Here is a 71,725-nt window from a genome sequence, read left to right on the forward strand (position 1 = left end):
CCTCCCCAGCTGCAAACTGTGCCCCTCCCCCCGCCCCCCCCATTTCATTCGACATCTTCCATAACCCTGCCCTAACTCTCTGGAATGGGATACATTCATAGAGCCTGCTTTACCTGTGAAAGGGGTTTCAAGGAGGGAAGGAGGGGGCCCAGGGGGCCCATCTGACTGGAGGGATATATGCACAGAAGGCTCTGGTGCCATGTGGCTGGGGCAAAAATCTGAATCGTAGTCAATGAGAGCAGCCAAATTCCTATCTGGGAAATCAGGGCAGTCTGAAGGGTGAGGCCAAGCTGTAAACAGAATGAGTAATGAGGTCAGAAGCTGGTGGGGACCAGAATCATGTCTAGATGCAGTTCAAGGAAACGGAAATGGTACAGGACTGAGGCTGTGAATTGAATTACAAGAAGGTATTGGAGACCTGCTATGCTGCTCTACATGGGGATGAGGGTAGAAGGCACAGCCTGTGAAAGCTTCCTTTCTTTTGGCTTTGCTCTGGTTTTTCACGTCTGTGAAATGTCGTCTTCCCTCCCGCCTAGGATTTCACGCCGTCCACGTGGCCCCAGCACTGCTGAGTGACTTGTCCAAGGGTGCAAAGTAGTGGATGTGGAAACACCTCCCACCAACAGAGGACGTGCTAAGGAGGCAAGATAAGTTTATGTTCATAGATTGGCAAATGAGTTCACAGCTCCATGTCTCAGATTCCTCATCTGTAAAGTGAGGATAATAACCACACTATTGCATAATAGAGTTATATAATAACACTACTATGAGGATTCGCCAAGCAAATATTTGTGAAATGCTTAGAACAGTGCTTGGCACATAGTAAACGCTGTGTAAGTGTTAGTTAAATAAAAATACGGTGCCCAGCTGGTAAATAGGGCCAATACTCAAAGTCAGTGCTAATTTTAACACTCGAGCCTTCAGATACTTCACCACGAAGGTCAGCGGCAGGTTATGATGGACTAAGCTAACTATAGGACTTTTAAAAACTAATTTTCATTTCAACTAAGAATAGAAAAACACGCTGTTGGCTTATTTTACTTGGGCACACAGGAAATATCACTTGAGTTACTAGCCTTACCTGCTCTTAGGAAACCACTAAGAAATCCAGAAGGACCAGTTCAAATAATAGTCCCTCTCCTAAATTTATTAGACTTTGCAAAAAACATAAAAACAAAAAACGCTTCACATTTAGAAAATGACTTAGGGTGTTAGGAAAGAACAGCAGGGATTAGGGAAGTTCAGTTGAGTCTGGCTAGGTTCAGAGACTTTTGTTGAAAGTGTAGCTGAGAGCAAATAATTCAAAGAGGAGGAAATATTCTAATATTTATTTATTTATTCATTTATTTTTTTACAAACTGCTGGGGGGGGTATTTGGAAAGGAGAGAAATGAGAGGGGGAATGTGATTATATGGTTTGTAAAATGATTTAAAAATGGACATGGTGTACTTTAGTCAGTAGCAATTCAAAGAAGATAATGCAAAAGTCTGTTTGCTCCAGCCACCTACCAACCAGAAATCTCTATTACTGAACCTTTCACGAGACTACAGTCTGGCACTAATAGGTGTTTGAAAACGATGACCCTGGTAGACTGTAAAATCCTAAACAGCTTTTGAAACAGCAGAAAAAAGAATAAATGAAGCTTGGTATGGTTTGCGACAAGTGTATTTTATTGTATCCTAATTTTTCAAAAACCAGACACAGTTTTGTCACTTGTAGTTATGTGGTAATCTATAAGCCATATAATAAATTTCTACCCATCCTATTAGAACAATACATCGCCTGATTATGGTTGGTATCAGGGTTTAATAAATAATCTTTCTCTCTAAACATGTTTTCCCATCCTCTCTCCTATAGGCCCATCTCTGCAAGAGCAGGATTTCATTTTTGATCTGAATTTGACTCCCACATTTTTATTCTCCCCTAAAGAAAGGGTGTCCCTGGCCTAGGAACCACTTAGCTTTCCCCGCACAAGTTTCACACTTCTGTTTCAGGCTCGGGGTGGAGGTTCTGGGGTGGGTGTTCTCTTTTTTCCTAACAGTCAAGAAGGAACAACACTTGCCTGAGTAGAGTTTTCTCAATATCGGTAAATGCCTCCCTTGGGAGGAAAGGTCCTTGGAGAGCAAGGCCAGTGACAGTTGCATGGTGTGGAGCACGTGGCTTCACCAGAACAGAAGAAGAGCCAGGATGCCCCAGACACAGGCAAAACTCAGAGTGTGCCCCCAGGGTCCCAGGATCCCTTGCCCACGTAGGAGGTTCTCCCGCCTTTTCTAATTACCTTCCCATTCCTTTCATTCCCCTTCTCAGCCCGCACTTCAGGGCTCTGCATACCACAGAGGTCAGACACAAATAAAATCCATACATGGACTCCACTCTCGGGTCACAGAATCGGTTAACAACTCAGACTGAGGAGGGCCCACTCCCACCTCCCTTCCTCACCACGAAATCTCTGCTTGTAAACACCAGTCACTTAGTAACACCCTACATCAGTCGCCTTTGAGCTATTATTCATCACAGACTAACCTTAAACCAACTTCATCTTCACCGGCCTGCCCCCAGAGGAGAGGAAATTCCACAGCCCTGACGTGATGGGAAACGTGATCTGCACGCCCCAGCACTCTCTTTCTCACTCGCCCCAGCCAGTTCCCAAACTGGGTTTCCCTGGCCCCTGTCGGCCAGGCCTTGTCCCGGCCCCCTTCCCACTCCCCACTCTTTGCCCTCTCCATTTTACACACTGTAACCTGATAGGCTGGAAATGCAGCTTCTTTCATCTTCCATTTCCCACATTCTGAAAATCCGAGGAGAGGGAGCCCACCCAGATCAAGGAATTCCGAGTATGTGCATCCCCTCCTCCTATAACTCCATTCACAAAGCAGATTACTCACTGCCCGGGCTCCAGGGCAGCCCTGCTCCCCACTCCCTTGCCACCTCTGAACAATTTACTTATTTCATCCCCTCACTCCTCACGCACACAAAAGCCTAAGTCTGCATGCCCAGAACCAAACATGAACTTTTCCTTGGACTCTGATCCTAAGGAATGCTTTCAAATGCCACTCTGATTGGGACTGCATCGGACAGGAGGTCCTGCCGACCTCCTGTGCCCTCCTTAGGATTTCTAGCTGAGAGGGCTCAGGGAAGGTGTTTTGTTGGATCGGGGAAAGATAGAAATGTAACATGTGATGTTTCAAAGACACCGGCTCATGTCTTTGGGAAAGATCACGGGTTATTCTAACCCAGAGACATTTTTCTCCGAAAGAAATTGTTTTGAAGCCAGAGGAAAAGATGCTCACTTAAGGGTAAAGACGGAAAACGTGTGTGTAGAGAGAGGTTCTGGTAAAAAAAAAAAAGAAAAAAAAATTTACTGGTAACTCTGTTAATTTCTTGAGCAGAAATATCCTATTATAGTTTTTCACTAACTGCAAATCAGTGATTACAAAACATGCCCGGGTCAGTTCTTTAGTTGCCTTGTCCTGAGTTCTGTCAGTGACTGGAAAACTGAGGTCAGGGACAGCTTCTCTGACCCTAACCTCAAAGATTAGGGTACCCCCAAACACCCCCTCTCATTAAGGATGATAAACCATCTTATCCATCCTTCAGGGAGGGTGTGAAAGCTGTTTTGAATCTGTTCCAGCTCTAGGATAATCAGTCCCTGAGTTCACTCGTCACTGTGTGAAACAGGATTTCCCCGATTAAAGAATGCTCCCTAGTCCTGATATTAGGGTGTATATTTAATAGATCATTAATCTACATGGTTTTTGCAACTCAGGATAGTTAGCTAACTTGCTCAATTAGCATGGGACCAAAATATACTAAAGTCTGGGCACATGTTAGTACACCAGGTCAAGAAGTCTCATGGAGCCCTGTGTGGTGTGGCTCAGTGGATTGAGCATCAGCCTGAGAACTGAGGTGTCACCGGTTCAACTCCCAGACTGGGCACATGCCTGGGCTGTGAGCCAGGTCTCCAGCTGGCAACTGATCAGTGTTCCTTTCGCACATCGATGTTTCTCTCCCTCTCTTTCTCCCACCCTTCTCCTCTGTCTACAAATAAAGAAATAAAATCTTTAAAAGAATAAAAAAAAAGAAGAAGTCTCATGGAATTAATTCCAGGAAGAATTTAAGAGGCCTGAGCCGGAAGATGCAGATAAGAAATAACAGACTAAAGCAAAATAACTACATGACAGTGCCTCAGATCATCCCTGGGCCTCAGTTTCCTTATCTGTAAAATACAAATCCTCGCTAATCAAAGTGTGATCCCCAAATGGCAGCAAGGCTTCACCTGGGAGCTCTCTAGAAATGCAGAATTTCAAGCCCCACCACAACTACTGCGTAGAAACAGGATCCCCAGGTGATTCCTGTGCACGTTCCAATTTGAGATGCTCTGGCCTACACTGGGGATCTCTAAGGTCCTCTTTGGAGTTCTGAAATTGGCTGATCTCATTAAGTGGTTTCCAAGGAAGTTTTCCTTCTTTGATAAATTATTTTCTTTCTTTCTTCTGCACATCCTTCTTTCCTTCTTGGCACGTCCCATCTCCCCTGCCAAGAAACTCAAGTTTCAATAGGTATTGGATTTGCATGAGGAACTAGTTTAAAATACAGATTCTGGAACCCAATCAAGAAACACGCAGGGTAGGATGGGAGAGGATGGGGTAGGATGGGATTGGGGCCAGAACATCTGCATCTCAGCTGGTTTCCTCCCACTGTTCTACAGATTATGGTCTCCAGATTACATTTTCTTTCCTTTAACTTTTTACTACAAAAAATTTCAGACATGAAAAATAAACAAAAGAGTAATAATGAGCAATCATGTTTCAATACCCAGCTTCAACAAATCAACACAAGGCCAATTTTGTTTCACTTAGATTATATTTTTGAAAAAAACTTCATACCTATACCCTCCCAATCTCTTTGCTTCCCTTCATCTAACAGCTTCTAATCCTTTAGTAAGACTCAACTTGTTCTTGAGGGCAAGAGATGGGTCCTATTGTCTTGGAATCCCCAGTACCAACACTGCCTGGCACACTTAGGCACACGGTAAATGAATACACTAGTACATTTAAAAGAACGTTAGTAGTAAAACAAATTATTATTTCCTTGGATGGTTTAAACTGGAGGTAAACAAGATTATCTGATCTCTCATTTTTTCAATTCTTTGCCTGTGATTCCTTTTTCAGTTAAAGAAATTAAGGCATCAAAATGCATTTTACCAAGTGAGAGAATTGGGAAAACTTTTCCAAAGGGCTGAGTTTACATTCCTTTCCTTCTGGTCATAACATTTTACAAAAGGTTTTGTGTCTGCGGGTGTGTGGTAAGAGGGGAGGTAGGAAAATACCTCACGGGAAGGAGGATATTGTCTCATGGCCTTTGTTTTAGTCTTTAACCTAGTAATCTCTTAAAGCTCCTGTGGTATTCAGAATATCCTGTGTGGGGCAAGGTCTTCCCACAGTTGTGAGAGGAATTCAAGTCTACTAAGTGGGCAGAACTCTGATATTCCAAAGGCAGAATCCTGCCCTTTTCACCCATTTGCTAATTATAAAGGCGAAATCTGAGAATTTGGGTGAGTATGCTAAATAATAGGAGGGTAAGTGAGGGAACGCAGGACCAAACTGAGAAAAGAACTCAGCAGTTCCGAAACTCAGCACAACAATCAAGGGAGAAAGCAGTAATTAGGCCTGATTATCATGCAAGGCAGCCCCGGTGAAATTGGAATGTAGCCTGAGAGACGAAAGCCTGGATGGAGAGTTTGCTGTGCTGGAGACAGGCTTTGATGTCTGCAGGGAAGGTTGGGTTTCATTCAGCCACCCAACCAACCAACCAACCAACCCCCAAAAAAAAGAAAGAAAGAAAGAAAGAAAAAAAAGAAAAAAGAAAAGAAAGAAAGAAAGAAAGAAAGAAAAAGAAAGTTGCAGGAGCAATATGAAACCTTCTAAAATACAGCAGACGGCAAGCTGAAGTGGCTGGGTGCGAGGTCTCCTCGTGACTGTGTGTGTGTGGGTGTACACTTATGTGACACTTTTCTCAGATTGACCGCTCTCACCTCTTGGATCTGTCAGAAGACAGGAAGAGAGTGAGGAGCACACGCTCAACTATTGACTCACCAACGTTGGCTTAGCAGATTCTTGTGACAAGGGCGAAAGCATCTAAGCTCGGGGCAGCTTTTTTACCTGCTGTGGGAAGAAAGCAAAGGAAATGGAGGTAAATTTCTCTGTGTCCCAGAGAGGCCCAGAACTGGGATCCCAGATGCAGATGCAGTGATATGAGGCTGCCAGCTCCCACAGCTTTTATACCAACTGATGTAGGAAAAAGAAAATGAGCCAAAAAAGTAGGTTAATCTCTCAGAGAAACACAAAATAGATAGAAGGTAGCATTTTCACACCTTTCATTCTTTAATTGCTTCAATCCCAGAGCTGTGAAGCACAAGGAATTCCTTACCTCTCTCAACCTCTTAGGTGTATCACCAGTTCTAATATATTGTTTTTGTGTCTGAGCTAATTGCTCAGCAAGGTGCACTCCCAAAACCTATCCACAACTTTCACTTCCATGCATGGGAGTTTCTGTATGACTTGGTTTTGGGAGACAATCAACTTTTTTTTTTTTTTTTTGACAATCAATTTTTCACTAAATCACTGACAGGAAAACAATAGTCAAGTTGGTAGTAAGATGCTATCATGTTATTATTTTACTTATTCACAGGGTGCTTACCATAGGAGGTAAGATGTGTAATCTTGATTTCACAATAAGAAAGCCCATGAAAACACAAAAATCTCACATGGGAGACTGAACGCAATTTCTATTTCTTAGAGATTACAAAAATAACACCCACTCACCACTATGTTATATCACCCAGATGTATGATTCAACATTTCTTTTCAAAAGGGATGAAGTAAATTGTTGATCAAATTATCTTGAAGGAAATAAAATAGCATTTATTGTATATCCAACACATCACTTCTTGGGTTTATCTCAACCGTTTCTTCTGTGTTTGCTATGAACCAGTCATCCATAGAATCTACTAATGTCTGCTGTGATTTCACCTGTACCGCTGTTTACTCATAAGACCTGTATAAAATAATAATGACATGTATTTACTATAAAGCAAAGAGCCCATGGAATAACCAAAGATGCAAATCTCCTATTGCATGTATCATTACTGATATTGCTATTATACTTCAGAAATTGTGTGAGTAAAGAATGAAGTTTTGGTGTAATCTGTTCCTTTTTTTCCCCAGTGTCACTTGATTTAGGAGAAACTCTACTTAATCTCTTCTATAAAATTCCCTGAAATTACTCCTGTAGGGTGCAGAATGAATGTAGGATAAATAAAATTGCACAACATTGAAAGTACCCTTTCAGATGCCTTATTTTGTATAACATTTGAAAATGAATTGTGGAGTTTTGTTTTTACTCAGCAAAAAACAAAAAAGGGGGGGAGGAAGAGGAAAAAAAGAATCTTAACAGCTGTGTATTTTTAAAAAATAATGAGAAAATACCATTTCCCAGAATTTCCAGTAAAACCCGTAAGATTTAGGCAGTTCATCCCTCAAGTATGTGTGGGATGCTGGGAGCTCCCTGGCTTTTCCAGACAACCCTACCCTCACCCCCACCCCTAAAAACACTACCCGTGAAAAAACAAAAGCAGATGGGCTGCATCTGAACGAGTCAAACTCCCCAGGGGCCAGAGCTCTCTGCTCTAAATGCTAATAGAATGAGTAATCAGAAACCTACATTTGGTAAATTATTTATCTTATCTTTGGAACTCAGCAAAGCATTGAAGATAGCAACTTCTGTACAAAGATGTTGTTGGTCAAGAACTCCAGCTGGAATTTGTACTTTTACTAGAAAAGGGAAAAGTTCAGAGAGCAGTGTGGCTCATGAAGCAATAATTTTTTAAAAAATGACCAAAGGCAAAGCCAAGGAAAACTGACTTCCCAGTTCTGTGGAACAGGTCTGGTTCATGTTTTGTCTAATGGGCCTTATGTTCCAGCCATATTAGGGTAATGGCAAAGCAAACCAATAGATAATAAGGATCCCTGAAGAGTTGGGCAGAGGTTCCCGCACTCCCCATCTCCACCGTTCCCTTGCAAAGGGCAGCAAAGGGCAGCCAGCCAAAGTAACCGGCGAAGCGGTGGTTCTGAAACTTGAGCTTCCGTCATCAGAATCGCCCTGAGGCCTAGTTAAAAACTGGATTGGGGGGCGGAAGGTAGGGGGAGTCACCCTCAGAATTTCTAGCTGTAGCCTCGCAGGGGCAGGGCCTGATAACTTGGATCTCTGCATTTCAAACAGGTCCTCAGGAACTGCTTTTGCTACTTCGGGGACCACACTTTGAGAACCACTGGCCTGGACAGAGGGGTCTTCCTACAATTTGATTTGGTTTCTATAGAATCTAAGCACCCTGCCTCAGGTTGAAGTATGGAGATTTGGAAGTTTAAGGGCTGCCACTGGAATTTTGACAGTGGAATTAGGCCTAGAAATGAATCTTAACACTTTCATCAATTTTACGAAAAATATTAACCATCCGTGGTTAACATTATACTTATAGCACATTCACATACTTTGTGTCCCCCACAGTCCCTAACACTTTTGAGTTCAATAGAAAAAGCAAATAAAAAGGTAAAGGTTTCATTTAACTAAAAATTATTGTATAAGTCACATTCACATTCATAGACACATTAAAATGTTTGTTTTGCCTCTCTACAACTTCATTAGTTTGTCCAAATTGTGAACTCAACTTTGACAAATTGAACTGCGAAATAAGAGGAACCCAAACGATTCCTTTTCCTTTGCTTCTGTGGGGGCTAAACAAATAACAACACTTTTTTTCTCCTACCTACTAAGTTCTTCTAGCTGGGCTAATAATCAAATTAAAGGGATGGACTAATGGGAGAAAATCAAATTTTAATACATGGGGATGGGGAAGTCACATAAGAATAAAAATTCCAAAGACTGACAAAAGTGGGTATAAATGTCATTTTGGGCAAAGCAGAAAAGGCAGGGAATAGGGTCATCGAGTCCGAAAGTGAAAATGGGCTATTTGCAGGTAATTGAAGAAGAGCAAAAAACACATGGCAGGTAAATTTTTGCTGGGCAACCCAGAAAACAATGGGACACAAGGGAATTTAGTCGACAGGCTCCTGCTTGGAGTCTTCCTGTCTAAAGCTAAGGCGGTTACGTTAAGGTTCTCTTCCTGGTGCAGGTTTTCCCACCTGAATCTCATGGGCAGGAAAAGCGGGGAAGAGGTCAAAAGTTCTTTCTGATTCTTTTGTTTCTTAATAACCAGCTTAAAAATCAATATCCCAAAAGGCAGCTTCAGGGTAAGAAAACTTTGGCCCTCTTCTCTTTTTTCCTTCAAACCACAAATATATTTAGAGTACAAGGCAGGATATTGAATCTAAGGGAAGATGAGACCAAACAATACAACCACATGAGTTAGAGAAATTCCCCAGCAAGTGTGGTGACCAGGGAATGCTCTTACAGAAGGTGGCACTTGAACTGGCTCCGTCAAAATCCTTCCATGGCTTCCTGTCACCCTTCAGGTAAAAGTCATAGTTATCAGAATGGCACACACAGGTCTTAGTGATCACCTACAGTTACCTGTTCAGTTGAATTTCTCTCCACCCCTTTTTCACCACAGGGCCATACTCGTCCCAAAGTAAAAATCTGTGATTTATGTGAATTCACATGTAATGCAATTGACAATCCTCTGCCAAGCACGTGCTGCCTTTCTCAAATACAAGCAGAGTGAAGATCTCTTCGGACGGGGTGTGGTGGTGGGGTGACTGGGAAATGACTGTCCCGTAATTACCTGAGCTCCATTTCAGGAGCAGTCAGTTGTTTACATAGTGAGTTTTCCTATCCTTGTTTTCTGTGCTTTTTGTGACAGCACAGACCCAACTGAAAAATAACCATTTTTCTTTAATGTCCCAAGAATGTGACCTTTTCTCCTATTTTTTGCTTACAGGATTTTGGGGCCTTGCTACCATATGATGGGTTTTTCTGTCCATGCAAATTTGTGCCTCTTGGTGTTTGCACATGCCTGTCCTTCTTGCTGAGATTTGAATTTCCCTATCCTGTCTTTTGGCTGTCAATTCCTCTCTTCCTATTTATGTTTCAAGACCACATCAGGTGCTACCTCCTCTCTGAAGCCTTCCTTGACCCAGAGATCAGATTGAGAGGGTGTCATAGCTTGTTTTGCATACTCTGTCCTGACTCTAATGCTGTAGAATAAGTGTTAAACTGTGTGAGAGGTGCTCATTAAATGTTTGTGAAGAAAGGAGCCAAAATGGAGAGACAACTTATAAGCAAAGAGAGATGGGAAATTGCAAGAGATAACTTATAAGCAAAGAGGGATGGGAAATTGCAAGTCTCACTCTGGGGACAGCAAGTTCTGTCCTGCCTTTACCCTCTCCTCGCACTCATAGGGAAAGAAAGACAGGCAAGTGTGAGCAGAAGACCTCAGAAGAGCTGCTTATATCCTCATCGGTAAAACTGCGGTAATGACAGTACCTGCCTCACAGAGTAGCACAGAAGGATATATTATTACGAGGCACTTGGAACTCTTCTTGGCACGTAGAAAGGGCTCAGTAATGTTAGCCATTATTTGTTATATTAGATTAATTTCATGTGTTTATGGGGGAGTCATACAACTTGCTAAGGTACCTGAGTAAGTAATTGGGATCAAGCCTATTACCCAAATTTAGAGCCAAGATATCTGAAAGACATAGGTGGCCCTCTGGGGCTTTTCTGTTACTGGTGAGTCTAACAGTTGAACAGCTGAGCAGTACTGAGATCTCCTGGGACTGAGGCTACTGCAAAGATGGGGGAAGCCGGGGTGCATGAGCACTGTCTCTATATCAGAATGATTCATGGAGAGAAGTAGCTTTGTTCTCCAGAAGGCATCATTAATGGAAACCAATGGAAGAGAAGTTACTAACAAATTTTAATTTATCATTTAAAAGCTTCCAAGTAAGTGTAGTTGTATGGAACAGGCTGCCTCATGAGGTAGTAAACTCCTTTTTAGTAGTGGTAATCAGGGCCTGGATAATTAAAATGGATATTCTAGGACCTTCAGCTTTAAGGTTCTTGATTATGAAATACAGAAGACTGTTAAGCTTCTGTTACAGTCATGAACTTGGAAGTTCAAAGGCTTCAAATCCCAGAATTGCTTTTAACTGTGAGATAGTCACTTAACCTATCTTTGCCTCCGTTTCCTCATCAGAAATAGTGATAACAACCCCTATTTCCCTCAGTATCAGAGGGTTAGATCTCTTAAAATATGTAAATTTTAGTCCTGGCCGGGTGGCTCAGTTCGTCAGATCATCAACCCAATACACCAAGGTTGATAGTTCCATCCCCAGTCAGGGCACATACAAGAGCCAAACAATGAATGCATAAGTAAATGAAACAACGAATTGACGTTTCTTTCTCCCCCATCTCTATCCCTAAAATCAGTCAATAAAAAAAAATGTAAATACTTTAGCACAGTTACTGTCATTGACACCAGATAAAGGGCAGCTATTTTTATCAGGTTCAATGCTCTCTCATGTGTTTGCTCAAATAAATTCGTATAGATGTCTAGGATCTTTTCACCTGTAAAGCTTAACTCTCTAGTACCAGCCCTTTCTCAGTGTTTGCATGTTCCAGCTCACTCATTTTGGTTAGTCTAGGCACCAGTCACTCATCCATCCCCAGAGATTAGGTAGAGAACATTTTACCTCTAAGCCCAGGGAGTATGTGCTTTCTGGGTAGGTTCCAGAGTAAATGCCCTTTTCCTTTAAGTGACAGAAATAGTCCAGTCACTGCTTCCAAGCTCTGTTAAGAAGAGGAACAGACTTGCTTCCTCTAATGTCCCCTGAGTGCTGATAACTGGATGCCAAGGAGTTGGCCAGATCATGTGGGATAGGCAGCTGTCTCCTTGGTGTAATTTGAGGGGTTTGAGGAAATCCCCCTACTTAAATATCTTTCTCCAATGGCCAGGACACATGCCTTAGTCTTCACAATAAGATGCTGCTGAAATGCAGTTGTTATCCAGGAGTGGACTCCCATTCAGCCATTAGCAGTCATTAGCACCTCAGTTTAAATTAATTTATCAGATGAGTTGATTGAGTACAGTCCCAAACATAAGCAGCCACAAATAAGTTTTAATGAGGGGAGCTGATTCCAAAGGATTAGAAGTCTGGGACACCGGTCCACTCAGGTGAGGGGCTGTGAGGATGGTCAGAACAGTTTGGGTACAGCAGGGAGGGCTCGGTCCCAGTCGGGAGAGGGGACGTACGCAGTGGGTCGGAGAGGCTGTGAGCCCTGTTCCAGGATTTCTGTAGTTTGAATACCACTATAATTGAAGACATTTGTAAAAATAACACTTTTCCCTCCTTTGAGGTTATTTTCTTCGGTTATTTTCCCAAAGTGAAATTCCCAGATTGAAATTAAAGTTTTTATCGCACAATGCCAAAATGGTATAGAACCATGAGTTTAGTGTAAGTATACTTGGGTTGAAATCCAATCGAGTCTTTGCGTAATTTTTATAATTGTCCTTGCAGAAAGCCATTCATTCTTTCATTCAACCAAAAGTTGTTGAACTACTAGTAAGTGCGAGGTACTACATTAAGCTCATGGACACAAGACAAAATCGGCACTCCCTGCCTTCATACAGTCTAACTACTCATCAACTTGAGATAATTTAACCATTCTTAGGTGTTGCATCTTGCAGAGTGAAGAATCGGTCTACATTCCTGACATTCATATTCTTCTTTTCCCTTTGACTCTTCAATTCTTTTCTCCTACAAAATTCTTACTCTGTCATTTAATAAACTCTTTTAAAATGTCATTAGAGTAGTATGTTTGTTGAACTGTCACAAGCATTTAAGTAAAATTTTGCTCTAATTCCATCTTCTCTTGAAGGCTAATCTGAATAATTTGGTTAATTATCATTTTTAAGTCACCAGATACTGAGTGGCAATGTTATACTTGCCAATTATTGCTATGTCTAGGAGGGAGCTATGATTAGCCCCAAATTACAAAGAAGGAAGCTGAGCCTTTAGAGTTTAAGATTACGTAACTTCTAAGTGGCTAAGTCAGGATTCAAACCCACCTCTGTCTGACTCCAAAATCTGTGCTCATATTGAACATGGAAGAGTAATTCCTTAAATAAACACTTTAATGGTTAACATCCATTGGTGGTTGTAGAGTCATCTGAACATAGGATTACCTTGTCATGGGCTTAGATGGGAATTCACGGATTTCAGAGACGGTATTTTTATAAAAATTTTTGCAAAGTAAATTTATTTGCCAGGACTGTCATAACAAATTACCACAGTCTGGTAGTTTAAACAATGGAAATTTATTTTTCTCACAATTCTGGGGACTATCAGTTAGAGATCAAGGTGTCAGCAGGGCGGGTTTCTTCTGAAGCCTCTCTTCTTGGCTTGTAAATGACGACCTTTTCTTAGTCTTCACACAGTCTTCCCTTTGTGCCTATAACTTTATCTCCCTTTCTTATAAGGACACCAGTCATATTGGATTAGGACCCACCCATACGACCTTATTTTACCTTAAGTACCCCTTTCAAAAAAGTACCCCTATTTCCAAATACACATTCTGAGGTATGTTGGGAAGGGTTAGATCTAAACATAGGAACTTTGGGGTGGGGGAGACATTATTCAGCCCATAACATAAAGTGAACTTAACGGTGCTGATCATTACCTGAAGGGAGTTGGCTACTGCGATGCTTTGCCTTACCATGTTCACTTTTATACTTGTCAGGAATATTGGTGAACATCCACTGTTCAAGGCTTGGTACCAAGCCAGGGAAACAAAAACTGTGGCAGACATGGTCCCCATCTTCAAAAACTCACAGTCTCTCTGGAGGGCCATTTAGAGAGACCAGAGGTTCTCAAGCTCAAAAGCACATCAGTGTCACCCAGTGGGCTTGTTAAAACACAGATCACTAGGCCCCACCCCTAGAGTGTCTGATTCAGTGGGTCTAGAGCGGGCCCAAGAATTTGCATTTCTAGCAAGTTTCCAGGTGCTGCTAGTCTGGAGACCACACACTTTCAGAACTAGCAAGCTGTACATATCAAGATCACATGTGGCGTGTATGATTGAGGTAACACAGGTGCTTGGAGAGCACAGAGCGGGGGCCATTTTCTGTTTTCACGCTAAAGCAGCTGAACAGACAATTGGGAAAGTCCCTTTGCACCTGAAAATTCCCCAGAAAAAGTTTTAGCATTTAGACCTTGACTTTGTAAACATATTATGGTAAGAAGCAATGCATTGTCTATACCATTAACTTGCTATTTGGCAAATACTGCCTTTATTACTAATTCTATCTATATAAGAAAACAGAAGGCCTAGAGTAGCAATAAATTATGGGTTGTACCCTTGATCTGAAAATGCTGTGGAAACTCCGTCAAATCATTTTCTGTCCCTGATATTTGGTTTTGGTCATCTATAAAACTAAAGAGATTAGATGAGAAGATCTAGCTCAGTCTTTATGATTCTATATATCTTGTCTTATCAGGATAAAAAAAGATCCTTAAGCAGGAACTAGGACCATGTCTTTTGCCTCTATGTATCCCCGTGGTACTTAACATAGTACTTTAAACATAGTAGCTCTTTAGCAAATGTTTATTGATTAATCGACTGAATTAGTCAATACCAGTGCAAGACACAAGAGATTCTTGGCTCACTGCTTTAAAGATTATAACTTCACCTCACCCTAAGGATAACCCTTACCCCACATGTTTAGCTGCCAGAATCTCTCACTTTCAGCAGCCATTCCTCTTTGCCACCACTCACTCACACAGTTAACTTTTTTTATTATTATTATTAATTTGAGAGAGAGAGGAAAGCGAGGGAAGGGGGGGGGACATCGATTTGTTGTTCCACTTATTTCTTCATTCATTGGTTGTTTCTTGTATGTGCCCTGACCAGGGATATTACCTGCCACCATTGAGTATGGGGACGATACTGTAACCAACCGAGCTACCCGGCCAAGTCACACTGTTAACTTTCAGCATTGTTCCAATCCCCATTCATTTCTCTTGGGCACAATACTGAAGGAAATTATCCAGGAACTCTATTGTCTTTCCATTCATTACCTTGCTTCCTGATTTTATTTAATGTGGTTTGTGGCTCTCTGTGCTCCAAGTGTGACCTCTAACACACAAATAGCTACTCCACAAAGTGTTTATCTCTTAATCAGTGTATGTTTCATGAATTAGGGCTTGTGCCTCTCTCACCTGTGGACCTTTGGCAAGTTATTTACCTTCCTGGGTAGAATAATAATTAAGAGGATTAAAGAAAAAATATATGTGCCATATGAATATATATCTTATATAATATGTTGCCATATTATATGGCACATAATGTGATTAGAATAGTGCTTAGAGCATAGTAAATGCTCAATTAATGGATTTTTTTTTTTAATGAAACGCTTTACTAATTCATATGTCATCCTTTTGCAGGAGTCATGCTAATTTTCTCCGTATTGTTCTAATTTTAGTATATGTGCTGCCAAAGCAAGCACAGATATTATTTCTGTGTATTAGACAATACCTACTTCTCTAAGCATTTGGCCTAGAAATCTGGCAATCTTAATTTATAAAAGTGCTTTTCTGATAAAGGCAACATTTTGCTCTGAAGTCTGTATTGAATATTGAAAGAGCAAAACAGCCATCTATTTTTTCATTATAATGTAAGTGGCAGGGGCAAAGATTAATGCAGGGGACATTCACAGGATCTTAGACATCTTCTTATATTTAATTTAATTCAGTTTTTAAAAAAAATCATCTGTTTAGTACTTCGCAAAGGGAGCTATGTAGTCTTTAAAAATTTACAATACAGTCTGCACTTGAAGAGCTTATGGTCACATTCATGGGAAACACTCAGTTAATGCTTGCTGTTCTTAAAGATGCTGCCATGATGACAGTGAACACTTATGTAACCAAAGAATATGACTGTCTCACATTGCTAGCACAAACAATTGTTGTGAGTTCAAAAACTATTGTCTGCAGTGATCAGGGAAAGCTACCAGAAGTCCAAATGGCTTTGAGTTGGTGTGAAATGTCAAACTGAACTTGGGAATATGTAAGTTATTTGGGCTAAAGTTTGTCATCTGTGTTGTCTTCACAGCCCTTGACAAGAGGGCTGGCTATTTGCCAATATAACTTTCATTCATAAGAGTGACTTCGGAGCTAACTCTGGTGACTGCCAACAATACATTTGATTTTCATCTAGTGAGTGGGTGTCTCGTAGATGAAATAGCATCACTGAACACAGAAGCAAGCTTAACTTACTTCTTATAAAGAACACAGCCCTCTAGTTGTCCAGAGTGAGCAAGATTGTACTTAGAAATTCAAAAAATCTTTGACAAAGTAATACATTAAAGGCCATAAAAAGTGGTTCCGTATTTGTAGTATGGTTGTTCTAGTTCTGGCTGTGGTGAGTTGTCAATGTTTGTTTTAGCAGCAGCAACACCCAACCTAAAAGGAGAACTAAAACAGAGTTGGAAAGAGGAAGTATATGATGAAAATATAAAGTAAGCTTTCCAATTTGTTGAGTGGATTTCATCCAATCGTGTTAATGCATGTCTTTGTCATTTGAATCTTAAGCTACCATTACTAAACCATAAGCTTCAAGAGATGACTTGAATAGAGAACCTGCCTACTTTTTTCTTCAATGAAGACTGCAATGAAATCTGCCATCTTTTTCATCTCTTTCCTTCACCTTCTGCATCATGACATCAGGAGGTCCCATTGGTTTGTCTCTCCGGCTTTTGTGCTTTTGATTTATTTAAGGAAACACTTTTTCTTTTGTTTTATTGAGAGGTAATTGACATACAACACTGATTAAGGTGTATAACATATCGTTTGATTTACATTTATTGTGAAACGATTACCACAATATGGTTAGTTAACATCCATCATCTCATATAGACATTAAAAAAATGTTTTGTAATGAGACCTCTCAGGATCTACATTCTTAATAACTTTCAAGTATACCATACAGCAGTGTAAATATACTCACCATGTTGTATATCACATCCCCAGGACTTTTCTTATAATTGGAAGTTTGTACTTCTTGATCACTTTCATAAATTCCCCCACCGTCTCTCCAGTAAGAGATCACAATTCTGATCTCTTTTCCTGAGTTTGTTTTGTGTTTAGATTCCACATATAAGCGAGACCATACAATGTTTGTCTTTCTCTGACTTATTTCACTTAGAACAATGCTCTCAAGGTCCATTCATGTTGCTGTGAATGGTAGGAATTCCTTCTTTTTTTATGGCTGCATAATAATCCATTTTCTAAACATAACACAAATTTTTTGTCTAGACATCCATAGATGGACACTTATGTTGTTTCCATGTCTTGCTGTAGCTAAAGAAACTTTTATTCATTCATTTCCCATGGATTGAGGAATACAAAGACCATACTACAAAGCATCTTTTGCTTCTCTCCCCATTCTCTCTCTCCTTTTTACCTATTCATCTCTTACTCATCCTTTAAGATCCATGTTAAGTTCTGCATCTTCCATGGAACCTTCTCTAAGTTCTTCGGCCTCCTCTGAACACTGTTCTTGTGGATAATAATCTCAGTTAGAACCTAAGTCAGTTGACAAGGTAATCATAGAATACCGTGTTAAATTCCTTAAACTTATCTTGTGTCCCTTGGAAAAGCAGAATGCCAGGGTGGGTAGGAGACAGCTCTGTCACTTAACTATGTAGCCTTGAGCAAATTGCTTCTATTTATCTGCAAACCTGGAAGATAGCAAAACTGCCCACATCATAGGCTTTAGATGAGGGTTCATATAAAGTGCTTAGAAAAATGCCTAGCACATTTTTGATGCTCAGTGTTGGCTGCTATCGTAGTGTCTCTTTTGTCCCTTTCGCCCAACCCATTTTTAGCACTCAGCCTTTATGTTCAATGAAAGGATGGTTTCTGCCGTCACTACATTTATAATTTAGTTGTAGAGGCTATGCAAATACAGAAAAGTAAGGCTGTGTACTATTAAGACAAATTAGATACACAATAAACAAATGTTTTTATTAGCATCTTTTTAGGGCCTGGCAAGATGTTCTACATAATCTTTTTGAGCAATTTCTTTCCCTTTTACCTAGATGCACTTTGTGGCTTTTCAAATCTACATCAGCAATTTTATTTTGCTTTTTAAAAATGGCAGACAATCCCCTCACCAACTCCCAACCATATGACATCCTTTCTATTCCTCTCTCTCTCAGAGTTTTTGTTCACATGCCTGGTCTTTTGGATCTGAGGCATAGAACTTCCTAGTCTCCTAACAGGATATTTTATAACAGTCTCTAGGCTTCCTTTAGCCTTAATAAATTCTAAACTACTCATTTTCATTTTTACCTATCCACTAATACTCAGGAACTATAAAATCTTTGTGTACAGTGCCTTCAGTGAATATTGATTATTTTAGTTCAAATTGTCAGCACTGAATGTGTAAAATTCCAAAAATAAATCCAGGTTATTTTTATTAAAAAAATGAATTGGTAATGAATTTAAATATACATTACTGGGTAATATAAACACTTTCTCCAACTTTGCATAGGAAACTGAAAGCTGACTAAAAGAGATTTATAAACTTCAAACAAATGTCACATGTTATCAAGGACAAGAACCAGTTCTGACTTGACTACATAGAGACCCTGACTATTCTGAAATTGACACTCTGGATTTCCTAGCTGTTCACCACTGCCACAATTATTACAACGTAAAATGGAAGGCTTTAGTTTTTCTAAAGTTAAGACTATTTCATGTCTTACAGAGGTAGATTTTCACATATATTCCACATATGAAATATATGTGAAATTTAACATTTTCGAAACAATCTTAACTGTTGAGGTCATTGGAAATATTTTAAGGTCAGAAAGAAGTGTACTGCAGCTGGCTTTCTCCAAAATTTCCCCTTTTGATTTCACCAAACAAGGAGAGAGTAAAATAAAAAATGATGATGAATTTTTCAAAATTAAACTTTAGAAATGCAGTATTTCTTTCTTTTCTTTTCTTTTTCTTTTTTTTTTTAAGGAGAGACTAAGAGATGCAGACCCAAATGATTTTCACCTGCTTAACTGCAAATAACTTATAGAGAAAGCTGTAAGGCAGGTCCTGGAATAAGGTTGTTTGGTTCAATGTTGTTGTATTACAATGTTGAGAAGCCCTAGAAACTTAACTCTTTTAGCCTATGATAAAATTGGTTTTGTTATGCAGACCTTTTGCTGCAGTTCCATGACAATAAGTGAGGACTTTAAAGTATAGACCTACTTATATAAATGTATCAACTAGATTCAGTTAAAAAAAAAAAGTGTACAGGCACACCTTTCAAACCCAATTCTAAACTTCTGTGACTAAAAAAATTGCTGAAGTCATTCCTTTGACAATGGCTTGATTAAATACATAGCAGGTAGAATATGGAATCCACCTAAGGATTCATTTGGCTATTGCTTAAATTAACATTAACATTCTCCCCTTTCCAGAGAATTGTTAGTATAATTGGGGCCTTTATCTTTCCCAAAGCACTTGTCATACAGTAATTAGTGTGATTTTTCTGATTCTTTGAAACAGCACAAATAGTGTTTGCTTTTATTAAACTACATTTTGATGAAACAAAACATCAAATTCCCTACATTCAAAAAGAAACTTTTACCCCAAAACATACTTGAATATTTCATAATTATCTTTATAAGTGGTTTTAAGTAAATAAAAGCTCTTTACCAAGTAAGGTCCAGGTTTTGTAACTTCCAGCTGTGAAGTAACACAAGAATTACTTTAGCTCTAATTATTTAGGCCTACAAAGATCTAGAGAAAGTGAAAGAGGTTGAACTTGATTTAACATATACAACTATTTCTAATCCAGATGATTAAAATCAAACTATTCTGAAATATTTATCCTGGAATCTCCAAGGTGCAAGACCATTCTAAAATTCTTCCTTTTCATCATCATTGTCATAATCACCATCAGCATTATTGTCATATAGCCAATATTTATGTTTACTTTGTGCTAAGCTATGCACACAATTCTGCTTTACACCCAGAATTTTATTTGCTCCTTACAACAGCCCTATGAGGTAGGTGCCATTATTATCTCCATTCAGAGTCTAAAGCTTAGAACGTTTAATAACCTGAATATCACATAACTAGTAGGTGCCAGATCCCAGATTTGAAAGCAAGCTAACTTAAAGTCTTTGCTTTTAAACTTTATTTTGCCTAAGCCCACTTAGTTAACTCAAATTTGATACGAATTGACTTTAATCATGACACTTTTGTTCGGACCTATTTTGGTCTTCCCCTTTATCATCAAATGTTAAAGTACCTTATATGTTCAAGTAATAGGAAGACAAGATATAAATAATTGAAAATTTAATTAACACAGATTAAAAAAATAAAACCCATATATTACATTATTGTGATGGAGTGGACAGTATATGAATGCTTGGAGCTTGTTGAGCGATCTGGGTGGAACTACAATTGTTTCCTGTTGTAAAGGCTTTAAATAAAAGTGAAGAGGTAAGGGCATTCTCAGAACAGGTTGACTGCTTCTGTGAAGGCGGAAAGTCTGGAAAGTGCCAGGTGAACGCAAACAAGTGGGGAGATTCTACTAGGGCTTGAGAAAAGAAAGGGAGGGTAGAGGAGTTGGAGGTGGGGGTTACAAACATTTACGATTGATGTCTTACTCAGTACTCTGATTTAGACCCTGATAAGAGGAATCTTTGAATCCTTGGGAGTTGAACTTGGGTCATTTCATCCCTTTTTCCTTTCTCTGTTGTATAACCCGGTGTCATTCTACTTATGTTTCGTTGTCCTCTCTGTAAAAAGGGAATGATTCTTGTTCTTTTGGTTTCTCCTAGTCATCAAAAATGAATCTATTGGCCTTGGCTGGGTTGCTCAGTTGGTTAGCGCATCCTCCCAAATACACCAACATTGTGGGTTCAATCCCCGGTCAGGACACATAAAAGAATCAACCAATGAGTGCATAAATAAGTGGAACAACAAATCGACGTTTCTCTGTATCTCTTCCTCGCTCTCTAAAATCAATCAATACATTTAAAAATTTTTTTAAATGAATTAGGCCACAGTACACAAACAAAAGGAAAATATGTAATATTTTATAGGATAAATTTTAGAAGCTGTAAAATATCTGGGCATCTTTATAAATTAAGCACTGTAGAAAACTTCATGAAACTTCTAAATTCATTAATGACTTGCAGGTATACGATTTTCAAATCTCCTTATTTTTTCCTTTTAAGTGGCAGGAACTTGAAAACAATTAAAATGGGACATAGTTAGCTTTCAGTTACTTAAGCCAATGACAATTCAATTTATGGATTACATATAATTTTAATTTGCTCATTTCACACGTCGTTATCAACTCTACATGAGGTTTAAAAGAAGGTCGAATCGTCTGTTTTCCATGTTATTTCCTTACGGCGCAGGGAGAGGGGGGATTTCCTCTGAGACAAGACAGGGGAAGCCAGTAATTGCTGGCATTGCCCGACTGGTAACATGATGATGAAAAGGCGAATATACGTGAAAACTGATTAAATCAAGTGCGGCCTCCCACCCGGGTTTTAGATGAGCAATTTTCCTGTCTCCCGCCCTCACCCAAGGGGCTGAGACAGCAGCTAGCATCACAATACTAAATTTGTTTCGTGATTTCCTCTTTACCGGGTACTGTGTCATACCACTTCTTAGGAATCAGGATTCCTTCCAGCACTTATAAAATAAAAATCCTGAGAATCTGGGGGCTGCTGTTTCTCACTGGCTGTGACATTCAGGATCTGGACCCCTCCGCCCAACAAGCGGAGTTCTCCCGCAGCTTTATTCCCGGCCTGTGCCACCTCCACTCCCTCCGCGAAAACGCCGTGACTCATGTCTTTCAGATCCTTCTCCCCCCACGCGCCCCCAACACACCAACCCGCGAGGATCCAACCCGAGCCCACAGCGCTCGTCAACCCGCCCAGGCCGACTTGGAGGTCTTGGGGCTGAGTCACACAGAAAGACCACCCTCGTCGGCTTCCCCACACACAGAGTCCCTCACACCCCGACGCGTCGGCAGCCGGGCCTCTCCGCCCGACACACCAACGCCTGCCGTCTCTGCGCAACTTGTTATGCTCCAGCTCGAGCCCTTGACCCAAAAACCTCAGAGAAAGAAAGCCGCAGAGCCGGCCTCGGGCGGCCTTTGAAGGCTTTGTTATTGTTTGGGTTTGAATCGATACGCCCCTCCCCATCCTTCCTCCCTGGCAGTCAACACCCAGCTCCCGCCTCCCTCAGGCCCCGCGCCCCTCCCCCTCCATTTTGGCGCCTTTTCCTTCCCGCCACGTCGTGGCGGCGTAGAAACCATTCTGACCGGGAGAACAGGGCGGGGCGTAGGCGGGGCGTGCCGCGCTATGCAGATCATCGGCTTCTGGTTTGCTGGAGAGGCGCTGGCGGGGGCGGGGCCGGGGCGCGGCGACGGAGCGCGCGGGGCGGGGAGCAAGGGGAGTCTCCCTGGCCCGCCGCTTCCCTACCCCCTCTCTTCCCTCTGTCAGCTTGGCCACCAGGCTCCCCGCCTAGGCCTCCCGGAGAGGCCCCGCCCTATCCCCGCCCGCCAGCGCGCCCCCCACCCCCTCGGCAAGCGCGCTCCGCCCCCTTTACTCCTGGCGGCTGGGCGAGCCCGGCGTCTGCTGCAGCGGCCGCGGTGGCGGAGAAGGCCCGAGAAGACTTGGCGTCAGCGACGGTGACGGTGGTGGGACCGGCAGCAGCACTAGCTACAAGCCCCCTCTACCGCGGCCCTGCCGCACGAGTCCCACGAGCCGCCCACCCCGTCGCCCTTGCCTCTGCCTGACCCCGCCGGTGGGTCCACCAGTCGCCAACCCCGGCAGCGCCCCCAGTTGTCCTCCGACTCGCCCTCGGCCTTCCGCGCCTGCCGCAGTCACAGCCGCATCGCCAACCGCAGCCTCAGCCCCAGCTGTAGGCACAGCCCCCGGCACTGCCCCAGCCCCGGCTCCCACTGCAGCGCTTCCAGACGCATAACCCTACGCCGACACCCTGAAGGTTGGGATGCTCTTGTCCAAAATCAACTCGCTTGCCCACCTGCGCGCCGCGCCCTGCAACGACCTGCACGCCACCAAACTGGCGCCCGGTGAGTGCCCTGTTAACTCGGGGATGATGGAGGGAGGCTGGACCCCAGGTTTGGAACTCGGGGCTCGCGGACCGGTACTAAGTCCCTTGTGTCTCTCCCTTTTCTAGGCAAGGAGAAGGAGCCGCTGGAGTCGCAGTACCAGGTGGGCCCGCTGCTGGGCAGCGGCGGATTCGGCTCCGTCTACTCCGGCATCCGGGTCGCCGACAACTTGCCGGTGAGCGGGCGCCCCGCCGTGGGGAGGGCGCGCCGGGCGCCGGGCGGGCGGCGGGGGTGTGCACGCTGCGTTTTGGCCCCAGCGAGGGGAACTAACGTAGGTTCTCCTGGGGTAATTTCCAGGTGGCCATCAAGCACGTGGAGAAGGATCGGATTTCCGACTGGGGAGAGTTGGTGAGTGCCCTGGAGGGAGCGACCCCCAGGATGGGTGGGGTGGGGGCGCTCTCCGACTCCCGCCCTAACGCAGCCTCCTGATCCCCGCAGCCCAATGGAACACGAGTGCCCATGGAAGTGGTCCTGCTGAAGAAGGTGAGCTCGGGCTTCTCCGGCGTCATTAGGCTCCTGGACTGGTTCGAGAGGCCCGACAGTTTCGTCCTTATCCTGGAGAGGCCCGAGCCGGTGCAAGACCTTTTCGACTTTATCACAGAGAGAGGGGCCCTGCAGGAGGAGCTGGCCCGCAGCTTCTTCTGGCAGGTGCTGGAGGCCGTGCGGCACTGCCACAACTGCGGAGTGCTCCACCGCGATATCAAGGACGAGAACATCCTCATCGACCTCAATCGCGGCGAGCTTAAGCTCATCGACTTCGGGTCGGGGGCGCTGCTCAAGGACACCGTTTACACGGACTTTGATGGTGAGCCAGGCTTGGGAGGGAGCTGCTCGGGAGGGAGCTGCCCAGGTGACTCGGCCTAGCCTGGAGGCCTCGGGCCAGTTTCTCTCTTCGGCCCTTTGTAAAGGTCATCGGGCCGCCTGGCTCCATGATTTCAGGGGTGGGGCGAAGAGAGCTTCCCAGCGTAGTAAAGCCCGGGGATTTCTAGCCAGCTGAACCTGTAATGTTTCTGGCACGATTTTATTTTTTTTTAAAGTGGAATTCAGCGGGTTCCAAGCTTTCCCGATGAAAAAGAGGTTGTGGGCAACCGGCCGTAGCCCAGATTTCTGAAGTCTGACCCAGTTTCCCCGCCAGTAAAAGGGTGGGAGGGGGAAGAGGGAGGAGAGAGCGGGAGAGAGAAAAATTGATGCCAGTTTTGTAATTTTTGTTTTGCTTTTATAAGAGTTTAGTTTTCTGTAAGGTAGTTTTTAGGGTTGCAGTTTTTCCTCCCCTTTGATCTAGGGACGGATAAGGAATAGAAACAGTAGTTTCACTAAATAATTCATTTTGTTGATTTTTTTTCCGTGTTGTGGGTGAGGATTTGGGTTTGAATGTTGTGAAATAAGATCTCTCGCTGGTTTGAAAATTAGTTGGTTGTCTCGGAAGACAGGATGAAAACCTATCTAGGGAGGGGCTTGGACAGAAAAGATGGAGTGGAGAGAGAGCCTAAGATCAAAGCAAAATAGGGTGGGTCATCTGAGCAGCTTAACCTAACAGAACGACAGCCTTTCAAAACTTGTGACGGGGGCTTGTGGTTTGTGTTTATTTGCCCTTGGAGGACGCTGGGTTGGGCTGCAATTTTTTTTTTTTTTTTTTTTTGTATTTAACAGTTAATGGCTGGCCGGATCCTCCCATGTTTTTTCTTTCGAGTCTTTGCTGCCCCCTGGTGAGCACCAGAGGGGTGACCCCTACTTTTTTTTTACAACCCAAAGTTTGTAAACAGGAATCACGTGGTCTGAAACCAGCTCTGCCGCTTGGGCTACCTTTCTAGTGTGAGGAGGAAAGGGTATGGGTCTCTGCCCCAGCCCTCCGAGGGCGGGGAGGAAGGGCTCACAGAGGGCACCCTGACTTAAGATACTGTACTAGTGTCTTCACCTGTATCACATCTGAGATGAGAATCTCACCCTGGCTCCTGGGCAACCTTTAAGGCAGTTTAAGGTTAGTCTAGGATAGCTCATCTGATAATACATTCATCCCTTCATCCCATGGTGGGTGGTCCTGCCACATACAGGGTTCAGGCTTTGGGTCTGTATCCGGCCTTTTTTGTTTCTTGGAGCAGTTTGTCAAGAATTTTTCATTTTATGGTTTAGGCTGGTAGAGAGGTGGGTAATGCTTTGGGTTGGAGAGATGCCATAAGCCGCTTATCCACCCTTTTAGCTTGTGGGGGGAGGGCGGAATGGAGTTCACCCAGCTGCAGAGGGGAGGAGTGCCTTTTTTGTTGTTGTTGTTACTCAGCATACCATTCAGTTGCTTTGTGCTTTATTTTTGCTAAAAGCATGTTTTTTCTTCCTCTCCACCCCCCCCCCCCCCGCCCGCCCCGCTGGCTTACAGGGACCCGGGTATATAGTCCTCCAGAGTGGATCCGCTACCATCGCTACCACGGCAGGTCGGCAGCTGTCTGGTCTCTGGGGATCCTGCTGTATGATATGGTCTGCGGAGATATTCCTTTTGAGCATGACGAGGAGATCATCAGGGGCCAAGTTTTCTTCAGGCAGAGGGTTTCTTCAGGTAACTTCTGGGAAGACATTTATTGAGAAGCAAGAATCACAAGGCTGTTAGTCAGTGGGCCACCTTTGAATTCTGGAGAGCTTCACTCTCCAGGAGATGCCAGCCAGCTTGCGGCTTAACAGAATCCTAGGGCAGTGATTCACCCTTGAGAGCTGACTCCCAGGAAGCAGAATGGTTTGCAGTTGAGAATTCCTTGAGAGGTCAGGAAGAGCAGGTGTGAGAATATTAAGAAAAGACCATCTAGTTTCGCTGATAGGCTTTTTTAAAGTACCAACAGAATCATCCTGATTCCCTCAATGCCTGGCTGTTTTGCCAGGGAGTAAAAAGTCGAGGGCTTTTTCGAGCTTGCTTTCTTTAGGCTGTAAATACTGCAGTTCCAGTGACCTCACTGTGGGTGGTGTTCATATTTGTAAGTTGGTAGGTGAATTGAATCACTTCATGCTCGCTGATGCCACATCAAAATCCTTTGTCATCATCCTTCCTATTTCTGGTGAGTGGGTGTCATGAGAAAGGCCCAGCTATTGAAGTTTGAAAACCACAGGTGTAAGAGGGCAGCTGTTTTTCTCGCTGAAAGCAGACTGGAGGATCCAGATGTTAATACATTCCCATCAAAGAATGAGTTAGAAAGTATATGGTCTCTGGACCCCAGACTTGTGGGCCCCTGGGAGGCAAATTGGGAAGGTCTTTGTATTACAAAAACAAGTTGAGTCATTCATAACCTTTCTTGTGTTCTGCAGAGTGTCAACATCTCATTAGATGGTGCTTGTCCCTGAGACCATCAGATCGGCCTTCCTTTGAAGAAATCCAGAATCACCCATGGATGCAAGATGTCCTCCTGCCCCAGGAAACCGCTGAGATCCATCTCCACAGCCTCTCGCCGGGGCCCAGCAAATAGCAGCTTTTCCAGCAGGTCCTCCCCTCCTGCCAGACCCTCCAGGGAGGGGAAACTTCTGTACCAGTGACATTGCTCACCAAGCAGGACAGTGCTTGATACAGGAACAACATTTACAACTCATTCCAGACCCCAGGCCCCTGGAGGATACCTCCAGCAGGGGGGAAGAAATTCCTCTCCCGGCGTCCTAGGCCTCAATTCCTCGTAGATGCTCTCCTCCTAGAGGTCCAGCCAGCATTGCTGGGCTCTGCAGAATCCCCGGGGGGTGGGTGGGAGTGGGTCAGAACCCTGCCATGGAACTGTTCCCTTCATCACGAGTTCTGCTGAATGCCGCAATGGGTCGGGTTGGGGGGAAATGGGTTGGGGTGGGATAGGACTAGCACCATTTTAAGTCCCTGTCACCTCTTCCGACTCTTCTGAGTGCCTTCTGTGGGGACTCCGGCTGTGCTGGGAGAAATACTTGAACTTGCCTCTTTTACCTGCTGCTTCTCCAAAAATCTGCCTGGGTTTGGTTCCCTATTTTTCTCTCCCCCCTCCCCCCTTCCCCATCCTTCATATGAAAGGTGCCATGGAAGAGGCTACAGGGCCAAACGCTGAGCCACCTGCCCTTTTTCTGGTCTTCCTTTTTGGTTTTTACTTAACTGTTTCAAAGCCAAGACCTCACACACAAAATGCACAAACAATGCAAATCAACAGAAAAACTGTAAATGTGTGTACAGTGGGCATGGTAGTGTACAAAAGGATTGTAGTTGATCTAATTTTTTTAAATTTTGCCTTTAAGTTATTTTTACTTGGTTTTTTTTTGTTTTTTTGTTTTTTTGTTTTTTTTCCTGGAAAGATGCGCATTCTAACCTGGAGGTCAACGTTATGTATTTATTTATTTATTTATTTGGTTCCCTTCCAGCTCCAAGCTTCCACGGCTGCCGCCATAGTTTTCTTTCATCCTTTTCTTCCTCTGACTTGGGGACCTTTGGTGGGGGGGTGCTACAACATTTGCTCTGTTCTTAGGGTGATGGGACTCAGGCGGGATAGCTGCTGCAGCTCCCTACTGCTGTGGGGTCCCTCCCGCCTGCTTGTCCCAGTGGGATGGGTTCCTTGGGTGATGGGGGAGGGGCATTGCTGACTAGTGTATATAGGATAGATGTATGAAAACCAGTTCTGGGTGGTGTGCCTTCCGGATCCTCTCTGGGGCTGTGTTTTGAGCAGCATGTAGCCTGCTGGTTTTATCTGAGTGAAATACTGTACAGGGGAATAAAGAGATCTTATTTTTTTTTTTTTTATACTTGGCGTTTTTTGAATAAAACCTTTTATCTTAACTTGTGGCTTCTAAGTGTTGTCCATGCAGAGACATGCTAATGTGCATTTATTGCCCACTTGGTAAGTGCCAAAATCCTATCCTGGGAGGCAAAATGGAACTTGCAGCCTGAAGCAGTTTCTTTCAGTGGGGCTTCTGGGGTAATCACTTTCCTGAAGTGAATGTACAGACAAAGGTTAGGGAGGCCTTATGTGGACAAGATTGGCTTGAGGGGCCCAGTGAAATCCCAATCTGTTCCTAATGGAAGTTCTAGAGCTTCACTAATAACAGCATGTGTGGCTATTTCCCAGTTCACATTTCATGACATAGCTACTTGTGACTAGTGGCCCTGGAAATACATCATTGCAGAAAGTTCTATTGAACAGCTGAGCGATCAAATAGTCTATTAAACAGTTGCTTTTTTAACTGTCCCACTAGTAGAACTTGGAGCATGTAGCCTTGGTACACATTACATTTATTGAAGAAACTACTCATATTCACTCTGTTGACTGATTCAAGTTTCCTTCATATTTAGTGTGGGGTTTTGTCATGAGCAATAGCAGATGAATGGAAATGTGTTTTTTGACTTAGGGTTTTCCCCTCCAATGTGCTTGACAACAGGTTAATAAAGGCAGTAAGTGAAATGTTAGCTACCATTTTCTTACCCCTAGTTGGGATGATTAGTATTCTTACTATGTAGTTTCTTTGCAGGAATCTGTTTAGGCCCCTTTTTCATTTCTTGAGTTTAGTTTAAATTGTATGGTAAAACTCATGGCCTGAATATAGCCTGAGATGCTGAAAGCACATACAATTTGCATATTAAGTTTTAGTAAAGGTTGGTTTCTTGTTTACGAGCATTGCAGATCTAACATTCTTCCCTGTGGGTCATCTTGTTCTCTCCCCTTAGTGTGTACACACACCCTTTGGACATTGGCCAGGATGATGTCAAGTTGCTTGAGGGTCCAAGCTGCAATGCCCACCACTCATTGTCTACCCATGAGCTTGGCCTAGATCCCAAACCCTAGCTAGCTCTGCTCATGTGGCTGAGGGAGAGGAAGGAAGGATTTCTTGTTTCTGGGGGCTGATTTTCTGAGTTCCTCTTTTCCCTTCCACCCTCACCCCAACACACAAACTACCAGCCTCTTGGAGCATGAGGTTTGCGTGCCTCATCCTTTCCAGTAAAGTTGACATGTGAACAATTAAAAGTTGCTCCAAATTTGTAATGAAATCTAGCAAAGCTCTAACCTTGTTTCCCTTAAAGTGAGTTTCTGGCAGTTTCCCCATCCACTACTGAGACTACTAGGGGCTATGGAAGATGGTGTCTCTGAAGAAATACATACTGTGCTCATATCAGGTGCAAAATACTAGGGGTTGTATGGGGAGGATGAAAGATGATATTTAATCTCTTCTCATGGGTAGTTTAAAATCTAGTGCGGAAAGGGATTCAGATAACTAATATGACTGTGGCCATGAGGATACAGAGGGAGCAGTCACCTTGGGAATTGGGCTTGGCATTTGATTCCTACCATCATCTCTTACCTGGATGACTTGGGCAAGCTGTCACACTCTCTGAGACTAATCCCTAAATAGAGATATTCCCAGAATGTATTATTAGGAAGATCTGAGTTAAATAATGGGAAGATTGAGTTTAAAAATGAATACTGCCCTGGCTGGTGTGGCTCAGTGCTAGTCTGTGAACTGAAAGGTCGCCAGTTCGATTCCCAGTCAGGGCACATGCCTGGGTTGTGGGCGAGGTCCCCAGTTGGGGGCGTGTGAGAGGCAATCGATTGATGTATCTCTCGCACATTAATGTTTCTCTCTCTCTCTTCCTCCCTTTCTTCCCCTCTCTCTAAAAATAAATAAATGAAATCTTTTTAAAAAATGAATATACTTTCATGCAAACGAATGCTATTGCCTGCTTATGGATGCAGATATATATGCAGTAAAAGTATTAAGGCGCACAGGGCAATAAAGTCCCAGAGTCAGGATAGTGGTGATTACTTGTGGGGAGGAGGATGAGAGGTTGTGATTTTGGGAGGGGTAACTGTTTGGGCAATGCTTCATTTCATAAGCCAGACGGTAAAGACTAAGGTGTTTGCGTTTCAAAAAAAAGATTTATTGAATGTATTGGGGTGACATTTGTTAATAAAGTTATATAGGTTTCAGGTGTACAATTCTATAATACATCATCTGTATATTGTATTGTGTGTTCACCACCCAAAGTCAAATCTCCTTCCATCACCATTTATCCCCCCTTAACCTTCTTCTACCACCCCCACCCTACATTATTCTTTACAGCTTTTCATTTACCTTAAATATTTCATGATAAAATTTAAAAAGCAATGAACAAATTAGTTATCACATAGGAGACAGTGCCTACTTGGCTCAGATGATCTGGGAAAGTTTCAAAGAAAAGGTAACATTCGACTGGACTTTGAAGAATGAGTCTCAGTTTTTTCACCTGTAAACTGAACGTGCATCGAGCAGAGAAATCCAGAGGGGCTAATGTTTTCTCCCCATTAGATCAGCGATCAGCACAGAACAGCCTGATGACCCAGTGGTGCACTCCACCTGGTTTTGTAGGGCCTGCAAACAAAGACTGGGTTTTCCATCTTGAAATAGTAGGAAAATTTCAAATAAATATTACTTTGTAACACATGAAGATTATATAAATTTCAACTGTCAGTGTTCATAAATAAAGCTCATCCAGTTATGAATCGTCCATGGCTGCTTTAGCGTTGCAATGGCAGAGTTGAGTAGTTGTGACGTTATGGCTGGCAAAACCAAAAATATTTACCATGCAGCCCTTTACAGAAAAAAATTGCTAACTCCTGCACTAGACCATGGTCTCTCTGATTCATCTGCATCGTTGTTTTTTTTTTTTTTTTTTAATTTATTTATTCATTTTTACAGAGGGGAAGGAAGGGAGAAAGAGAGGGAGAGGGGGAGAAACATGAATGTGAGAGAGAAACATTGATCATAACTAAGGACCTGACCTGCAACCTGGGCATGAGCCACGACCAGGAATCAAACCGGTGACCTTTAGGCTTGCCTGATGATGCCCAACTGATTGAGCCATACCAGGCAGGGCATTTGCATCTTTCTTAACACTTAGCAACAATAGCTAACACTCATTTAGTACCTACTATGTGCCCAGCTTTGCATGTATTAACTTAATCTCATGACAAAGGTCCATGAGGTAGATGCCATGATTTATCTCCATTTTATAGATGGGGAAGACCGAGGTGAAGAGCAGTTAATTCCCATGTCAAAGATCACACACCTAAGAAATGGCTGAGTAAGAATTTGGACCCAGCCATTCCATGCTCATTATCACTCTGCTAAACTGCCTCTCGATAAATATATTTGTGTGGAGTATTCACCTCAAGTTTCCTTCAGGGCTCAGGATCTGGAGGGCAAGGTAGTTTTTGCCTAGACTCCAGAAAGCAGAGTTAGCAGTTCTATTCTGTGGAAGTATTCATTATTGGCTCTTTGAGCTACCCTTCACTTGGGCCTTGGTGAGGAGGAAGAGGTGGAGGCTGACGGTAAAGGGAGGAGACAAGAGACAAGGGGGAGGGGTGATTGGGGTGGAGCAAGGGCACATTTCTTGTAAATGTTGCTCAGCTCCCTCAACCGCTCTGCTGGTTCTTGGAAACCCTTACCACAAAGGACCTATCGAGACTAGTGTTATAGTAGATATGGCCTCATCCCCCAGTTCATTTCCTGCCCAGCCTTGTACTAGTAACCCCGATTGCCAAGAGGAAGGTTACAGTGACCCCTCAGCATTGCTGTGGGAGGAAGTACAAAAATAAGCAGAACTAGGGTCAAGCTGAGAGGGCAGGCTTTATTTTTATTTATTCTAACAGGACATCCGATGTACAGAATTGGATTAATCATAACCCTTGTTTCCTAATACGTTCTCATCCCTGGTCCAAGCATGGCCTGCTGATATTATGTTGGATGGTGAGTTTACCACTAACTCATGAAGCAGGCATTGATAATGACATCCGTCTATTGTTATGATCCTCTCTTAGTCCATTTCTTGCTACTACTTGATATAACCTGCTGTCTTAAATTTTGTTTAACGTTCTCTTATATTTCTTTAAAAAGCTTTAATCTTATAAGCATGTGTTTCTAAAATATGTAGTGTTTAGTTTTAGTTCTTGAACTTTAAATAGCCTGATGCATGCATGTAGTGATCTGGAGCTTGTGCTTTTTTTTTTTTTTTTAAGATTGTATTTATTTTTTAGAGAATGGGGAAGGGAGGGAGAAAGAGAGGGAGAGAAACATTGATCGGTTGCCTCTCATGCACCCACAACTGGAGACCTAGTCAGTGACCCAAGCATGTGCCCTGACTGGGAATCGAACTGGCGACCTTTCAGTTCACAGGCCAGCACTCAATCCACTGAGCCACACCAGCCAGGGCTGGAGCTTGCTCTTTTCATTCAACATTATGTTATAAAGAATCATGCGTGTTGTAGTGCTGGGTCCATTTTCACTCTGGAACATTCCATGATATGGACAGGCATTTGGGTTGTGGCCGATGGAGGCCAGTCTTTAGGGACCCCCTGGGTTAAGTTGCTTAGGAGGTCAGCATGCCCAGCAAGGTGAAGCCCTTGCCCAGTACCACAGTGTGAGAGGTAGTGACCATGTATGTAGCTGTCCCAGATTTGTCCTTGGAGCACCATGCCAAAAACGCTGAGAACTCCTTTTCCATATGCGAGTAGACAGAAGCACGCTTTTCTCATCTGCCCCCTTCAGGGTTCAATGAGATGCCAGCAAACAAACAAGTGTCACAGCAAAGCAAAATGCAATTGCACGAGCTCCCAGTGAGACCCATAGCTTTGGCAGTGACTGTTGTGTATGGGCTGTGGTGTGGAGATGTTAGTGTATGTGTGGTTGTGTCTGATGTGGTGGAGATGATGATATGGCGTGATGGTGTGTGTATGTGTGCACATATTGTATCTTTGGTGAGTGTGGTGAAGCAGGGCAGTATATACATATATGTTCATGCGTGTATCAGCGTGCACATAGTAGTATAGTGGGTGTGGGTGTTGCATACATGTATGGATGTGTATATGCTACTGTACACACATACTCATTCTTGGAGTTACTACCTGTTAACCCCACCTGGACTAGAGTCCTATTTCTTCACTTCACGACTTGGCTGTCTCCTTTTCCTACCTCTGCCCTGATTCTCATCTCTGCCTCACTGCCTTCTCTCAGCTCCCACGTCTTATCTTCTTCCTGATCTCCAACCCAGATTCCTCCTCCCATAACCGCCCACCCAATTCCCTTCATTCCTTTTCACAGTTCCTTCCTCCAGGTGGCCCACCCCAAATGACCTTTGAGCTCTTACCCTTAATTTGACTTTGCAAGCCTCATGAAACTGTTGGGCCAGCCCTCCCTGAAACTCCTCCCCTAGTTTCATGACCCTTGGTTTGCCTTCAACTTCTCTGCGTCTTAGTCCCAAGCCCTCTAGCAGGCAACAGCACTCTCAGATTGGGTAAAGTGAGGAGAGTGTGAAAAAGAGCTCTTTACGAAGGTGTGGGGCAGGTGCTGGGAAACCACCAGGGGCAGTGCTGTATCTTGGGGCTAACAGCCAGAGGGGTGGAGGAGGGGGCGGCAGACGGAACCTCAGGTGTGGAGAAGCCTGCTTGATGAGACCTCTGACCTTCTTCCCAGAGGAGCAGCCAGCCTGTGGTAACCCCAGGGAGCAGGCCAGAGGAATAAATTCCCTGGCCTTTTTTCTCACCCTCTGATCTCCTCCCAACTGGTGTGAGACAGTCCCCCAGGTCAGCCTCTCAGGACCCAGAGCAAGATGGGGAAGGGCAGGGCGTGACTCTGCAGAGACAAAGGGAAGACGCTGATCACAGACTGCAGGTTTCCTCTCTCTACCCAGCTCTCCTGACCATCTTCTCCATTATGATTTCCACAACTCCAGCACAGACTCTTTCCTGGACTCCAGGCTTGGGGATCGGTAGCCTCCTGGGTCCCCCTGTCCAGGGTCTCCCGGGAGCCCAGTAACTGAGTGTCACTAGTGCGCCTGCAGGGCTCATGAAGTTCCTGAGAGACACAGATGCATGCCCACATAATTTTAAGTGCAAACAGTTTGTTTTTTTGTAAAAAAATGACACATGCTTTTTAGTAAAAATACTGGTATAAAGTAAATTAAAGTTATGTGATGCAATGTTATCACACCAGAGAGAAATACTCTTAGCACATCCATATAGATCATATTTTTATGCACATATTTTCTTTATATAATTTCATAGAACAGAGCCATATTTTTGTAAACTGCTCCCCCAATTTAAAACACTCAATTTAACAATATGCCATTGAAATGTTTCCATTTCAAGAACTATGGGTAAAAAATCATCTTGATATGACCATAATACAGATGTACATTATTCATTTGTGTAATTTCCAATTTTCTACAATTTCTACAATTTTCTACAATTTTCATTGTATGAAATATTCTGTTACCAGATAGGGCTTTGGGCAGAGGTTAATTGTTGCCTTTCCAATATCCATTCTCCTTTTCTCCCTTGGTAACAGAACTTCTGATTTTTAGTTGGTCATATGATTTTCCTTACGAATAAAGACTAAGTTCCTCATATTCCCTTGCAGCTAGCTGTGGAGATATGACGAAGTTATGCTCAATGAAATATAAGTGTTGTGGGAGCAGATTCCAGAAAAATTTCTTAAGACAGCTGGCAGGCGCCCTTGACCCAGAGAGCGAAGAATGAGTTCTGTGAGGAGAGGGCCAAGAGGGCGGTTAGGGTGGTAAGGAAACGTGAGCAAACAAGAGTGAGAAGTCCCTTTGGCCACTCCAAGCCCTCATCACTCTCACATTGTTTTGTGACAAGTTTCTAATTTCACCAGAAAAATATTTTCCTTCTTTAAGTTTGTGATTTTTGGAAAAACATGTGGCACGTTTAAATATACTTTCGTTGTGTCTTGGTCCCCATGTCCTCCATAACACGCCTCTCCAACTTTATAATACAAATCAGTTAAAAAATAAGATTTGATATCAATTTAAGTATCATTTATTTGCATCAATCCATGGGAGAAATTATATGATGATATGAATAATCTTAAATGAAAAAGAACTTAAAATGAATATTTGACTCTGAAATGAGTTCCTTTATTATTATTATTATTATATGTTGAATTTAGAGAGAGGGAGGGAGAGACGAAGAGGGAAACATGGATTTGTTGTTCTACTTATTTATTCGTTGGTGGCCTTATTTATTTATTTACTATTTTTTAATCCTCACCCAAGGATATGTTTGTTTATTTATTATTATTTAAAAAATTCTCACTTAAGACATGTTAATTTATTTAAGAGAGAGAGGAAGGGAGAGAAAGAGTCAGAGGGAGAGAAATAAACATCAATTTCTTGTCCCACTTATTTATGCATTCATTGGTTGCTAGTATGTGCCCTGACTGGGGATTGAACCCACAACCTTGGTGTATCTGGACAATTCTCTAACCAGCTCTGCTACCCGACCAGGGCTGAAATGAGTTCCTTAGTTGAATATGTTTTCATTGATGAAGAAAGAGAATAAACTTTTTTTAAATTTAAATTATTTATTTATTTATTTTTAGAGAGAGGAGAAGGGAGGGAGAAAGAGAGGGAGAGAAACATTGATGTGAGAGAGAAACATTAATCGGTTGCCTCTTGTATGCACCCCAGCCAGGGATTGAACTCACAACTCAGACGTGTGCCCTGACCAGGAATCGAACCAGCGACCCTTCTCCTTGCAGGATAACTCCCAACCAATTGAGCCACACCAGTTAGGGCTAAACTTTTTTTTTAAACTAACTTTATTTAGGGATCATTCACTGGGTAGCATTTTAAGTGCACTATTTGATGTGCTTTGACAATTGTACACACCTATGTATCACTGTTAAGCTATAGAGCATTTCTATCACCACCAAAGGTTTCTGAGGTCCTGTGCAATCTCCCCAAGCCAACCCCTCCAGCACCAGACAACCACTGATCCACTTTCTGTCATTACAGATTAGTTTTGTTCATTCTAGAATTTCATTTAAATGGTGTCATACAACATGGGATCATTTTTGAGACCGACCATTTATTGAGTGCCTACCATGTGACAGGTATTTTACAAGTGTACAATCATTTCCCCTTTTAAAATGAGAAAACCAGCCCTGGCTGCAGTGACTCAGTGGGCTGAGCCTCGGCCTGTGAACCAAAGGGTCGCTGGTTGATTACCAAGCAAGGCATATGCCTGGATTGCAGGCCAGGTCCCCAGTAGGGGGCGCAAGAAAGCAACCACGTTGCTGTTTCTCTCCCTCTCTTCCTCCCTCCCTTCCCCTCTGTCTAAAAAAATAATTAAAATCTTTTTAAAAAATAAAAATAAATAAAAATGGGAAAACCAGATTCAGAAATTCAATAATTTACCAAGGTCACATGGTTAGTGAGAGGCAGAGTAGAATTCTAATTTTATCTCTCTCCAAGTTTAAGGTCTTTCTTTATACCTGGCACTGTTTCTGCCCTTGGTTTTGTGTAAGCCCTAAAAGATGAATATTGTAGGGGCAGATGTGAAGTCCAGGTTTACAGTCTTATGAAAAGGTGAGAATAAGGCACATGGAACACCTGGAGAACAGATGAGAGGATACATAAAAATATGTTGTCTGCTTTGTACTGACAAATAGGGACTGGAAACCTAAGAAGAAAATGTCAGCAGAATGCGTCAGGGCAGATTCTCAGGAGGCAGGATTATCCATTATTGCCCTAGGTATTTCCTTCCAACAAAATCATGGAGCTGGGTTGGGAACATCTGACTCAGAGGGGTCTGGATCTCAGGTCTTCATCCTTCCTGCCTGGTCAAATCCATGTTGGAATCTGAAGTTTAGAAAGTCATTATTTAATAAGGCAAACACAGACTCAGTCTCCAAATCCCAGAACAGTAGCACTAGGAGGGCAGCTGAGATGCTCCAAGGAGTTTAAGAACAAGCAAAAGAAAAACAGACAATTCTCCAGCCTCTATAGGGTAGGTCATGTTTATAAAGTATGTTTATCATTTGTTTGAAATTCAACACATCTTCCCAGAGAAACCACATTACAAGTGGAGGTTGGGCTCTCAGATCCACACTCAAATGCTGAGTTAATGCTGAGGTGGCTGAAATACCATACAGTTGCTATGAAAACAATACTGTGGCAGTTCTAGAACTCAGACAAAACCGTAGACTGTGAACTCATAGACAACTTGAGTTGTTGTCTAGACCTCCCTCCTATCTGCCTCAGGGATCGGCTCCAACATATCCCTTGGCATTCTGACTTAGCCAAGTCCACCCCCACTTGCAAGATAGAAAATTCTTCCTGGTTTCAAGCTGAAGTTTGTCTTCTGCTACCTTCCCTTCCTTGGTCCTAGCTTTACCCTCTGATTCTACATGAATCTGGTCACTCTCCCATGTGACAAGTCTTCAAGAGTTGATGGGTATTCATTTTACTATTTTTTAAAACTTTTCTGTGTGTTTGAAATTTTTCATAATAAAGTTGCAAGACATTTGTGAAAAAAAATGTTCAAGTGCCTGTCACCTCAGCATTTTCTCTCTAAAACTTACAAGGATGAATAGTAATCAGGAAAAATGATCAACCTACTTGAAAATAATGTGACCACAAAATACCCAACACAAATCAGACATCTGTCAGCACAAGAAAAACGGCAGACGAGCCAGCCAGCTTCTTCTCCACTGAGATGAATGATAGAAGCCTAAGACAAAACCTTTTTTTCTAGGACGTTGTAAGGAATATTTGAGACTATTTCAAAGAAAGTATAGGGTGGGCCAGGCCCATAGAAAATGCTACTAAATACAGTCAATAGTCATCATTCACAGTATTCATGTTCTATAAAGTTGCTGCAAACACTTGAATTAGTGAATACTGAATCACTGCTCTTGGGGGAAAGATGGGGTCAGGTTCCTGTGAACCTCTGGTTCGCAAACATTTTATGTGTGTTTCTCTTTAAAGACATCTTGTTTAATGGATATACAGTAAGCCCTCACAGTAAGTTGATGATAGTGAATGTTCTGTGATTTTGGTGAAATGACATATGAAGAAGCCAATTTTACCATAGGGTAATTGATATAAACAAGGGTTAAGTTCCTACAGCTGCTCATCAGCATTACAATGAAATGATGTTGAACAAAGCATTATTCAAGGACCTGCTGTATTATTGACTCACTCACATTGAACTCATGGCCAATAGCCTTGTAACTCAGACCCAAGGGAAGCTTACCTATCACCTGTATTTTCTCTGTAAGGCATGCCACAATCTTCCTGCTTTTAGAATACTAGACAGCATTTCAACACTACATTTGAGGGCCGTGTTAAACAGCAAAGTCACCGACAAAAAGCACAAAAATGTGAAAAACATGACAAAAAAAGACACTTGTTTAGAAAGCTGGGACAGAAAGACAGAGAAAACAAGCCCTAGATGGGTAGCTCAGTTTGTTAGACCATCATTCTGATACGCCAAGGCTGTATACAAGAAGCAACTGATGAATGCTTCAGTAAGTGAAACAGCAAATCTATGGTTCTCTATCTCTCCCTCCCCACCCTCCATTTCTCCTTCCTTCTTCTCATTCTCTAAAATCAATAAATAAAATTTAAAAAAAAAAGGAGGCGGCAGAGAAAGCATTGCTTTGTTCCACCTTATTCCACTTGGCAATGATGGACAAGTCACGTGCTTTGGGTGACTCAAGTTTTCGATGCTTTGCACATGTCTGCAATGACCAGGAAAGCACTGTGAGTATTGATTGTGGGATCACAAATAAATTTTAGTGAGAAGGTAAATTCAGAAATATAGAATCTGTGAATAATAACGATAATTGTCCTCTTGATTATGGAGGTTTTTTGTTTTTGAGGGTTTTTTTCATTCGTTTGTTTTTGTTTTTTAAAAAACCTTTCTTTCATATACTTTTATTTTTTTTGGAGAATCACGAAGTAGGCAAGGTAGATGATCTTACCCCTGTTCTATAGATGTTTGGGGTGACAAGACCAAAACCAGGACTTTAACCTCCTGTTCCAGGACTTGTCCACTACAAGTGGGTTTTTGTTCCAGTTACCATAAAGTGTGATTATTCAAGCCTACCCAGCTGCTACTCAATTTTTAACTCTTTGTTTCCAGTCATCTAGACATTCAGTTAAGGAAGTGATTTTTTTATGCAAGTATTTACATCATTATGGTTTCCTGGATATTTATTTTATTCTATGGGTTATAAAATCCAATATGACTGTTGCTCACTGTGTTGCTCAGGCTGTACCGGCTTTGGCCATTGGGAGTGCCTTCAGGTTGGTTCCTGGTCCAGGTTGGTTTTTGGTGGGCTCCCATTCTTTTCTCGGCACTTTCCTACTTCCTGACACTGCAAGATGCCCCAGATTCATCCTGTGTTTTACCTCCCCAAGCCCAGAATCAACCACTTCTCCAGAGTACCTTAGGCCCTTTTAATGAAGAATGGCACTTAAAAACCAAATCTGAGATCTGGTTGTGCTCGTTGCTGCTGGACTGTCACTGCTCCTACACCCTCTCAGGGGTCAGAGCCAGGAAGTATGTGTATATATACTCATCTCTGCATGAAAATAGTTCTATATTTACTTCAGTATCTATTCATGATACCAGTTAAGGAGCTTTTTATGAAGGATTTTCTATGTTTTTTACAGCCTAGCATGTAGTAGGTTTACAAAAAATATTTGCTAAATTGAATTGAACTCATTAGAAAATTAGGGGAACAATGTGGTGCGGAAAAGTGTCCGGGGATTGAAAGAAAGAACAGATAATTGAGTCTTTGTCAACTGGTGACACTGAAGGGGCCTGGCCTTGGGTTCAGAGATCAAGGTTCAAGGACCAGCTCTTGCCACTGAGCCCCAGGACCTTGAATCAGTTACCTAACCCCTATGGGCCTAAGTTTCCCATCCATAAGAAGAAGGACTAACTGGGCTAAGTGATCCTTAAGATTCCTTTCAGTTTAGGAGTACAAATCTAATCATATCACTCACTTGCTATAAGTATCTTTTAAGGGCAGGCAGTTTCTCTATTTTTTTCTAAGTACAATCCACAGTAAAAAATATAATTTACAGCATGAGCTGGTATGTTTGTGAGTATAACATTTACAAGGTCTGTCTGGAAAAAGTCCAACCATTGTTAATATAATAAGAACAGTTTGTGTGACATTAGTGTAACCTGGCAGCCAAGGAGAATGGAGCAGAGTGTGCTTGTGTGAACAATGACAATTTCACTGATTTCACTCTACCAGTCAGTGGGGACAGTAGATGCTGTTGAGTGAGCATATGAACTGTGTGGCTGTTGCATTCAAGATGACTGAGTGACTCAAGCAATGAATCTGCATCAAATTTTTGCCTTAACCTTGAACATTCCTCCACAGAAACTATTTGGATGATTCAGAAGGCTGCAGCTATGGGTACTGGTGATTGGCAGCTTCATCATGACAATATGCCTGCTCATGCATCACATCTTATGCAGAGTTTTTTGGCAAAAGATCAAATCACCCAAGTGACTCAGCTCCCCTACAGCCCAAATTTGGCTCCCTGCTACTTCTGGCCTTTCCCAAAACTAAAATCACCTTTGAAAGAGAAGGGGCTTCAGACCACCGACAAGATTCAGGAAAATACAATGGGGCAGCTGATGGCAATTGGGAGAACTGTGTGAGGTCCTAAGGTACCTTCTTTGTAGGGGACTGAAGTATCATTGTCCTTAGTACAATGTTCCTTGTATCTTGTATCTTCTTCAATAGAAGTTTCTTTTTTTCACGTTACATGGTTGGATACTTTCTGGACAGACCTCGTATATGTACATGAAAATGTGTGTGTGTGTATTAGAGAATGGTCTGAGATAATGAAACAGAAATGTGTGTCTTTTTAAAAAAAAATCCTCACCCAAAGATATTTTTATTGATTTTAGAGAGAGAAAGGGAGAGAAAGAGAGAGAAACATTGGTGTGAGAGAAAAACATTTATTGGTCACCTCCTGTACACACCCTGACTGGTATGTGTCTTGACCAGGTGTTGAACCTGCAACCTTTTTGTGTAAAGGATGATGCTCCAACCAACTGAGCCATCCAGCCAGGGTGTAAGCATGTCTTAAGTAAAATAGAAGTTAACCTTTCTTCCATATAACTTGTCTTCTCTTTTGTAGTCTGGGAGTGTGCTTTTCAAGGCTCTAACACCATCAATACACAGCTTCCAAGTCTGAGCCCAAGGTGACAGCTCCAGTTCCTACTGTCATGTCTATATCCCAGCCAATGGGAAAAGGGAAAGGCACAAAGGAGAGCAGGCCATTCCTTTTAGGAGCAGAACCCAGAAGTGGCTCAACAACTTCTGCTTCTACTCAATTGTCCAGAAGTCAGTCACGTAGCCACACCTGACTGCAAAAGAGGCTAGAATATATAGTCTCTAGCTGGGAAGCCATGTACCAACACTTGGGGATCTGTTATTAAATGAAGAGAGGAGATGCCCTGGCTGGGCAGATCAGTTGGTTAGAGTGTTCTCCTGATACACCAAGGTTGCAGGTTCAATCTCCAGTCAGGACACATACAAGAAGCAACCAATGAATACATAATTAAATGGAAAAACAAATCGATGTTTCTCTCTCTCTCTCTCTCTCTCCCCCCTTCTTCCTTCCTCCTTCTCTCTAAAATTAATAAATAAAACTTTATTTTATTTCATTTAAAAATGTTATTTATTCTTTTTAGAGAGATGAGAGGGAGAAACAGGGAGAAAAAAATTGATGTGATAGAGAAACATCCATCGGTTGCCTCTTGCATGCCCCCAGCTGGGGACCTGGCCCAAAACCCGGGCATGTGCTCTGACTGGGAATCGAACCAGCAACTCTTTCAGTCCACAGGCTGGTGCTCAGTCCACAGAACCTCACCAGCCAGGGCAATAAATAACATTAAAAAAAAAAATGAACAGAGGAGAATGGGTTGATGGAACACTGCCACAATATATAAAACTGAAACAACATTTGCACAAAATTGTACTTACTCTTAATACAAAAGTACTGGGTTTCTCTATTTTCTCTTAGTCTATTTCATTCCATTTCTTTTTCATTTTTAAACAACTGGTCTTGACCTACTAAGATGACTTCACCACACTTGAATGGGTTGCAATCCTCATGCTGAAAAATATTTTCCCATGGCAAAGTGCAGAGTTGTCCTTGGCACAGCACAGTGGTATCTTCAAGACAGGGCCACTGCTCGCTCTGCAGCCTCCTTGCTGGCTGCCGCCCCCAGCACTGCAGAATCCATTGAGCTCCCACGTCCCAGACTCACCATGGTGTTCCCTCCATCTGGGATGCCTTCTGTCCCCCTTTACCTCCCCTATCTCCACCCAAACTATTGGCCTGGCAAACCATCTTCATTTTTCAAAGCCCAACTTGTGCGTCCCCTCTAATAAGCCTGTTCTTACTCCTAAGTCACCTACAATGTTGATCCTCTCCTTGGTGCTGAACCCCTTAATGTCCCATATCCCAGTTTATGTTCTTAGCTGTCATCTTTCCCTCCTACTCTGTGAGCCCCTCAAGGGCAGAAAAACAGGTCTCATCTACCTCTCTATCACCAGGACCTTTCTCAAGGCTCAGCACAAAGTCCAGGTCCAATGCACGTTTGTTGAGTTGACCAGATGGGCCATTTCTTTTGGAGGAGGGGAAGCCTGCCCCGATTACCTTAGGCAGAGTCACTTCTACCTCTGCTTTGCTCTCCTAATGCTTTCCTTGAGCCTCATACACTGCCTGACTGTGATTAACTAATTGAAGGGCCCTGGAGCTGGGTTGCCTGGGTTCAAATCCCAGCGGTGCCACTTTGTATGTGACTCTAGAAAAGTGACTTAAACTTCCCCAGCCACAGCTTTCTCATCTATAAAGTGGGGGAAATAATACAATTTATTTCATAGGGAATTAAATTAGTTCACTCATTTGAAGCAGTACCTAGCAAACACTCAATCGGCGCTAGTTATTAGTGGCTATTTTCTTTCTGGCAGGAGGATGGCCTCTGCCTCACTCCTACTGTCCTCAATTCACCCCCTCATCCAGCCTCTAGGACCACAGCTGCAAGGGAGTCAGGAACATTTGGTTCAGGAAGATGCATTGGAGGGGCTGCGAAGGATGCTGGATCTGTCAACCCACCACATTCCCCATGCCCCTCCTCACTCTGCTCTAGTCACTGGCCTTCTGACTATTCTTTGATCACAGCAAACTTGTTCCCACTGCTTGGAACTTTGCATTTGCTGTTCCCTCTGCTCAGAATGCCCTTCCCACAGAGCTTCACAGTCCTGGCAGAGTTTCACCTCCCCAGAGAGGCATTTCTTATCCAAAGGCCTCCTAGATGCCCCCTCTACTGGGTCTTGGGCCTGCTTCTGAAACAACCAATCACAAGAGGCTGGAATTATTAGAAATGGCTGTCTCACTATCTGGAATAAAACTATATTGTATCACCTTGTTTCCTTTTCTTCTTTGCACCTATCAGCAGCTGAAATTATGATATATTCTTGGATATTCCCTTATTTATAACTTGTCTTCCTTGTTTAGAATATAAGTTTCATGAGGGCAGAAACTTTATCTGTTTTATTTACCCCTGTAGCTCTAATATCTAGAACAGGGCCTGATGTATAGCATGCGCTCAATAAACATTTGTTAAATGAATCACTGAGAAATAGAGATAGTACAGCACTTTGAACTTACCTCTGTTACTTAATTTATTATACGATATTGTAATTACTCCCTTCTTAATTCAAGACTAAGACTGCATCCTATTTTTCTTTGTTTTTCATTTGTTTGTTTTGCCTCACTTCTTACAACAATGCCCAGCAAATACTTGGCAAGACATGCATTTTGATAAATGAATAAATGAAAGAAAGAAGGCATGAATGCACATGTTTATGAAGCATAAGTATGTCCCAGGATGTCAGAGGAGGGGGAAGGAGGGTGGTTATTGCACAAAGGTGATCAAATGCTAAATAAAATAATCTAATCGTGCCAAATAATGCAATAAATCCTTGGATGGGAGGTTGGGGCAGGTGGGGGGAGGCTGAGGTCAGGGTAGCTGGCAGCAGGTTCAGTCAGAGCAGAGGAGGATGCAAGGAGCTGGGAAATCTTGAAAAGGAGCCGCCAAGCCCTAGTCAGTGTGGTTCAGTTGATTGGGCCTCGTTCCCACAAAGAGACAGGTCGCTGGTTCTATTCCCATTAGGGCACGTGCCTTGGTCGTGTGTTTGGTCCCTGGTCCAGGTATATGCCTAGGTTGTGGGTTTGGTTCCCAACTGGGGTGTGTACAAGAGGCAACTGATCGTTGTTTCTCTCCCACATCAATGTTTCCCTCCCTCTCACTCTCCCTAATAAATAATTAATTTAAAAAAAGAAGAAAAAGAGTTACCAAGTATCTCTTTGCAGATTTGATAGAATCTTTAGTTGCCTGGGCGCTTCTTACAACTACTGCTCCCAAACCTTCTGAAAAGGATCCTTTGTCCCCCTACACTCTGTTTGAGAAGGAAGAGGGCTTCAAGTTCCTCTCTCCAGTTCATTCATAAAATACATCTTGTCAGTGTCACGCTCTTAGGGTGAGAATAAAACCAACATTCCCCTTTAAGTAAAATGTATTTTAGTGTTGCCCCTCATGGAATATATTTTTGAAGGAAAAAGACATTTTTGGGAGGAGGCAGAAGGAGATTTTGAAACAAAAATGTGACTTTTTTGAACCTTTAATATGTAAGTTATTTCTGATAATCACCAAATAGCTGTTTAACTCAGCCTTTTATATATACACAAAATGCAAACACATACATACACAAATACACACACAAAACCAATGTATGCAAATAGAAACATCCATATTCACAAACCCAGGTATACAAACACACGCAGTCATGTGCACAAACACGCGCGCGCGCGCACACGCCCTTGTTTAGGAAACAAAATTAATGCAGTCAGAAGGCATTTGTAAAGCCTCTTTCCCAGGGAAGAAAATCATAATTTATTTATGAAAAACAGTTTAAGCATTTAAACAAGTTTCTGTTTCACTGGTGATTGGCGCAAGGACAAAGGCAAGGGGAAGGAAGCCGAGGAGCTTTCTCACAAGCGGCTGGCCTCCGTGAGAGCTATCCGGACAGTCAGGGGCCCGGGGACGGGCTCTCAGGGGCCTTCGGGAACCACTTGTTGGGTAGGCAAATTGACTGGGGGAAAAAGAGCGAAGCATCAGTCCCGATGTACAGACCAATAGTCAGACAAGACCAAAGCAAGAAAAAAGAGGGCTTCAAAGGCCGAGAGTAGTAGCCGTTGATGGCTGAAGGGAGTTTTGGGGGGAAGACAGCAGGGAAAATGGAGATCTGAGGCCGTGAGGAAAGAGAAGTAAAACAGACAAACATTTGCACATCTTGAAACCAGTGGGAGAAGTCAACACAGAATGAAGTCTGTCCTCTGTGGACATGCTGCTAGAAGAAATTTTGAGTACCTGGGGAGAGCAGTGAGATGGGAAAGAAAGATGCTCAAAATAGCAGCGGCCACTGAGAAGGCCGTGGGAAAAGGGAAGACCCTCTTCTCTCTGGGGAAGTTCACGCCCGCTTGCTTTCCTTTGACACCATCTTCCCCTGAACAGAGCCCCTTCCTTCACCCCAGGTGGAAACGACAGATGAGAGCTTAACAGTGTGACTATCCCAGGAGTATTTGCACCTTCTCCAGCTCCCACATTTCTATTTCCTCCCCTCCCTTCTCAGAGCTAAATGATACTCTCTTCTAGGACTCAGCCTAAAGGTCCCCTCCTCCTGGAAGACTTCCCTGACTTCTATTCTCCAAGGACTGGGACTTGTTCTGCGGCTCCCAGCACCCATCATACTGGGTGTAAACGGCCCTGAGTGATCCAGCCCCTCAGTGGTCTGGGAGCCCCTGGAATGTGGTCTGTGCCATGCTTTCCTGTGTATTCCATACTTCCTAGCTCAGGATGTACAAACCCAGTGAGGAAAGGGAGGAAGGCTGGAACTCTTCATTCACAGGCACGGGTAACAGCTCTCAGAGTATTGTCCTTCCCAGGGGCTCCTGTATTGTTCCAAAGGTTTGTTTTAGGCTTGGTGAGGGAGCGCTGGGTTGTGAGGTGGTGTTTCTGGTGTCAGCAGCTGTTGCAAGGGAAAAGGATTAAGGAAGGGGAAAGGGACAAGAAAGCTGCAACCAGGTCCTCTGTGGATATTTTACCACCTTTACAGTGTTCACCAAAAACTCCAGAAATGAGTGAGAGAAGAGGGATCAGGAAGGGGAGGCTGAAGAGCAGCAGGAATCTGCCCGTCACCAGCCCATCCACCGTAGCCACCATTTGGAACACAAGGAAAAACAGACCATTCAGTTCTGCTGAGGGTTTATGTCCGTTCAGTCCACAAACACTTTTTGAGTGTCCCTTACATGCCGGGCATTGTTTTAGGTATGGGAAAACAGCAATGGAGAAATATGGTGCTCATGTTTTGGGGGGATGGAGAGGTAAGTCAGGTGATAGGAGGGTGGGGAGGGGCTGTTTCACACAGGTTGGTAGGAAGGTCTCTCTGGTGACTTTTGAGCAGATGTCTGAAAGAAACAAAAGAGGAAGCCAGTCGTTGGTTATTCAGAGTAAGAATATTCCAGGCTAAAGGCATAGCATGTGCAAAAGCCCTGAGGCAGGCATGTGCCAGGTGTGTAAGAGGAACTGCAGGACGTCAGTGTGGCTGGAAAAGAGGGACAAAGTGGTTTGAAAGGAGATTGGAGGGATGATAGGGAACTAGATCACTTAGCACCTAGAGTGACATGGCAAGCACTCCGGGTTTTACCCTGAGTGTGGTGGAGAGGATTGGTAGAACATGAGGAGAAGACAGACACAGTCTGACTAAGGGCTCAGCAGGATTCCATTGGCTCTTGGGTGGAGAACTGACATAGAGTGGACAAGGGTGGTGTTGGGGAGACAGTACATTGTTGCTGCAATAGCCTGGGCGAAAGACCGTGATGGCTTAGGCTAGGGTGGGGGCAGCAGAGGTGATGGGAAGCAGTAGATCTGGATCTGTATTGAAGATGAAGCTGATAGGGTTTGTTGGGGGCCCAGGCTACATTGAAGGGGAGGTGATGAGTGTGCAGGGATCGTTGGGAGCCGTGTTCAAAGAGCCTGCTACAGCAGGAAGCATCCTGATCAAATGCACAGTTCGGGGCAGAGGTCCAGGCTGCAGTTGTCGTATGGAGATTATTGTAATGGGTCTGGGTCAGAGCTGGAAGTGACTGAAACAGAGGAGAGAAGGGGACCAGGGACTGAAGCTGGAGCACTGCAGAAGCAATGGAGGGTGAGGGCAGCCCTGGTGTCTGGGGCCAAGAGAAGAGACTGTTTGCAAAACAGGGAGGGATCGACTGGGCAAAAGCCACAAAGAGGTCCTGCAAGAGAAGGCCGAGAACTGAACCTGGGGTTAGGCAATGTGGAGATCACCTTCCCAAGAGCAGTCTCAGTGGAGTGAAGTGGGTTCTAGACAGAATGGGAGGCCAGGAAGTGGAGGCAGAAGCAAACAACACGTTGGAGAAGTAAAGGAGTAAAGGGGCACCAGCCTTGTATCTGAGCACCTTAAGTTGTCCCGCATCAGGCAGCTCATAATTCTGCCCTCCCTCCACCTCTTCTCTACACAGGTCTCCTGTCTCCCAGTCTCCCATCACCGCCCCAGCTGGGATGGGGGAGCAGAACCCTGAAGTCAGCTCAGGTTTTATTTTTTGTTTGTGGTAACAAGTTACAACCAGTCAGGGTACGCCTTGCGAGAATAGTGCAGGGACTCACTCTCAGGCCTCGGTCATCAGCCTGAAGTTTCTTAAATGCTAAATCAGCCACCTCTACGGATCTGGCCACGGCTGCAAACTGCCCCAGGCAAAAGTTTGTTGCTGACTTCCATCTGGTGGTCATTTTGGGAACTGGCCTGGGTCCAAAGCCATCATGAGGTGGTGAGAAGAGTTGAGAGGGAAATGTTAGAATAGCACTAGGCACTCTTTAAGTGTTCAATTAAAATGGGCTACTATCATTATGCTTATGGTTCAGGGGAGTGTGGTCAAAACGTTGAACTCCCAGTACTTTTTGAAGGAAAAAGAAATATCCTAAAAGGAGGTACTCCCACCTCTTTTTCTTTTTCTTTTTCTCTTTTTTAAAAATCTTAGTAAGAGTCTTTCAGGAGACCAAATAAGAAGTTTGTGTATGAAGTCAGATGATCTAGATTCAAATCTTTCTTTTACTACTATGTGACCTAGATCACATCACTGAAGTGTCTTGAGTCTCAGTTTCATCAAACTATAAAATGGAAATATTAGGATTAAAACCATACAAGGTAGTGATGCCCTGGCTGGTGTGGCTCAGTGGATTGCATGTTGGCCTGCGAACCAAGGGGTTCCATTCCCAGTCAGGGCACATGCCTGGGTTGCAGGTTAGGTCCCCAGCAGCGGGCACACGAGAGACAACCACACACTGATGTTTCTCTCCCTCTCTTTTTCCCTCCCTTCCCCTCTCTCTAGAAATAAATAAAATCTTAAAAACAAACAAACAAACAAACAAAAACCACTATAGAAGGCAGTGAATGTATGAATGTAAAGAGCTCTCAGAAAAGATGTTCTTCATTAAGATGTTCTTCATTAGTTAACAGTAGTGATATCCCAGCTCTCAATGCTGGCCGTATTGCTTTAAAATAATGGTTCTCAACTGGGGGCAATTTTGCCCCCTAGGGAATATCTGGCAATGACATATTTTTTAAAAATTTTTATTTATTGATTTTTTTTGAGAGAGAGAGGAAGGGAGAGAGAGAGAGAATCATTGGTTTGCTGTTCCACTTATTTATACATTCATTGATTGACTCTTATATGTGCTTTGACTGGGGATTGAACCCACAACCTTGATGTATCAGGACAATGCTCTAACCAACAGAGCTATGTGTCCAGGGTGGCAATGAGATGTTTTTGATTATCACAAGGGTCGGGGGGGATGCTAGTGGCACCTAGTGGTCGTAGGCCAGGGATGCTGTTAAACAAATTGCAATGCATAGAATAGCCCTCTATAAGACAGAATTATCCAGTCCAAAATGTTAATAGAGCTTAAACTGAGAAACTTTGGAGCTTTCTTTTTAAGTTTTAAACTGATAATTCTTTTTTTAAAATTATATTTTATTGATTATGCTATTAGAGTTTTCCCAGTTTTTCCCTCTTTGTCCCCCTCCACCCAGCACAGCACACTCCCCCAGGCAATCCCCACACCATTGTTCATGCCCATGGGTTGTGTGGATAAGTTCTTTGGATACTCTGATTCCTATACTGTACTTTACATCCCCATGGCTATTTTGTAACTACCTATTTGTACTTTTTTAAAAAATATATTTTATCGATTATGCTATTATAGTTGTCCCATTTTTTTTTCTCCTCTTTATTCCCCTCCATCCTAGACTCCCCTTCCACCAGGATCCCCATCCCCATTTGTTCATGTCCAGGGTCATACACATAAGTTCTTTGGCTTCTCCATTTCCTATATTATTCTTAAACTTCCCCTGTTTATTTTGTACCTACTATTTATGCTTCTTATTCCCTGTACCTTTTCCCCCGTTCTCCCCCCTGCCCCTCCTCTCTGATCTCCATTTCTGTGATTCTGTTCCCATTCTAGTTGTTTGCTTAGTTTTTTTTGTTTTTTGTTTTTTTAGGTTCAGTTGTTGATAGTTGTGAGTTTGTTATCATTTTCTTGTTCATAGTTTTTGATCTTCTTCTTTTTCTTAGATAAGTACCTTTAACATTTCATATAATAAGGGCTTGGCAATGATGAGTTCCCTTAACTTTACCTTATCTGGGAACCACTTTATCTGCCCTCCCATTCTAAATGATAGCTTTCCTGAATAGAGTAATCTTGCATGTAGGCGCTTACCTTTCATGACTTTGAATACTTCTTTCCAGCCCCTTCTTGCTTGCAAGGTTTCTTTTGAGAAATCAACTGATAGTCTTCTGGGAACTCCTTTGTAGGTGACTGCCTACTTTTCCCTTGTTTCTTTTAAGGTTCTCTCCTTATCTTTAATCTTGGGTAACTTAATTATGATGTGCCTTGGTGTGTGCTTCCTGGGGTCCACCTTCTTTGGGACTCTGAGCTTCCTGGATCTCCTGGGGATCTATTTCCTTAGCCAGATTGGGGAAGTTCTCCTTCATTATTTTTTCAAACAAGTTTTCAATTTCTTGTTCTTTCTCTTCTCCTTCTGGCACCCCTATGATTCAGATGTTGGAACGTTTAAAGTTGTCCCAGAGGTTCCTTAGTCTCTCCTCACTTTTTTGAATTCATGTACCTTCATTCTGTTCTGGTTGACTGTTTATTTCTTCCTTCTGCTCCAAATTGTTGATTTGAGTCCCAGTTTCCTACTCTTCACTGTTGATTCCCTGTATATTTTTCTTTATTTTACTTTGCATAGCCTTCACTTTTTCCTCCATTTTGTGACCCCACTCCATCATTTCTGTGAGCATCGTGATTACCAGTGTTTTGAACTGTGTGCATCTGACAGGTTGACTGTCTTTTTTTCGCTTAGTTCTATTTTTGGAGCTTTGATCTGTTCTTTCATTTAGGCCATATTTCTTTGTCTTGGTGCTCCTGTTACGTTGTAAGGGGTGGAGCCTTAGGTATTCACCAGGGCGGGGCAAGCCAGGTCTCTCTGTTGTGGCGCTGTCTGTGGGGGAGGGGTCAGAGAGGGAGCAATGCTGCTTGCTCGGCTCCCAGCTGGTTTTCAGTCACTTCCCCTGCTACCCACAAACAAATTGGACCCTTCTAGTGCTGATTCCCAGGTGGGTGGGTTGTGTACGTTCTAGGATCCTGTGGCTCTCTCCATCGGACTCTCCTGTGAGACTGAGAGTTTCTTCCGCTGCCGCAACCCCCACAGGTTTTTACATCCAAAGGTTTCGAGGCTTTCTTTTCCTGTACTGGAACCCTGGATTATGTGGTCTGTCTTGCTCCCCAGCTGTTCTTCCTGGTTTATCCGCATGCAGATGTGGGACCACCAGGTCCATCAGCTACCACCTTGCTGTGTGTCCTCTCCATACTGGCTGCCTGTATCTGCATCCCCTACTGGTCTGGATGAAGGTTTCTTCTTTAGCTCTTTGGTTGTCAGACTTCCATACAGTTCGATTTTCTGGCAGATCTGGTTGTTTTTAGTCGTTAAATTTTTTGTTGTCCTTCTTTTGGTTGTGTGAGGAGGCAAAGTATATCTACCTATGCTTCCATCTTGGCCAGAAATCTGGAGCTTTCTTGAATGGGTATTCTTTTTGCCATGTTAAAAACCAGCATGAGGAAGTGCTTTTTGAAAAGTACGAGGGAAGCAGAGTGATGCTTGATGCTGGAAAGGGGTTCTTGCAATGGTCACATGCAGGAGCAAAGAGAGGCTCCATATGACCATGCTCTCCAGAGTGACAGCTACAAGCCAGCCGAATGTGGCTACTGACATCAAAATGAAAGAAAACGTTGAAAAATCCTGGGTTGTAAGAGTCACACTTCAAGCATTCTGGAGCTACATGTAGCTAGAGGACAGCACAGAGACAGAACATTTCTATCAGCATAGAAAGTTCTGTCAGATATAACCAGGCATCTGTGGGCAACCCACATGAGAAAAACTAGAAACTAAGGACATACAGAGAGGAGGAGACCATAAGAGACAACAGTATGCACCACTGAGATGGCTAGGTAAGTACACATATAATTCAATGCTAAAACAAGTCACAAACACACACATGCATAATAATTGATTGATGCAACCCTCCCCCACACCAAGAATCACTCTTAAATGCATAAAACTCAAGAACCCTGAAAAGGCAAGCAGAGCCAATAGAAGGCAGGTAGGGAAAGGGGGGTTCCATTGTTGGGGAGCACTGTCCTCTCTCTCTCCTTCCTGGCTCTGTTCAGTTTATCTTGCGGTACATCATCCCTGGCCCAACAGATGGCCACGAGTCGACTGTACTGATGGACGAGTGCCTGCGGCGGCTTATCTTGCTTAAAGTCTTGGGGTCCTTATAAAGGGTGTATGTATACTTGATGATAAAGGGCAGACAGGAGAAGTGCAGGAACATACGGGAGATTTGGAAGATCAAGTGCAGGTAACCCAGCTCCTTGAACTGCTCTTTGATGATCCCATTGGTGAGCAGGACCATGGAGAAGCTGGTGAGCTCATAGGTGGCAATCCATATGGCATAACACAGCAATCCCATGTATTTGTTCACGTGGATGCAGTACAGGAGCAAGGAGCTGACGATGATGGTGATGGTGGATAGGCTAATGCTGATGTTCTTTTTGTTGGTCAAGATCCAGGAGGCTATCCCATACTTTATGTCCATGTAGATGTCAAACTTGTCCTCGTAGCCAAGGAACACAACCTCGTTCAAGTCTAAGATGAGGAACTGGATGGTGTTGAGGATAGAGAAGGTGCCCGCCAAACGGGAGAACATCTTGTCATTCATTTTATACTTGTTTTACCAGAGCATCTCCTGCAGGGGAAAAAAAAATCATGGAGCTATATGACAAGATGGCAGAGCCAGCCCTAGACATATTCCCCCCAAACACTAGAGGTAAATGGGGAGCTGAGAGTACCAATGGTACATGGACAGGCTACAGGTTGGATGGGGATGGACGTCTGGTCCTTGCTCTGACCTAACTAGCTATCGGTGACCACATCATTGGGATGGGACATCAGTGGTCTGAGATGCTCCTCAGGAAGCTTCCAGCTCTGCTCTTCCAGCTCCTGCTGTGCTTTAAGGTGGCAAAAAGTGTGTTGCTATTGGGGTCAGGCTGTGGGAATTAGGAAACTCCTGTATCTGGAATAATGATTGAGTCAGTTCTGGGCTCCCCTCTGGGATGTTTGTTTCTCTGAGGTCAGAAAACTAGCATGGCCCCTAAGGGCCTGGAATCAGGCCTGTCCCTCCGCAGAATGCCCTGTCTTTCCTTCCAATGCCTCACTAATGGCATTTCCCCACTTTACTCCCTGAGTCTGATTCAGTGTTGTTCGAAGTCAGAATTCAACCAGCAGTGAGTGGAATGGGGGAAGGTTTGTGGATCTAACTTACTACCTTCTCTGCCCAAGACGAAGGTATCTCAAGAATAAGCCACCATCACAGAGCCAAAGACCCAGCAGGCCAATGTCCAGCTGCAGCATATGTCAAACCTGAGCTCTAGAGGCTGGCTCCAGCCTTGGGGACATGCCCAGAGCCCAAGCCGACCCTGCTGAAGTCACGTTTATTACAGAGGACCCGAGGCTGGGGTGACCTGGGCCCACTGCAAATGTCTCTTCCAGTCCATATCACCTTCTTACCAGCTCCCAGTTCAGAGAATTCCAGAGCAAAGCTCCAAAATTCCTCTTCTTCTCTCAGCACACTGGTGAGCTACCACTGTGAGGGGAGAAGAAAGGGAAACAGTCACACATGAGGGGAATGTATGCAGTCCTCAGGCTGATATGTTTCTGAGGGTTGGAAACCTGATGTGGTCTATTTCTGAGGTGATTGGAACAGTGCTCCTGTTCAGTCCTGTCAGAGCAGAGACAGGCTGCCATAAACCTCCCTCTAGCCTTCTCATTCACCACTCACCCTATCAATTGCAAATATTCTTTTCTTTCTTTAATTTTGGCTAGTAGCAAATTTTTTAAAAAATTTAGATTTTATTTATTTATTTTTTTAGAGAGAGTGGAAAGGAGAGAAGAGAAACATCAATGTGTGATTGCCTCTCGCATGCCCCCTACTGGGGACCTGGCCCACAACCCAGGCATGTGCACTAACTGGGAATCGAACTGGCAAGCCTTTGGTTCTCAGGCTGGCACTCAATGCACTGAGCCACAGTAGCCAGGGCAGTAGCAACTTTTTTATCATGACAAAATACACATAACAAATTTTACCATTTCCCCCTTTTTGAGTGTACAATTAAATGGCATTCATTACATTCACACTGTTGTGTAACCATTACCACCACCCATCTCCAGGTTTTTTTATATTCCCCAAGAAAAACTTTATTCTCATCAAACAGACTCACCACTTCCCCCTCCCCCAGACCCTGTTAACCACCATTTCTCTTTCTGTCTTTATGAATTTTACTATGCTAAGTAACTCATGTAAGTGGAATCATACAGTCTTTATCTTTTAGTGTCTGGCTTATTTCATTTAGTATAATATTTTCAAGGTTCATCTCAGATATTCTCACATCATATTCCCAATTATCCTCCCACTCTGTGTGACTCCAAAGTTTAGTTCTTGCTTGGTGCACAAACCTCTCACTGCACCCAGGCCCTGAAGTGGGGTGGGAGAGACAGTGTGCTGGCCTGTGGATAGCTGCATTGATACTTTCCTGTCCTCACTAACTAATCCACACCTCACCCCTGCTCACAGGGCAGCTTCCAGGGAAGCTCTCCTGCACCAGCCCCAAATAGGGCCCCAAACCACACGGCCTCATTACTGTGGTTTAAGCCTGTGTTGCAGATTTCAGACAGTGTCTTTATTAATCCCATCATTTTCTCATCCCTGCTGCCCTAGCCTTGATTTTGGCCCCGTCACCTCCCTCCTGGGTCACTGTAATAACCACTTAACTTCTCCTTCTGCTTCCTATTGTGCTCCTCTGTGCATTCATTCAACATTCAGTCATCAAACATGTATTGAGCATCTACTATGTGCTGGGTTACTGAACTTGGTACTGGAGATACACAGGTAAACGCTCTAGTAAGGAAGCTAGATAAATAAGAAACAAATAAGTAAAATGAAATTTTTTTAAGGAAAAGAAAACTTAAAACTTACAACGCAATATGGCAAATGCTGTGGAGGAGGTGGTCCAGTGTCCTCAAGATCTAATAAGATCTAACCCAGAATGTGAATCAGGAGATTTTCTGGAGGAGGCCCACTTGAGCTTGTGTCTTAAAGGATGTGGGTTTTTTGTTTGTTTGGTTTGGTTTGGTTTTTTAACTACTCAGTCTTTTTATTATAGTACATGGGCTGGGACTGATGGAATGGGGTGGATGTGGGCAACCATTGCCCAGATTAGCACTGGATGCCCATCCCAATAGCCATGAACATGTTAAAGGTAACTCCACTCTGTATCATGGTTTCACTGACGCCTTGGTTCCCGATGCCCCCCATCTACTCCTGACCCTGCATTCCAATCCCGAGACAGGAAAAGGTATCAAGAAGCGCCCCAGTCACCATGCCCATAGAGCAACCCATCACAAAGCCCATCTTCACATAGTCAAAGCAACTTGGCTGGGACTATTCATGGGGACCCTTGGCCACCAGCATCTCACTCATGGCCTAGGTAGCTCAGCTGTGTGTCTCACATAGAGCGTGGAGTGCAAGGATGTGGCTATTAACTGTGCAGAAGAGGGAGCAACTTCACCGCCAGCAAAGTGTACAACATCCAGGTAGGATCATAAACAGGCAAAGCCATTTTGAAAATAGCAATTTTGGTGTAGACTGAGCAGAGGGGTAGGCTACATGGGTTGGCAGGGGCCAGAGAAAAGAAGGGGCCTTACCTGCCAACTGCCACCTGCCATAAGAAAGGCAATGGGGAGACCTGGATGGGTCTTGATGGTGTGTATGTGAGAGACAGGACCTGATTTGCATTTTAGAAAAATATTTCTTGCTGCTGTGGGGACTATGAGTCAGAAAGGAGGCAAAGTGGAGGCAGAACAGTTGAGAAACTGGTATAGAAAATGAGGTAAAGCAAGACAACAGAGGGATGTTGGGGGGAGTGACTTTGCATTTGGGGATTGGGGCTGTGGAAGAAGGAGTCTGGAAAGAGTTCCTGGGTGGAGGGTGGTCCATTTACTGAGGTGGGGAGCATGGAGACAGAAGTACACTTAGGATGGGGGTGGAGAAGATGATGGGGACAGCTTTGGAAATGGTGAGCCCGAGTTCCCCAGGGACTTCCAAATAGCCACATCTACTGAGAAGTCACTTCCATCAACCTAGAACTCAGAGGGAATCTGAGCCTTTGCAGGATATAGGATTCTTGGTTAACAGTGTGTTTTTGAAAGCACTCTAAATAGGTTATCCTGCCACTTGGCTTCCATTGCTTTTGCTGAGAAATCAGTTGTTAATCTTACTGGGATTCTCTTATAAGTGACGAGTCACTTTTCTCTTGCTGCTTTCAACATTTTCTTCTCTTTGACTTGAACACTTTTACTATGCAGTGTCTGGTTGTGGGGCCTTTGCATTTATCCTAGTTGGAGTTTGTTAAGCTTACTGGTTATGGGCTAGAGTTTTTCAATGAATTGGGAAGTTTTCAATCATTATTTCTTCAAATACATTTTTCTGTTCATTTCTCTCCTCTCCTTCCAATACTACCTTTTTGCATATTTTGGTTGGTGCTTAACAATGTCCCATATTTCTCTGAGGCTCTACTTATTTTGCATCTTTTTTCTCTGTTCTTTTTTTTAATAAAAAAGAAAAAATATATTTCTTCCACACCATATCTTTTTTTAATTTTTATTTTTTTTACATTTATGAATCATGTTTATTCTATTACAGTTGTCTCAATTTTTACCCCTTTACCCCCTTCCACCCATCCCACCCCCATCCCCTGCTCCCATAGTCAATTCCCACTATGTTGTCCATGTCCATGGGTCATTCATAGATGTTCTTTGTCTAGTCCCTTCCCTTTCTTTCCACCATTGTCCTCTTTCCCCATCCTCTCTGGTCACTTTAAGTCTGTTCCATGTTTCCATGCCTGTGGTTTATTTTGTTTGTTAGTTTATTTTGTTGAATAGAGTCCACTTATAGGAGAGATCATATGGTATTTGTCTTTCATCAACTGGCTTATTTCACGTAGCTTAATATTCTCCAGTTTCATCCATGTTGTTGCAGAAGGTAGGAGTTCCATATCTCTCTCTCTTTCTCTTTTTATTTCTTTCTTTCTTAAATGCAGATTGATTTTATTTTTTTAATGTCAAAGTTAATTATAAAATATTTTAAAACATTAAAACTATTATAAAGCCTCAGCAATTAAACCAACGTGACACCAGCATAGAAATAATCAATTAGATCAATGAAATATAATGAGCATTCTAGAGACAAATGTATATATCTAACAATATAATATATGATTAAGTTTATATTTCAAATCAATGGGGAAAATAAGGCTTATTCAACAAATAAGGTGCATGGACCACTATTACTTGAAATAAAACAAATATAGAACCCTATTTCACACATTATACAAGAAATATTTAGATGAGTTAAAAATCAATATGTAGAATCTAAGGAGTTTTACAAGAAAATAGAACTAATATTTTTTCATGACCTGAAGTAAAATATTCAACCCAAGAAGCTATAAATATTGACAATATGATTGTATTAAACATTTAAGACTATACAGTAATATACATATAAAAAAAGTTAAAGGACAAGGAATAGAATAGGAAAGTACTTGCAACACATCTAGAAAGGAGTTAATAAGAGGGGGTTTTTTTGTTCATTTTTTTTAGGGAAAAAAAGTTCTACAAACCTTTAATCGATAAATGGATAAAGAATACCAACACAAACAGATTTTCACAAACAGATTAATGAATACCAACACAAACAGATTGTCACAAACAGATTAATGAGTATTAAAATATTGGTAATATCAAGTATTGGCAACTCTGAAAGGAACTGGGTATTCATAGAAACTTTTTCTTCATCTTAAAGCAATCCCTTTAGCATATTTTGGTTTGGTAGAGGTGTATTCTTTTAGCCTTCTTTTGTCTGGGAAACTGCTTATTTTGCCTTCCATTTTAATAGAGAGCTTTGTTGGGTAGAGCAGTCTTGGTTGCAGAACTTTGCTTTTCATGACTTAGAATATTTCTTGCCATTCCCTTCTGGCTTGCAGCATTTCTGGTTTGAGAAGTCAGCTGCTAGCCATATCTGGGCTCCCTTATATGTTACTACTTCTTTCTCTCTTGCTCGCTTTAGGATTCTGTTTGTCTTTGATAGTTGCCATTTTAATGAGGATGTGTCTTGGAGTGGGCCTCATTGGGTTCCTCTTGAATGGGACCCTCTGTGCTTCCTGGACTTGTGTGACTTTTTCTCTCCTCCAATTAGGGAAGTTTTCCATCATCACTTTTTCAAACAGGTTCTCTATCCCTTCCTCATCCTCTTCTCCGTCTGGTATCCCTATTATACAGACATTATTACATTTCAGGTTGTCCTGCATTTCCCTAATGCCTCTTCATCCTTTTTGAGGTGTTTTTTTTTTTTTATTTTCTTGTTCTTTCTGGGAGCTTTTACCTACCTTGTCCTCCAGCTCGCTGATTCGGTCCTCAGCTTCATCTAGCCTGATTTTGATTCCTTCTCCTGTGTTCCTCAATTCAGAAATTGTATTCTTCATTTCTTCTTGTCTCTTATTGATAGTTTCTATGTCCTTTTTCATGCTGATATAGTTTGCAGTAAGTTCCTTGTTGTTTCCCTGTAGTTTTTGGTAATTCTCTCTGAGCTCACTGAGCTCATTGAGCTTCCTTAGGACTGTTGTTTGGAACTCAGTATCTGATAGTTTATTTGCCTCTATTTCATTTAGTTCTCTTTCTGGGGATTCCTCCTTTCCCTTCATGTGGGGGATATTTTTTTGTCTTCCCATTATTTGTGAAACTCTTCTCATTTGCTTCTGATTCTTAAGTTGATGTGTCTTGGTTTCCTGACTTCGTAGTGTGAACTTCTCGGGTTGGAGACCGCTGTTTTTACTTTCTGGTTCTGCCTCTCATGATGTCAGATGTTGTCCCTGTCTGACCTTAGGCAGTCTGTTCAAGACTTCCAGGAATCTACTGTTAGTGGCTCTCTCCTTCAGCTGTTAATCTAGTCACTCTGCACTCAGCAGGTCACCTTAGACAGCTCATGGCGGGGGGCGGGGGGCGGGGGGAGCCCTTCCTGGGGGTGGGGTTATTGGGTCCTCTCCCACTGCTGCCATTTGGAGGAGGAGTCCGCACTGGGGTCCTGCCGGCTACTCTCTCCGTTCTCTCCCCAAAGCCACCATCCCCAGTCTCTCCTCAAGTGTCTCCAGACCTCTCTGTGTCCCCTTTAGCCAGGGATCTACTGTCTGTGGCTGCCACTCTGCATTCAGCAGGTGGCTTAGACAGCACAAGGTGGGGTGGAATCCCGCTTGAGGGTGGGGCTATTGGGTCCTTTGATGCTGGTGATGTTCAGGGGGCGTGGTCTCTGCCTGAGCAAGATGGCTGCTGCCACATGGGGGATGAATCAGCACCCAGATCACCCCCAGCTACTCTCTCAGTTCTCTCCCCAAAGCCTCCTTCCTCAGTCTCTCTTCAGTGTCTCTAGCCCACTCTGCTCTCACCTTTGCCAGAGACCACGGTAAGTGGCTGCAAATAAAAATTTATGCGTTGGTCCTTTAAACAGTTCTTTGCGTCTCCAGCCGCCTAGCTCTGGCAGAGAGCAACCCTGCCACTTTTCGCAGCTGGCTGTTTTCTCTGTACTTTTTAGGCTCTGGTGCTGTTGGCTAGAGATCCCCGCTTTTGGTTTAGACCCCACTCTTCTCAGGGGGATCCAACTGGCCATTTTAGTACCCTTCTGGTGATGCCACCCGTGGGTGCCCCACCTGCCTTCTCGAGTCTCTTACTGCACTCCTTACCAGTTAGATTGTGCTAAAGCCAATTCTTCTGTCTCCGAGGTTACAAGGCTCCTGTCTTGATACTGTTCAGTTGTTTGTTCCAGGTGATTTCTCCAGAATTTAGTTCTAATTCCAAGTTGGTCCTGGGAGGAAGTCAGTGTGACTTCCACTTACTTCTCTGCCATCTTCTCCACACTCTTTTGCCTGTTCTTAAGATTGCATAATCTCTGTTACATACGTTCAATTTTACTAATTCTTTCCTCTGCCAGTTCAAATCTACTGTTGAGCTTCTCTAGTTATTACTTCATTTCAGTTATTGTACTTTTCAACTCAATAATTTCCATATGAGCCCTGGCCAGGTGGCCCAATTGGTGGGAGTATCATCCCATACACCAAAAAGTTGCAGGTTTGATTCTCAGTCAGGGTGCGTACCTAAGTTGCGGGTTTGATCCCCATGTATGGGGGTATGTATGTTTCCCTCTCATACTGATGTTTCTCTCTTTCTCTCTCTCCCTTCCTCTTTTAAAAATCAATTTAAAAAATATATCCTCAAGTGAGGGTTAAAAAAATTAAAAGTCAAAGAATTTCCATTGGTTCTTTTTATGTAATTCGTATCTCCTTATTGACATTTTCTACTTGATGTGATATTGCCATTATATTTTTCTTTACTCCTTTTAATCATGGTTTCCTTTAGTTTTTGAAATGTATTTGTAATGGCCATTTTAAAGACTTTTTCTTTTCAATCAAATATCCTGTCACTCTCACCGGCGGTTTCTGTTACCTGCTTCCGGCCCCCCCCGCCCCCGGTGTATGGGTCATACCTTCTTTGCATGTCTTTAATTTTTTGTTTTTGCTGTTGGAAACTGGGCATTTTAGATAATATATTGTAGCAACTCTACTGAGGCATCCCAACCATCCACCAGGCTTATTATTGTTATTTGCTTATTTACTTGTTTAGTAAATGGCTGGATTATTTTGGTAATTAAATTGCCCCCCTTCCCAACCCAATACTGCACAGTGTGAAGCCTCTGATCTTGTTTCTAAGAGAGGTGAATTTTTGGGCCCACACTCTAGGATGATAGTGGTTTTGGCAGATCGGTAACTGCTGACTGATTGCTCTATTGTTCTCAATAATGTCCTGGAGGGTAAATTGCTCTACAGACAAATCCAATCAAGTTTGGGCTCCTTTGAAAGAATAGTTACAAAAGTCAATGTTTGATATTTGTTCTGCTACGAGGAGGGCTTCTCCCAGTTGTTTCTTTCCTGTTATCTCCTGAAACCTAGCAGCCTGCAATTTAGCCTGTATCTTCATTGGATCTGCAAATCTCCCAATTGCTTTCTGCCACAACCTTCATTATTTTTTAGAGTGACTTTAGGCTTAAACTTGTCCTTGCTTTGCTGTAAATGAAGCAAATTCCTTTGGGAAGAAATTGCAAACTACCTGTTTTATGGCCTACTTCTTCCATGCCCCAGCCAAAATTTCTGGGCCAGGACTCTGGAACTGTGAGTGGAGACAGTTTTCTGCTTCTATCTTAGTGACACCCCAGCTTTAGAATTTGAGTGCTCTTTGAGGGAGACAAGACAGTAGCTTGAGGCCTTCTTGGATTGCCTCCCCTGTCATTGCTACCACCACCTTACAAACTGGGGCACAGGCAATTGGGACCCCCGCACTTTCAGTGGTGCCATATCCAGCCTAGTGCCTCTATCCCATGAGTGGGGGCTGGACAACAAAACAGAGCCTCCATGTTTTAGCTTCAGCGCTGGGTACCTGGGGCTAGGGGAAGAAATGCCAATGTTCTGCTCCTCCTGGGTAAGAAAACCCTGACTGGGGGACCAGAGGGAGAGAGCCCATGTCCTTGGCTGCACTAGTCTGGAGTAGAGAGTTTCTGCCTGGTTGAGCCGGGAGAGGGGAGGGAGGAAGTGGTCTTGGTTCAAAACCTAAGAATCTCACTTTTCTTACAAAATCTTCTTTGACTTTTTTGAATAGATGTTTCTTCATTTGCTGTATGCCCTTAGAACCATTTCCAGATGGGGTGTGTGTGTGTGTGTGTTTTAATAATTTTCACCAGGAAGCAGGTCCATGGAACAGCTTGTGCTGTCACACCAAAAGTTGATCTCCCACAGTGTTTGTTGACATACATTTGCCTTTTTAAAAAATGTAATATTGCAATATGTGTCCATCTGAATGCCAATTGAAACGTAAATTTGGAGAGAGGACCAAAAGAAGAAAAATGGAGAGTCAGAACTGGGGATTTCCTGCTTCCTCAGAGTAAACCTTTCTCCTCCAGGGAACATGAAACTAAGAGTCTCCACCAGACACTCCAAATGTCTCTTGGGTAATGAACATTAGGAACTTCTCATTGAGGTAGGAATTGGCAATGGGAACAATGTTACACATTCTTGGCTTCCAAAGCATATGCTGTGACTGTCACTACAGTGGCACTGAGAATTGCAGTCCTGTGAGAAGGTATGTTAGGATCACAAACCTCTCACAGAGGCTGACTGTCCCCTCCCCCACTGGCACACCACAATGTGCTTCCAGTCCAGGCCGCAGGAAGGAATCCCATGAGTCTTTTCCCATTGCAGTCAAAGAGGCAGAGTCTTGTTAGGGTAGCACCACGGTTAGGAGTATTACCTTTGCAGCCAGACAACAAAAACTCAAATCTTAATAAGGGATGTGATTGAGCGTTTAAACCTCACTTTGTCTTAGGCTCATCCATGTGAAAAAAATGAAGATCTCAGCCTTGATTGGTATGGCTCAGTTGGTTGGGCATTGTCCAGCAAAAAGAAAGGTCACTGGGTTGATGATCAGGGCACATGCCTGGGTTGTGAGCATGTGAGAGGCAACTGAGATCGACATTTCTCTCCCACATCAATGTTTCTCTCCCTTTCTCCCTCCTTTCCCCTCTCTGCTTTGCATTGTGACTTTCACTGTGTTTCTCACCTTCTGACTCCGACTCTGTCAGCATCTCATTTTTTTTAACCCAAAAGAATGCAAAGCCTCTTATAATTTTGTCAATTATACCTCAATATAGCCATAAAAAAAAGGCAGCAAAGCCCAGCGAACTCTAGTGGCTATGAATTTTGATATATCATGAATGTTTTGTGGAATATTGCCTTGTCTCTTTGTCACATTAAAATCATACTTATCTTTCAAGGCGTATCATGTCTTGTCTCCTTGTTGAAGTCATTTGTAACTACTGCAACCCTGACTTCTTAGGCACACTTCTTCTCACAACCCCTCAGTAACTTCTATAGCAGTTATAATTTATTTTATTCACCTTAGCTTTCACAATCAGAATATTATAATTCTCCCCCCTTTTAGAAGGAAATATCTGAAATTAGAAATACAAATCCCCCTTTAAGAAAAGAATCAATGTGGATTAAGGAAAAACTATGAAAGAACATCTTGTACTTTTTAGTTATCTTGTACTTTTTATTTATTTATTGCACTGTGGTAAAGGCTGTCTACTCCAGAACATTTACAACACCTTGTGAGGTACAAAACCCCTAAATTTCCTAGTTGGGCTAAAATCAAGCCTCTTTGTTCATTTTTTCATTGCACTATACTTTCTTCCTTCTCTTGAGTTTTCAGTTACCTGAAGGCTTTTGACATATATGGCCCAAGAAAATAAAAAATCTACCAAAAGTATACGGAGCTGTCCTTGACTGGTGTGGCTCAGTTGGTTGATTGTCATCCCACGAAGTGAAATGTCACTGGTGGTTCTATTCCTGGTCATGGCACATGTCTGGGTTGTGGGTTTGATCCCTGGTTGGGGGTCTATGAGAGGCAACCAGTTGAATCTTCCTCTCTCCCTCTATCGCTGTCTCTCACCCTCTCTCCCTCTATCCCCCTCTCTCTAAAAATAAATAAAATTCTAATACATTAAAATCTTTTATATATATCTCTATATATAAAAGTTCATATGATATATATATGAACTACTATATATATATATATCATAGTTCAGTATACTTTTAAAAAAGATTTTATTTATTTTTAGAGATGGGAGGAGAGGGAGGGGAACATTGATGTTCAAGAGATACATTGATTGATTGCTTCTCACACTCCCCCAACTGGGGACCTGGCCTGCAGCCGAGGTATGTGCCCTGACTAGGGAATTGAACCAACGACATCTAGGTTTGCATGCTGGCACACAATCCATGAGCCACACCAGCCAGGGCCTTCTATTTATATTTTTAATTTAATCTTTATTGTATTTTTCCTCTATGTTTCTCTCTTTTAGAATGTAATTCCTAAACTCTGGTTTGCATGATGTCAGTGTTTGTGAAACATATCTTAGGTAATTTCAAAAAGTTATAAAATGTGGCTAGCAGAGAAGATAGTTATAGTTCATAAAATGTTTGTGCTGTCAATCACCTATACCTTAAGGTATAAATAAATGTATGATAAACTCAATAATTTATATTTTTCTTTTTTCTTTGACTTTTTTCTGTTCCCACCTTGGGCTGGGGTTTTGTTTTACTACCAATATAAACTGAATATACACTTCTAATTCTTTGCAAGACAGAGTTATGGGAACCAGATTTACTGTCCTACCCAATAAAAACAAAAATGCATAAAATATGTGAAAATTACTAAAAAGCAGTCAATGAAGGATATTGCTCTCCAAGATACAGGAAACAAAGGAAGTGAGCTCTATGATTACTCCAGATTAACACCTTATAAGAATTTTCAGGCTGCAGTGTAGGGAGGAAGAATCCAGGAATGGTCCCAAGTTCAAAAGAGGGATCTGAGAGTCTGGGGAGACCAAGGCTTCTAGAGTTCACAGGACAAAGTAAAAGAGAGGAGAGAGATGCACAGAGAACTCTGGTGATGTGCAGAGGGTCCCTTTTGAGCATTCAACTGAATAATGATAATCATGGATATGGGAGCAAACTACCTCAAACTGGGGAAAGAATCACTCAAAAGGATTAAAGGAAACAATCTTTAGTCTAGTGCTCAGACAGGGACAGAAATAGTGTTTTTTCTTACCAAGCAGACTGTAAAACTTCATGATTCATGGAGAGTTATGCATAGTACACAAAAAGATCTTGCCTACTAGTGGGAATAATTAGCTCTAGACTGTCCACTGTATCAGTCCTAACAAATATTAAAAGCAAGGCCTGAAAAGATAAAGATGTCTCCAACGAACTTAACTGTATCACAGAACAAAGCTCTCTTGAAGGATATGTATAGGAATACAAAAAATATCCAATATACAACAAGGCAGACACCACAATGTCTAGCATCTGATAACAAAATTAGCCAACAGCTCTGAGAGTGTGGCTCAGTTGATTGGGCATCATCCTGCAAAGCGAAAAGTTGCTGGTTTGATTCTCAGTCAGGGCACATCCCTGGGCTGCAGGTTCAGTCTCCCACTGGGGCATGGCCCCCTCCCCAGTCGGGGTGTGCTCCTCAGTTAGGGTGTGTCTAAGAGTCAACTGTTAGATGTTTCTTTCTCTTATACGCTCTCACATCAATGTTTCTCACCCTCTCTTCTCTTTTCTCTAATAATAAATAAATAAAATCTTTAAAATCATTGATTTGAGTCCTGGTTTCCTCCCCTTCACCATTGGTTCCCTGTATGTTTTTATTTCACTTTGCACAGCCTTCACTTCTTCCTCTATTTTGCAACCATACTCAACCATTTCTTTGAGCATGCCAACTACTAGTGGTTTGAACTCTGCACCTGATAGATTGGCTATCTCTTTGTCACTTAGCTCTTCTTTTGGAGTTTTGATCTGTTCTTTCATTTGGGCCATATTTCTTTGTCTCAGTGCACTTGTTATGTTGTAAGGGGCAGAGTCTTAGGTATTTGACAGGGCAGGGCAACTTGCTTTGCTGTGTTGTGATGCTGTATGTGGGGGACGGGTCAGAGAAGGAACAATGCAGCTTGCACAGCTCTCCCCCACCCACCCCACTTTCAGTCACTTCCCCTGCTACCCACATGCAAATTGAGCTTTTGGTGCTGGTTTCTGGGTGGGGTGGGTCTGTGTACGTTCTAGGACGCCATGGGTCTCTGCAATGAACTTTCCTGTGGGGCTGGGAGTTTCTCCCACCACAGCAACCCCCATAGGTGTTTACTACCAGTGGTCTTGAGGCTCTAGTTTCCTGCACTGCTATCCTGGGTTTTGCGGTCTGTGTGGCTCCCCAGTTGTTCCTTCCAGCTTATCTGTACGTGAATGTGGGATACGCCAGTCTGCCAGCCACCACCTTGCCTGCCCGGTCTGCCATTACCATATGTCCTCTCCACCCTGGCTGCTCAACTCCTCCCCTCCTACCGGTCTGGATGAATGTTTCTTCTTTACTCCTTGGTTGTCAGACTTCCATACAGTTCAATTTTCTGGCAGTTCTGGTTGTTCTTTGTTTTTAAATTGGTTATTACCCTTCTTTTGGTTGTGTGAGGAAGCAAAGTGTATCTGTCTATGCCTCTATCTTGGCTGGAAGTGTCAAGAAGACCCTTTAACATTTCATATAATGCTGGTTTGGTGGTGATGTATTCCTTTAGCTTTTTTTTTCCTCCTGTCTGGAAAGCTCTTTATCTGTCCTTCAATTCTAAATGATAGCTTTACTGTGTAAAGTAATCTTGGTTGTAGGTCCTTGCTTTTCAATACTTTGGAAATTCCTTTCCAATCTCTTCAAGCCTGCAAAGTTTCTTTTGAAAGAACAGTTGACAGTCTTATTGGGACTTTCTTATAGGCAACTAACTGCTTTTCTCTTGCTGTTTTTAAGATTCTCTCTTTGTCTTTAATCTTTGGCATTTTAATAATGATGTGTCTTGGGGTAGGTCTCTTTGGGTTCATCTTGTTTGGGACTCTGTGCTTCCTGGACTTATATATCTTTTTCCTTCACCAAATTAGGGAAGTTTTCTTTCATTATTTTTTCAAGTAAGTTTTCAGTTTCTTGCCCTTTCTCCTCTCCTTTCAGGGCCCCTATGATTCAACTGTTGGAACGCTTGAAGACGTCCCTTAGGCTCCTTAGCCTATCCTCATATTTTTGGATTCTTTTTTCTTGCTGTTCTGATTGGGTGTTTTTTTTCTTTTTTATATTCAAAATCAGTGATTTAATTCTCATCTTCACCCACTGTACTGTTGATTCTCTGTAAATAATTCTTTATTTTAATTAGTGGGTCATTCACTTCCAGATGGTTTTTTTTTATGGATTCCATGCCCTTTTTTATGCTGTTGAAGTTCTCACTAGGTTCATTGAACATCCTTATAACCAGTGTTTTGAACTCTGCATCAGATAGCTTGCTTGTCTCCATTTTGTTTAGTTGTTTTTCTGGATTTGGTTCTGTTCTTTCATCTGGGCTATGTTTCTTTGTCTCCTCGTTTTGGCAGCCTCCTTCTGTTTGTTCTTATGTTTCAGGTAGAGTTGCTACATCTCTCAGGCTTGGTACAGTAGCCTAATTAAGTAGATGTCCTGTAGGGTCCAGTGGCACAGCCTCTTTTGATACCCAGGCTGGGTACTCATGGTGCACCCACTCTGTGGGCTGTGTACATCCTCCTGTTGTAGTACATCCTCCTCTTGATTACTGTTGGCACATCCAGGATCAGCCATTGCCTGTATTCTGTTCACGGTCACACAGTATAAGCTACATTGAATTTATAGATCACTTTAAGTAGTATTGCCATCTTAACAATATGTCTTCCAATCAATGTACACTGGATGTCTCTCCATTTATTTGTGTCTTTTTAAGGTACAATATTTTCTAGTTTTCAGTGTACATGTACATGTCTTGCAAGTCTTTCAACTCCTTGGTTAAGTTTATTCCTAAGTATTTTATTCTTTTAAAAAATTGTTATGAGTTTATTTAAGTCAAACTGATAACATAAGCTGAGGAGTAAGATCTAAATATTCCCAAGAATAATGATTTCACAGCTTTTTTATTCATTGAAATTAAGAAGGGAACATAAAGGAGGTTACATGGAGATAAGAGAAAGCAAGGCAGGGATTGGATTACAGGGTAGTTAACAAGATTATGTGTTCTCTTGAGGGTGCTGATTTCCTGCACAGAAACAATGGGTAAGACTGGCTTAAGGCAAAGATAAAGTCTTTTAGTAAAGCAATCATAGGCCTGGGATGTGACTACTCACCAGGACCTGCCCGGTTATGAATTTATGATCCAATCATGTTGTGAGAGTACTTTCCATAGAACCCCTTTTTTTGTCCACAGTTCCCCTTTTTGGTCATAAATCAATCTAAGGGATGCATTGATGACTAATCTTTTGGTCAGAGGGTGTTGTCGCACAATGTTAAGAAGGCTCGTTCCTAGGAGTCCCAGTATCAATGTTGTCTTGTTGACCACGGGGATGAGGTAATACTGAAACCAGGGGATCTGAGTTGAGGCCAAATTTTTCCTTAAAAGGGAAGGACAAATAAATGGAAGGCATTCAGGTACTTATGGCCTTCATTATTAAAAACAAACAAACAAACAAACAAAACACTGGATCATTTCTATCCTGTAAATTATCATAATCCAAGTTTTGCCTTCAGTCTAATTTTTCTGTGTTTGGTGTCTAGCCATGACACATTACATTTAGCCATGAAAAGAGTATTAACAGTTATCTTATAAATGTTTAGAAACTATAAACAGTTGGACTACATAGAAAATCCCAAAGAACCTGTATAACTATTATTATGACTAACATCATTAGCAGACTAGTAAAGACAGTGCATAGATATATGGTCTTTGTTGATGTCCTAGGATAGTTATCTACTTCTGGTGTTGGTGCTTCTCATCCTCAAGTTTTTGATGTCCATAGATGGGGTAGATGTCCGCTTGTGGATAGGTGCCTGATAAGGTCTCTTCCAATGTGGTTGGAGAGTGTCTTTTATTTATGTTCTTTCCAATAAACATAATCTCCAAGGGCAGTCAATGATCTTTAAAGTCTTTGTCTCCTGGGAGCTCTCTGTGAAAGAAAATGGCTACCAACTTGGCAGTGTCTTAAAGTGACTCTATCAAACTTTGGCAATGGTGTAAGATGCCTCCTTTCAATAATATCAGCTAAATTCCTTCATCTAAATCCAACTTAAATGCACTGTGATACATAAAGAAATGCAAAACCAAAAAATGGGAAGCGGGAGCAGAGAGGAACCAAATGACCATCTCAGGTTTCCTGTAGCCCTGACTATTTGTTTAATTTACAACCATTGTTTATTCATTCAATATACACTAGAAATATTCCTACATATAATCCAAGATTTTAAGTCTTAAAACCACAATGTCTAATGAAATCTAAGATGTAATAAATTTGCTAATCCTTCAGCTTTGACATTTACCCTCTAAAAACATTTTCCATAGACATAAAAGTCAATTATTAAGATGGACTTATTTTTGTAAAACCCAGACAAAATAAAGACATGTCTCCTTTACTTAAAGCAACAAACTTAAGCTAGTGACCTTGAAAAACATTTGAGTTAGTTTCTATATTTCTGAGAATTTTAGAATACCCAGCTCTTAGAAATGCTTGCCTTTCTAAGGGCCCATATCTGAGACTCCCATCAACTTGGCACACACAGTTTGCACCACCCTGGTAATCCCCTGAGGCCCTGCCCCACCCAACTTTCAGGCCCACTCAAGCTGTTTCCAGTGGCTTATCCATAGGAATAGCTCGTCTTGGCCCATGCTTCAGATTCTCCTAAATTCTCTCAAACAAGAAACGACTGGATTCAGTGAGCCAGTAGGTCTCACTAAGTTGCTCCAGGCCTGGCACTAGCAGCAGCTGGCCTTGGTTCACAGCTTGGTCTCACCGGGCACTACCAAGCCCAGCACAAGTAGCAGCCATACGCAGGCCACTTTGTAGCTTATGCTGTGTGACCGTGAAAAAAAAATCCCCATCAAAACCTAATAGCATTTTTTCAAGAAATAGAAATAGTCATCCTAAAATTTATATAGGATTTCAAGGGACCTCAAGGAGCCAAAACAATCTAAAAAAAGATGAACAAAGTTGAAGGTCTCAGATTTCTTGGTTTCAAAACATGTAACAACACTATAGTAATCAAATAGGGTGAATGTCTAGCATAAAGGCAGACAATGGAATAGAACAGAGCCCAAATATAAACTCTTACATATATGGTGTTATGGAGAAGATTGTATCTCCAAAATTCATATGTTGATGCCTTAACCTCCAATGTGACTGTATTGGACACAGGGCCTTTAGGGAAATCATAAAACTTAAATGAAGTCATAGAAATTAGATTCTAAGCCTATAGGGTTGATGTGTCCTTATAGGAAGAGGAAGAGAAACCAGAGAGCTCTTTCTCTTTCCATCTATGCACAGAAGAAGGGTCATGTGAGGACACAGAGAAGGTGGCCATGTGCAAGTCGGGAAGACAGCTTTCATCATAAACTGAATTTGCTTTCACCTTGATCCTGGATTTCTAGCTTTCAGAACTGTGAGAAAATAAATGCCTCTTGTTTAAACCACCCAGTCTGTGGTATTTTGTTACAGTAGCTTGTGTAGACTAAGACATATGGTCAAACAATTTTCAACAAGGGTGAAAAAATCATTCAATGGAGGAAAAGACAGTCTTTTCAACAAATGGTGATGGGAAAACTGGATATCCACGTGCAAAAAAAAGAAAAAAATGTTAAACCCTTTATAACACATAAAAATTAACTCAAAATGGGTCAAAGACTTAAAGTAAGAGTTACAATATAAAACTTTTAGAAGAAAATATAGAGGAAAAGCTTCATGGCATTGAATTTGGGAATGATATTTTTGGATATAACATCAAAAGCAAAGACAACAATAACCACAAAAGAAAAAAATATGTAAATTGGACCAGATAAAAATTTAAAACTTCTGTGCATCAAAGGACAGAGTTAATAGAGTGAAAAGACAAACAATAGATCAGGAAAAATACTTGCAAGTCAAATATATGATAATGGTTAATATTCAGAATATAAGGGGGGACCCCCCAAACATGGAATTATCTTCTGGAAGGCAGGTCCCCTGTAGTACAGGCTTCCCCTGCTAGATGAGTGTTCTCTGAACCCATCTGTATCAGTGTACCAGCTGGCATTGTTGTGAGAGGCTATGTTCAGCTTCTATGAAATTTTTCTTGGAGACTCTTTCAACACATTTGCGCATTTCATGATGGATGAACACACCTGCACACACTGAGCTGAGTGTTGAGCAGTTTTTGAACAAAAATGGCATGACCTCCATACCCTATCCTTCCTATTCATCCGATCTCACCCCAAACGACATTTTCTTTGTTTCCCCAGGTGAAAAAAGTCCTCAAAGGGAAACATTTTGTCGATGTGGAAGAAGTGAAACAAAAAACAGCAGAAGCACTGAAAGGCATCAAAATCAATGAGTTCAAAAACTGTTTTGAGCAGTGGGAAAAAAGTCTCAGGTGTACTGCATCAAATGGAGAGCACTTTGAAGATGACTGATGTTTAAATATAAATATACATTTTTTATAAACTAATTCCATTTTTGGGGGGGCCCCTCACATATAAAAAACTCCTACAACTCAACAACAACAAAACAACCTGATTTTAAAATAAGCAAAAGATTTGAATAGATATTTCTCCAAAGGAGATATACAAATGACTAATAGACACATAAAAAGAGGCTCAACATCACTAACCATTCAAGAAACACAAATAAAAAACACAATGGGACACCACCTCATACCCAGTAGGACAGTACTATGAAATAACAAAATGATAACTGCTGAGGAGGATGTAGAGAAACTGGAAATTTTGGAAATGTAAAATAGTACTGCTGTAGTGAAAAACAGTATGGCAGTTCCTCAAAAACTAAAAATAAATTATTGTGATCCAGCAAATCCACTTTTGGGTATATACCCAAAAGAATTGAAAGCAGATTCCCTAAAAGATATTTGTATAACCATGCTCATAGTCAAAAGGTAGAAGCAACCCAAATGTTCATCAACAGATAAATGGATAAATAAAATGTAATATATACATATAAGCCCTGGCCGGGGATATCAGTTGGTTAGAGCATCATCCCGATACACCAACGTTGCAGGTTCAATCCCCTGTTAGGGCACATACAAAAATCAACCACTGAATGCATAAATGGAATAACAAATCAGTGTTTCTCTCTCTCTCTCTCCTTCCCTCCCTCCCTTCCACTCTCTAAAGTCAATAAATTTTTAAAAACATATATAGCTTCTTGGCCTTTTGGCTAAGATTAAGTGTAAAACAAACGTTGTATGTGCCTATAATGGAATATCACTCAGCCTTAAAAAGGAAAGA

At 42.5% G+C, this 71,725-nt stretch overlaps 2 protein-coding genes, 1 non-coding gene and 1 pseudogene across 3 annotated transcripts; 1 reads left to right on the forward strand and 3 right to left on the reverse strand.

Moving 5' to 3' along the window:
- Positions 1-15,413: 15,413 nt before the first annotated feature.
- On the reverse strand, positions 15,414-15,520 carry LOC129067983 (U6 spliceosomal RNA). Its single transcript, XR_008528807.1, has one exon. It is a non-coding gene; the product is annotated as a U6 spliceosomal RNA (small nuclear RNA).
- Positions 15,521-22,773: 7,253 nt separating this feature from the next.
- Positions 22,774-27,900, forward strand: PIM1 (Pim-1 proto-oncogene, serine/threonine kinase). Its single transcript, XM_054569302.1, has 6 exons — positions 22,774-23,136; positions 23,244-23,350; positions 23,473-23,523; positions 23,614-23,980; positions 25,547-25,723; positions 26,461-27,900. The coding sequence occupies exons 1-6, from the start codon at positions 23,055-23,057 to the stop codon at positions 26,616-26,618; spliced, it is 942 nt and encodes a 313-aa protein (XP_054425277.1). The 5' UTR covers positions 22,774-23,054; the 3' UTR covers positions 26,619-27,900.
- A 23,926-nt stretch (positions 27,901-51,826) lies between these two features.
- On the reverse strand, positions 51,827-52,381 carry TMEM217B (transmembrane protein 217B). The gene has a single exon (XM_054570212.1). It carries the CDS (start codon positions 52,379-52,381, stop codon positions 51,827-51,829), a length of 555 nt encoding a protein of 184 aa, XP_054426187.1.
- A 2,553-nt stretch (positions 52,382-54,934) lies between these two features.
- LOC129067016 (reactive oxygen species modulator 1-like) lies at positions 54,935-55,189 on the reverse strand (annotated as a pseudogene).
- Between the last annotated feature and the right edge of the window lie 16,536 nt (positions 55,190-71,725).

This window comes from Pteronotus mesoamericanus, unplaced genomic scaffold (assembly GCF_021234165.1).
Source record: "Pteronotus mesoamericanus isolate MK-2021 breed Mesoamerican mustached bat unplaced genomic scaffold, CSHL_Meso_final contig_20, whole genome shotgun sequence".
Lineage (NCBI taxonomy): Eukaryota > Metazoa > Chordata > Mammalia > Chiroptera > Mormoopidae > Pteronotus > Pteronotus mesoamericanus.

Bases quoted from the DNA above. Each gene is read 5' to 3' on its own strand.
- PIM1 (XM_054569302.1), top strand. From the start codon at position 23,055: ATGCTCTTGTCCAAAATCAACTCGCTTGCCCACCTGCGCGCCGCGCCC. The intron at 23,351-23,472 runs GTGAGCGGGCGC...GGTAATTTCCAG, and splicing joins GGGTCGCCGACAACTTGCCG to GTGGCCATCAAGCACGTGGA. The intron at 23,981-25,546 runs GTGAGCCAGGCT...GCTGGCTTACAG, and splicing joins CGTTTACACGGACTTTGATG to GGACCCGGGTATATAGTCCT.
- TMEM217B (XM_054570212.1), bottom strand. From the start codon at position 52,381: ATGAATGACAAGATGTTCTCCCGTTTGGCGGGCACCTTCTCTATCCTC.